This window comes from Anolis carolinensis, chromosome 3 (genome assembly GCF_035594765.1).
Source record: "Anolis carolinensis isolate JA03-04 chromosome 3, rAnoCar3.1.pri, whole genome shotgun sequence".
Classification (NCBI taxonomy): Eukaryota; Metazoa; Chordata; class Lepidosauria; order Squamata; family Dactyloidae; genus Anolis; species Anolis carolinensis.
This window is the reverse complement of record NC_085843.1, coordinates 281958777-282030026: the sequence shown is the minus strand read 5'-3', so window position 1 is coordinate 282030026 and position 71250 is coordinate 281958777. Positions and strand designations below refer to the sequence as shown.

The window sequence follows — 71250 nt, the reverse complement described above, 5'->3', positions numbered from 1 at the left end:
GGATATGACAGAAGCATCCCAGCAGGATGGTAACACATCTGGGCGTCCCCTGGGCAATGTCTCTGTAGATGGCTAATTCTCTCACACCAGAAGCAACTTGCAGTATGTTTTCAAGTTGATTGAAAAAATCCGAGAGCTATTTCCTTTCTGTGCTCAGAGAAAAAAGAAAAAGAAACACTGATTTAAAAGGCTTGTTTTTCAAGCCACCTTGTGCCCTCTTGGGTTCTTAACTCAACCTTTGGGCACCTTTCTCTCCATGTGCAGAGAAAGAAAGAAAGAAAGAAAGAAAGAAAGAAAGAAAGAAAGAAAGATTTAAAAGGCTTGTTTTTCAAGCCACCTTGTGCCCTCTTGATTGCTTAAGCAATTTTGTTACTCATAATGTGCACCTTGCTTATCCACTATTGCAACCTCATTGTTTTTAATTCGATGTTTTAATTCTGTGTTGTTTTTTCGCCTATTGTGTATATTTTATTATGGGTTTCTGTTTTTGTCCTTGATGTTTCATATTTTATCATTGCTTGTATTTTGATTTTGCTGTAAGCCGCCCCGAGTCCCCTTTGGGGGAGATGGAGGCGGGATATAAATAAACTTATTATTATTATTATTATGACACAGCAAACAAGATAGACATGCTGGATTTCATATCACAAAATCACAAGTCGAACACTTCCCAAGTGTCTAGGACTGTGTGATGTATTTTCGGATGATGCGCGCAGATCCCAGCAGGGTGGCCTTTTGCAGTTGGCAGATCGTAATTTTGTCAATGTCTATAGTTTCCAAATGCCGGCCGAGATCTTTTGGCACGGCACCCAATGTGCCCATCACCACCGGGACCACCTGCACTGGTTTCTGCCAGAGTCTTTGAAGTTCAATCTTGAGGTCCTGAGAGCGGCTGAGTTTTTCCTGTTGTTTTTCATCAATGCGACTGTCACCTGGGATGGCGACATCAATGATCCAAACCTTTTTATTTTCCACAACTGTGATGTCTGGTGTGTTGTGTTCCAGAACTTTGTCAGTCTGGATTCGGAAGTCCCATAGTATCTTTGCGTGCTAATTTTCCAATACTTTTGCAGGTTTGTGATCCCACCAGTTCTTTACTGCGGGGAGGTGGTACTTGAAGCATAAGTTCCAATGAATCATTTGGGCCACATAGTTGTGCCTCTGTTTGTAGTCTGTCTGTGCAATTATTATTATTATTATTAAGCTGCCCTTTTGGGCACCTGAGGTTCATATCCTCACACTGTATAGCAGGGGTCCCCAAACTAAGGCCCGGGGGCCGGATGCGGCCCTCCAAGGTCATTTACCTGGCCCCCACCCTCAGTTTTATAATATTATATATTGTATATACATATAATATTGATAATAATATTGTAATGTAATATAACACTAATAATAATAATACCATGCAATAGTATTAATTATATATTACTAATAATATTACTAATAATATTACAGTATAGTGGCATAGTTCAATATAGTAATATATAATGCTAATAGTGTGCTATGCTGACAATATAACATATTGTATGTACATATAATTTGTAAGCCACTCTGAGTTCCCTTTGGGGTGAGAAGGGTGTGTACAAATGTAGTAAATAAATAAATAAATTTTAGACTTAGGCTTGCCCAAAGTCTGAAATGACTTGAAGGCACACAACAACAACAACAACAACAACAATCCTAATTAACTTGATTACCTCATTGGCCATAAGCAGGCCCACACTTCCCATTGAAATCCTAATAAATGTATGTTGGTTAAAATTGTTTTTATTTTTAAATATTGTATTAGGCTTTTATTGTTATTTCATTGTTGTTGTTGTTGTTGTTGTTGCACTACAAATAAGACGTGTAGTATACATCGGAATTTGTTTGTATTTTTTTTCAAATGATAATTTGGCCCCTCAACAGTTTGAAGGATTGTGGACTGGCCCTCTGCATAAAAAGTTTGGGGACCCCTGCTGTAGAGGAAGGAAGGAAGGAAGGAAGGAAGGAAGGAAGGAAGGAAGGAAGGAAGGAAGGAAGGAAGGAAGGAAGGAAGGAAGGAAGGAAGGAAGGGTTAAGAAACCCATAGCCTTCTTTCCCATTCAGGCCACCCAATTTCCTCCCCAAGTCATGCCAGCTTGCTCCCTTCGCCTGCCTGCCTGCCTCATGCAGCCCAGCTGGGAACAATGCCCAGGGAGCATGGGAGGAAAGGAGAGAAGAAAGCCAAACAAACGCCTTGTTCTTGCTTTCCAGCCCTCTTCCTCCTCCTCCTCCTCCCACTCCAAGCAATGGCAGGGCCCTCCTCCTCCTCCTCCTCCTCCTCCTGGGAGGCCTGGCTGTATTTTTCCATGACATCTTCCTCGGGGCCTCTTTTGTCTGGAGCCATGTGCCTTCCTTCCCAAGGCCTTGCAAGGCGCCCTGCTTCTCCTCTGCACTCCCTTCCTGCCCCAAGGCTGCCAGATGTGCCATTCAGGCTCTGTCTACACTGCAGAATTAATGCAGCGTGACACCACTTTTGATGGCAAAGGAATCATGGGAGTTATAGCTTGGCAAGGTACTGACCCTCTTTGGGAGACCCATATTACAACACCCAGCATTGAAACACAGCAGTTCAAGTGGTATCAAATTGCATTAATTCTACAGTGTAGATACACCCATGATAAAGCCCATTTCTAGATAAGCCTTGCCAAGAAAAATCCTATGATGATGGAGACCTTTGGGTTGACATAGGTCTAGAAACAGCTTGGAAGGCAATGCTTACATTCTTAATAGTTTATAATTTTTGGATTTATATATACAGTAGAGTCTCACTTATCCAACGTTCTGGATTATCCAACGCATTTTTGTAGACAATGTTTTCAAAACATCTTGCTAAATTTGTAAATACAGTATTTACTACATAGCATTACTCCGTATTGAACTACCTTTTCTGTCAAATTTGTTATATAACATTATATTTTGGTGCTAAATTCGTAAATACAGTAATTACAACATTACCATTTACTGAACTGCTTTTTCTGTCAAATTGTTGTAAAACATGATGTTTTGGTGCTTAATTTGTAAAATCATAACCTAATTTTATGTTTAATAGGCTTTTCCTTAATCCCTCCTTATTATCCAACGTATTCACTTATCCAACGTTCTGCCGGCCCGTTTATGTTGGATAAGTGAGACTCTACTGTAATTTCATATTTTTGCATCCCTCCCCCCCCCCCCCCCCCCCCCGCCTTTAAAATGCATATGCTTTTCTAACAATGCACGATTCTGGATTTGTGTTGTCAAAGGCTTTCATGGCCGGAATCACTGGGTTGCTGTGAGTTTCCCAGACAGTATGGCCATGTTCCAGAGAAGCATTCTCTCCTGACACTTCGCCTGCATCTATGGCAGGCATCCTCAAGGTTGTGAGATCTGCCTAGTCTCCAACAGACCTCACAATCTGGAGATGCCTGCCATAGATGCAGGCGAAACGTCAGGAGAGAATGCTTCTGGAACATGGCCATGCAGCCCAGAAAACTTGAAGGCACAGAACAGCAAATCTATGAGAATCACCCCCTTGAAAATAATAATACACAGACAGGATAGTGTGCTGCCTCTAAGAAGCCCTGAAACAAATAAAATATTTTTCTCTTCATGTGTGGCCTTGAATCCATGGGAGTTGGTTTGTAAACAAACGGCACTTCTGGCAGGTTCGTGCTGGATTCCAGAAGGAAGCAGTTTTATCGCTGTATCAATCAGCCTGGGCCTCTTTGTTGTTATAGGGATTAACAAACAGAGAACTTTTTTAAAGGAGACCCGTCAAACTATCAGCAACTAACAAATGGTAGAAACCCAAACAGTTGGCCGATTTGTTTTCTGTTCATCCCTTCCTCTCCGAGATAGATAGAGATTTAAAAGTTTGGTTTCAGTGGTTAAAGGTTCAAATCCTCCACCCAGCCATGAGAATGACAAGGGAAACATTGAGCAAGTCACACTCTCTCAGCTTCAGAGGAAGGCAAAGACAAGCCTAGTCTGAAAACATTTTGCAATAGCCACAACTTGTAGGCCTCTAACATTTTGGCTTGTTGTAATAATTGTACGCTTAATACTATTTTCATATTTATATGTGGGTTAAAGCCTTGTGACTTGAAGATTGGCTTGCTGACCTGAAGGATGCCAGGTTCAAAGAGTGCGGATGAGCTCCCTCTGTCAGCTCCAGCTCCATCCGGGCACATGAGAGTCCCACAAGGATGGTAAAAATATCAAAACATCCGGCCATCCCCTGGGCAACGTCCTTGCAGACAGCCAATTCTCTCACACATGAGAGAAGCCTCCCACAAGGATGGTAAAAACATCAAAAACATCTGGGAAATGTCCCCTGGGCAACGTCCTTGCAGACAGCCAATTCTCAAGTCACTCCTGACATGGAAAAAAAAATATCTATATGTTACAGGTTTTAAGTTGTATTGTTTTTTTAAGGCTGTGAGTCTCAATTCAGAGAGAAAAGCAAGGTAGAAATCATCATATGTTGTCGGAAGGTTTTCATGGCCGGAATCATTGCGTTGCTGTGAGTTTTCTGGGCTGTATGGAATATACAGAGAATGCTTCTGGAACATGGCCAATGCAGTCCAGAAAACTCACAGCAACCCATCATCGTCATCATCATCATCATGTACTTGCCAATGATGCTGATACGTCTGCATCAGGAACCGAACATTAGGACGAATTATATACTATATATACTATATATATACTATATATTATATACTTAATATATAAACATGGCGCAGTCTTAACATAATACATAAAATGCTATAATATGCTCCCCATTGTGGACATGAGAGCATTGGATGCTGCTGACTTTTATTTTGAAGTCGAAACAATTTGCAAAGTTGTTTTTGCGTTTGTTATGTTTTTATTCTCCTGGGCTGCAAAACAAAACTTCTCAGAAGAGCTACTTTTTTTCTGAAACATTTCCATCCATTTCCCAGATACTTTTTAACCTGTTTGAATGTCTCAAAGAGCTTAGTAAGTTTGCACTGGGTTTTGTTTTGTTTTTTGCAGCTTGTATTCTAAAGGGTTAATTTTTTTAGTTATCAACGGAATGGGCTAGACCTGTCTGAATAACGAAATCCGTGCAAAATATTCAAAAGTTTGAATCATACAGAGCAAACCCCACCACCGAATCAAAAAGTTGATCCAGATGAGGATCTAGTTGGGAAGATCCCATAGGATTCAATCCACTGAGTATTTCGTGCAAAAGGGAAGATGGAAGCAGCTCTTAAAATGGCGACTCTGCCTTATAATCCCCAAAAGGCAGGTTTCAAAATGTCTCATTTTATGGGGTTTAGGACTAAATAAACGTCTATAATCATCACAGGTGCCATAATATTATATATTATTACATTATATTATAATAATGATGATATTCATTGTTATTCCAAGTGAGCTCTTTAGCTCAGAGGGACCTTGAGCCGTTTCAAATAAAAACAAAGCCTTCGACAACTTCTCCTTTTGCTTCTTAGGAAATCCTCAAAAAGATTGGATTTGAAATAGATATATTTCTTTCTACGTCCTAACAAGCATGTTGCCAAGGGATCCATGGCAGATATTTACAAAATTATTTGTCTCATTTATGGGAGGGAAATAATTACTTTACATTTTGTTTCCCAAACTTCATGAATAGCACCAAAATACATTGAAAGCCTTTTCCTACTTTCTCTTAAAATTTTTGAGTTTTGCTCCAAAAATTTACATTCATTCACCCAAAAAATCCCAGTCTCGGTCAAGAGAAATGAGCAGGATAATAATAATAATAATAATAATAATAATAATAATAATAATAATAATAATAATAATAATAATAATAATAATAATATTGTGACGTTATTATTATACAAAAGCTTCTGTTCCAAATGCCTTTCTCTCCCTTGGGTTTCCAAGGAGCTACAGAAAATTGTAATTTGGCATAAAACAAGCTTTCTAGGACAGGAAATAGTATCCAAACTGGATTTTCATCCCTAAATATACCATATATGTACTTTGATCAGCATCTTCTACACCCAAAATGCATGTTGCTCCCTCCAGCAACTTTATAATCTCCACACATAAACAATATTTGAGCTATATTTCGATACCTCCCTCCCATCATCCACACTCATTCCTTTGACTTAGGAATGGTGGGAGTTGTAGTCCAAAACACCCGGAGAGCCCAAGTTTGCCTATTCCTGAGTAATAACGATTAGTAAAGTCCTGGGAAATAAATGAGAGATGGACAAAACTATTTTAAACCCTTTGTATCCTTCCCTGGAAGTTTCTAGGAGCAACAAATTAAACAGATTCCAGAGTTTAAAATCCTTTCCCCTCCACTGCTATATGCTCCTCAGTTGTCCCGTCTGTATAATGGCAGGAAACTGGGCCAAACTGGTGCTGAAACGACCCTTTGTTCAACAGCAATGGAGGAAGAAGAGGAAAAGGTCTGGAATAAGAGGGACAAAGGGAGGATCTTTATACCTTATAATATAATATTTTTATTATAATACCATAATAATATAATAATATTATAATGTGCCTATGCCTATACTATATGTACTTTATCAGCTTATGCTACTTCCAGCAACATTATAATAATCCACACACAGATAAGAATGGGAAGTAGCTAATAATAGAATATTTTTATTATAATACTATAATATAATATTATAATGCATATACTGTATGTACTATATCCGCTCGTTCTACCCTCAAAATGCACATTGTTTGTTACCTCCAGCAACATTATAATAATCCCCACACAGATGAGAATGGGAAGTACCTAATAATATAATATTTTTATTCTAATACTATAATATAATATTATAATGGTACCTATACATATACTACATGTACTATATCAGTTTGTGCTACCTCCAGCAACATTATAATAATCCCCACACAGATGAGAATGGGAAGTATCTAATAATATAATATTTTTTATTATAATACTATAATGATATAATAATATAATGGTACTTATGCCTATACTATATATACTTTATCAGCTTGTTCCACCCCTCAAAATGCACATAGTTAGCTACCTCCAGCAACATTATAATAATCCCCACATAGATGAGAATGGGAAGTACTTAATAATATAATATTTTTATTATACTATAATATATTATAATGGTACCTATGCATAAACTATATGTACTTGATCAGCTTTTTCTACCTGAAAAATGCACATTGTTGGCTACCTCCAGCAACATTATAATTATAATAATTCATGCAGCCTTCATCACTTGGAACTCAAAGCTATGGAATAATGGGATTTGTAGTACCTAATAATATATAATATTTTAATATAATATTATCATGGTACCTATGCCTATACTATATGTACTTGATCAGCTTTTTCTACCTGAAAAATGCACATTGTTTGCTACCTCCAGCAACATTATAATTATAATAATTCATGCAGTCTTCATCACTTGGAACTCAAGGCTATGGAATAATGGGATTTGTAGTACCTAATAATATAATATTATAATGGTACCTATGCATATACTATTTGTACTTGATCAGCTTTTTCTACCCCCAAAATGCACATTGTTGGCTACCTCCAGCAACATTATAATAACCCCCACTTAGATGAGAATGGGAAGTACCTAATAAAATAATATTTTATTATAATACTATAATAATATAATAATAATGATACCTATTCATATACTATATGCACTTGATCAGCTTGTTCTACCCACAAAATACACATTGTTTGCTACCTCCAGCAACATTATAATTACAATAATTTATGCAGCCTTCATCACTTGGAACTCAATATGGAATAATGGGATTTGTAGTACCTAAAAATATAATATTTTAATGATACCTATGCATATACTATATGTACTTGATCAGCTTTTTCTACCCACAAAATGCACATTGTTGGCTACCTCCAGCAACATAATAATCCCCATATAGATGAGAATGGGAAGTACCTAATAAAATAATATTTTAATACTATAATATTATAATGGTACCTATGCCTATACTATATGTACTTGATCAGCTTTTTCTACCCACAAAATGCACATTGTTTGCTACCTCCAGCATTATAATATTCCCCACACAGATGAGAATGGGAAGTACCTAATAAAATAATATTTTAATACTATAATATTATAATGGTACCTATGCATATACTATATGTACTTGATCAGCTTTTTCTAACCACAAAATGCACATTGTTTGCTACCTCCAGCATTATAATATTCCCCACACAGATGAGAATGGGAAGTACCTAATAAAATAATATTTTATTATAATAATATAATAATACTATAATGGTACCTATGCCTATACTATATGTACTTGATCAGCTTGTTCTACCCATAAAATGCACATTGTTGGCTACCTCTAGCAACATTATAATAATCCCCAAATAAATGGGAAAGGGAAGAAGAAGCAACAAAGGGAGGCGGAAAAAAAAGACTCACCTGGAGACAAAGGCAAACAACCAATCCTTCCATGGCTTATATATATATCAATAGAGAGATGTTTTTCCCCCAAAGGAAGCCAAAAATGCAGGAGAAATAACATTGAACGTTCACATTGTATTTGGGGTGCAATCCGCACTCCTCAACCCCCAAAGTAGACAAACAGGGGTTCCCATTTTATACTGGGAGGGAATGGGAGGCTTCTTCTGCCTCTTCTGAATCCCTTGATAGATCCAGACCCCAGTTTGCCCATTAATAAACCCATTAGATCCCCACATTAGATTCCCATTCTGCCATTTATAGCAACCACCCACCCGCAAATTCATTTGAGACCCCCCCCCAGACCCTTGCATTTATCAGCCAGCCCCCCATTCATCCACCCAGGACCCCCATTGCAGTGTCCAGCCCCCCACCCACCCATTCTTCCCCATGTTTCCAGGCTGGGTTTCTTTCTTTCTTTCTTCTTTCTCCCTCTCTTCCTTCCTTCCATTTGCGGGTTTTATGCCCCGCACCCCCCCCTTTCTTTCCCCCTCCTGCCTGCCTGTCTCTCTCTCTGTCTCTCTCTGTGGCTTTGGATGGAAGCGAATAGGAAAGAGGAGGAGGAGATGCGCGTTCACGCGTTCACACGGGCGCGGCCCAAGACGCGTGTCCGGCGCTCTCGATCCTGGGCCGTGGTGGGGGGGTTCATCTACATTGTAGTACTCTGCAGCCTCTGCAGACTTCATGCAACCCACCACCACTTGGAACTCAAGGCTATGGAATAATGGGATTTGTCGTTTTGCAAGGTCTATAAATGGGATTTGTAATTTTGCAAGGTCTATAAATGGGATTTGTAATTTTGCAAGGTCTATCATGGGATTTGTAGTTCTGCAAGGTCTATAAACGGGACTTGTAGTTTTGCAAGGTCTATCATGGGATTTGTAGTTTTGCAAGGTCTATAAATGGGATTTGTAGTTATGCAAGGTCTATAAATGGGATTTGTAGTTTTGCAAGGTCTATAAATGGGATTTGTAGTTTTGCAAGGTGTATCAATGGGACTTGTAGTTTTGCAAGGTCTATCAATGGGATTTGTAGTTTTGCAAGGTCTATAAATGGGATTTGTAGTTTTGCAAGGTCTATAAATGGGATTTGTAGTTTTGCAAGGTCTGTAAACGGGACTTGTAGTTCTGCAAGGTCTATAAATGGGACTTGTAGATTTGCAAGGCCTATCAATGGGATTTGTAGTTTTGCAAGGTCTATACACGGGATTGGTAGTTTTGCAAGGTCTATAAATGGGATTTGTAGTTTTGCAAGGTCTATAAATGGGACTTGTGGTTTTGCAAGGTCTATAAATGGGATTTGTAGTTTTGCAAGGTCTATAAATGGGACTTGTGGTTTTGCAAGGTCTATAAATGGGATTTGTAGTTTTGCAAGGTCTATCAATGGGATTTATAGTTATGCAAGGTCTATCAATGGGATTTATAGTTCTGCAAGGTCTATCAATGGGATTTATAGTTCTGCAAGGTCTATCAATGGGATTTGTAGTTTTGCAAGGTCTATACATGGGATTTATAGTTATGCAAGGTCTATCAATGGGATTTATAGTTCTGCAAGGTCTATCAATGGGATTTGTAGTTTTGCAAGGTCTATACATGGGATTTGTAGTTTTGCAGGGTCTATCATGGGATTTGTTGTTTTGAAAGGTCTATACATGGGACTTGTAGTTTTGCAAGGTCTATAAATGGGATTTGTAGTTTTGCAAGGTCTAAAATGGGATTTGTAGTTTTGCAATAATAATAATAATAATAATAATAATAATAATAATAATAATAATAATAATAATTTGTGATACGAAATCCAGCATATCTATCTTGTTTGTTGTGTCATAATATAATAATGATGATAATAATAATAATAATACTTTATTTTTCTACCCCGCCACCATCTCCCGGCAGGGACTCGGGGCGGCTACACGGGTCAGAAGCCCGAAATACAAAACAATAAATCAGTTAAAACACATTAAAATACAAAGACAGTAAAAAACCAGCAGTTATACAAACAGTTACCTCAACCAAAACAATACAGTAAATCATAAAAAACTCAATTAAGGTCTTTCCCCGCCCAACACTTTTTGCTTTACCAAAACTGCAACTCCCAGGAGTACAAAGCATGGAGCCATCCCCATTTGAGATCTCAAAAATCCTCTCCTTGAGCTGCCTCTGCGCATGTGCAAAGTGCATTCTTTGTTATGGTCCTAATGACCTGGCTGCCAAGGGCGGGGTTGCCTCTGAGCATGTGCAAAGGGCAAACTAAGGGTCGGGGAAGGGGGCAGTAAATATATATCTCTCCACAGATATATATTTACCTTCCTTGCCTAGTTTCTCCATGTCTCACAATCTCTGAGGATGCCTGCCATAGATGTGGGCGAAACGTCAGGAGAGAATGCTTCTGGAGCATGGCCACACAGCCCGAAAGACATACAACAACCCTGTGATCCCGGCCATGAAAGCCTTCGACAACACATTGGGCAGTATTTTGTCTCCTTAATAAAAGCTTAATGTGGCATAGAGTTGCCTCTGCGCATGTGCAAAGGGCACTTTCCCCAGTTGGGGCAGGGTGGAGGGATGGCTTCCTAATGATCCTTGGGCAGGCTTTCACCTCCCTGCCCTCGCCTTTGCTGGCCATCTGCTCTTTCCTCCTGGCAACCACTAAGACCTCCCCCCTCCCCGTTCACTCCACTAAATCGAGTGAATAATCCGGAGTCATTTCGGACGTGCGCAAAAGCACTCCGCTTTGATCCTCTGCCAGGCTCAGCTGCAGGAACACGCGCCCGCCGCTAGATGCCGCCATAGAGCAGGTCCGCTGTATTATTATATTAGGTTGTTGTTGTTATTAAACAAACAAGATAGACATGCTGGATTTCGTATCACAAAATCACAAGTCAAACACTTCCCAAGTGTCTAGGACTGTGTGATGTATTTTCGGATGATGCGCGCAGATCCCAGCAGGGTGGCCTTTTGCAGTTGACAGATTGTAATTTTGTCAATGTCTATTGTTTCCAAATGCCAGCTGAGATCTTTTGGCACGGCACCCAGTGTGCCCATCACCACCGGGACCACCTGCACTGGTTTCTGCCAGAGTCTTTGAAGTTCAATCTTGAGGTCCTGATAGCGGCTGAGTTTTTCATGCTGTTTTTCGTCAATGCGACTGTCAACTGGGATGGCGACATCAATGATCCAAACCTTTTTCTTTTCCACAACTGTGATGTCTGGTGTGTTGTGTTCCAGAACTTTGTCAGTCTGGATTCGGAAGTCCCACAGTATCTTTGCGTGCTCATTCTCCATTACCTTTGCAGGTTTCTTTACTGCTGGGAGGTGGTACTTGAGGCATAAGTTCCAATGAATCATTTGGGCCACATAGTTGTGCCTCTGTTTGTAGTCTGTCTGCGCGATTTTCTTACAGCAGCTGAGGATATGATCCATGGTTTCGTCGGTTTCCTTGCAGAGTCTGCATTTTGGGTCATCAGCTGATTTTTCGATCTTGGCCTTAATTGCCTTTGTCCTGATGTCTTGCTCCTGGGCTGCAAGGATCAGGCCTTCTGTCTCCTTCTTCAGGGTCCCATTCGTGAGCCAGAGCCAGGTCTTCTGCTTTCTACCCTACCAGAGAATCCCAATTATCAAAGCAGATAGTCCAACTGGAGTATATGAGTCTACACTGCCATATAATACAGATCAGAGCAGATAATCTGGATTTTATATGGCAGTGTAGAACGGCCTTAGGCAAGGTATCCATATCCCACCCAATCATTTCTTGGGTTTCTTTTAGATTATAATAATACAGTAATACAATAGAGTCTCACTTATCCAAGCTAAAGGGGCTGACAGAAGCTTGGATAAGTGAATATCTTGGATAACAAGGAGGGATTAAGGAAAAGCCTATTAAACATCAAATTAGGTTATGATTTTACAAATTATGCACCAAAACATCATGTTAGACAACAAATTTGACAGAAAAAGTAGTTCAATACGCAGTAATGCTATGTTGTAATTACTGTATTTATGAATTTAGCACCAAAATATCATGATATATTGAAAACATTGACTACAAAAATGGCTTGGATAACCCAGAACCTTGGATAAGCGAGGCTTGCATAAGTACAAGGAACCTGAGCCTCTGATGTTGAACGCTAAGCAGGATCAGCTTGGGATTGTGATCGAGGTGACCACCCTCCCCTCCAGGACTTTGTAAAAGATAGTTCAAAAGTCAAGACTTTATGTTCTATATTCCATATATTTATAGTAGAAGGTGATTGAGACTTTTTTTACTGGAGTTTACTGTGGATTATCCCTGCACTCTGAGGCAAGAGATAACAACTTCATGAAGTGTAAAATCATGCTGCTAAAACTCCACTTTTATGAATTTCCATATTGGGTTCCCCAGATGTTATGAACTTCGTTCTTATCAGATATTTTCAATTGTTTATATCATTCATGATTCCCCTTTATGCAATGTAACTCACTTTTATGGATTCTCCCTTATTTCCATGAAATCTATCTATCTGCCTATATGTATTTGTACTCTTTAGGATCCCCGGAAAATATGTATTTTTCCCAGCAGGGTTTATATTCCAACTTTATTTTATTTTTCATTTTATTTCATATAATTGTCAAATCATGAAATCAAATGGGAAATATTTTGACCCCAACATGAACCCCAGCTCCTATGACCCAGGCTTCCCCTTCCCAAAAACAAAAGGTGATTCGCCCCAAGGCAAACATTGTCATATCTCATCCTAAGGAAAAACCAGGACACCTCAGGAAGGCGCCCTGCAGAGCCTGTAAATATGGCTCATTACCACCCATCCTTACTTCCACCTCTGACACCCCAAGGCATATCTAAAATCTGTATACGTGACAGGAACCCTTGATTGCTGTCATTAATCCCTTTAGAAATCGGTCTAGCAGGAATTAATATGATATTTCCTGCCCTGTCACTTCATTGTTTCAATAACTCCCGCCTTCTCCTCCCTGATTGGCTCGAGTGGGGACAAAAAGCAGCTCCCTATTGGGCCAACAGAGCAAGGCGGGAAACGAAAGCCTGCCTCGTTCAACCCTCTAGCCTATCCGCGATCAGATGGGCGGGGGAGCGGGGCGGGAAATTCAAGGGGCTGTCAGACTGAAACATTGTATAAATATGGCTTTATTTTGGATATATGGTACGCTTGTAGGCTGAATGATCGCTACTAGTGTCCTTTTCAGCTGAATCGCTCAATAAAGACTCCTTGGCGGATTTTCCTTCAACTTTGGCGGACCTTCTTCATTTCGGCTTCAGGTTGTATTGCGGCTCATATTCTATTGGCTCCGCCAAGGTCCGTTCTCTCAGGACCGGATCGGCTCTCTCCTTAAGGGGCCCGATCCCCTAAAAACGCGGTCGACAACAGGATGATGCTTGTATGGGAGACAAGCAACAACAAAGACCGGGTGCTATATTTCAGTGCTATGGAATCTTGGGAGTTGTAGTTTCACAAGGTCTTGAGCCTTTGCTTCCAAAGAATAGGGTTGTTGTATGTCTTTCAGGCTGTGTGGGATTTGTAGTACCTAATAATATAATATTTTAATATAATACTATAATATAATATTATCATGGTACCTATGCATATACTATATGTACTTGATCAGCTTGTTCTACCCCTCAAAATGCACATTGTTTGCTACCTCCAGCAACATTATAATTATAATAATTCATGCAGCCTTCAACACTTGGAACTCAAGGCTATGGAACAATGGGATTTGTAGTACCTAATAATATAATATTTAATATAATACTATAATATAATATTATCATGGTACCTATGCATATACTATATGTACTTGATCAGCTTGTTCTACCCCTCAAAATGCACATTGTTTGCTACCTCCAGCAACATTATAATTATAATAATTCATGCAGCCTTCATCACTTGGAACTCAAGGCTATGGAATAATGGGATTTGTAGTACCTAATAATATAATTATAATATTCCCCACATAGATGAGAATGGGAAGTACCTAATAAAATAGAGGATGCCTGCCATACCCTGTTTTCCCGAAAATAAGACAGTGTCTTATATTAATTTTTGCTCCCAAAGATGTGCTAGGTCTTATTTTCAGGGGATGTATTATTTTTTCCACAAAGATGAATTCACATGTATGGTTGAATTTTTTAAAAATGATAATTTATTATCTACCGTACAGTAGTTGTCATCACAAACCAGCATAACCAAACTGTGAATCCTTTCAAGAATTTCTATATTATATTTTATTGCTATACTGTTTTTAAATTACTGTTTTAAATTTCTGTTCGTATGTAAATTTATGTTGTTGTTGGGCTTGTCCCTGTGTAAGCTGCCCTGAGTCCCTTCTGGGAGATGGAGGTGGGATACAAGAATAAAGTTATTATATTATTATATTATTATTTCTTGTTACTACCTTTATTTCCCTGTATAACGATCTATGGTATCTACATTTACCGATCCTGCATGCTTCCAAACAAAAACTTTACTAGGTCTTACTTTCGGGGGAGGCCTTATATTTAGCAATTCAGCAAAACCTCTACTAGGTCTTATTTTCTGGGGATGTCTTATTTTCGGGGAAACAGGGTAGATGTGGGCGAAACGTCAGGAGGGAATACTTCTGGAACATGGCCACACAGCCCGAAAGACATACAACAACCCTGTGATCCCGGCCATGAAAGCCTTCGACAACACTTCCAAAGAATGCTGCCGAATTGCCAAACTCCCCTGATTGCATAGCCTTGAGCCATGGTGCCTAAAACGGTGCTAAACTGCACTAATTCTACAGTGTAGATGTGCCCCGAGGAATTTCAAAGTGTAGACTACAATGAGTGGGAAAGACTGGAAGAGTGGCCTTTGGAGATGGAAGGACCAGCCTTTGGGTTGTTCCTACCCTAAAGATCCTGGCAACTTTGGAATGGAAAACTAAGGAGAGGAATTGGGAGAGGCTGAGAGGCGCAGGCCTGGCATGGCTCCGACTTGCTCCTGGGAGTCCAGCCAGATGGATGAATAACCCTTGGCTCATAACTCTGGACTTTCCCAGCAGCCTAAAGATAGCCGCCTTCTTCCCGCCCTCCGGCAAAACCCATTTCCCTTGCAAATCATACGCTGCTGCAGGAATTTTCCAATGAAGTCTCCATGTTAGTCTCCTGTTGCAGGAGAAGGGTGTGCAAATAGGCTTCCTTTGTACCTGAGCATTCATTAGGACTCTGTGTAGGGAGTGCAGTTTGGCACCACCTTTAACCGCCATGGCTCAAGGCTATGGAATCCTGGGAGCTGTAGTTTAACAGAAATTTATAGTTTTCCTTGCCAAAGAGGGCTGTTGCCACACCAAACTACGAGGGTTGAGTGAAAAGTAATGCCTCCACCTTCGTTACTTGGGTTTGGATAGGAATATTTTAATAAATCAAACGCAGAAATAATCCTTAGAATGTAGTTCTTTAACTACCACTATTCACTTTTCCACATAATCACCAGACAATTGGATATACATTTCTGCCAACGATGAACAGGTTTTCTGAAGCCGTCACGGAAGAAGTCAACACTCTGTTTCCACAACCGCTGTCTCACAGGACCCGTCGTGCACAGATCTTCCAATATTTTTTTAAAATTTATTTATTTACAGCATTTATATTCCGCCCTTCTCACCCCGAAGGGGACTCAGGGCGGATCACATTACACATATAGGCAAACATTCAATGCCTTTTAACATAGAACAAAGACAAGACAAACACAGGCTCCAAGCAGGCCTCGAACTCATGACCTCCTGGTCAGAGCGATTCATTGCAGCTGGTTGCAGCTGGCTTGCTCTCCAGCCTGCACCACAGCCCAGGCCTGATAGCCAAGCAAAGCAATAATGTAACCCACACGTTCTTGTGAAATGCCGATTATGCTTGAAACTTCTCTCTGAGTGATATGACAATCATCCTGAATCAATCTGTCAACCTTTTGCTTGTGAAACTTGGTGGTTGCTGTCACAGGACGTCCAACTCTTTGTTTGTCACGCAAGTCAGATGTTCCCACCTCAACATCTTTAAACTTACTCACCCAACGATGCACAGGACTCACATCAGCTTGCATCCTCTGATGAATCTCCTTTGGGGTGACACCTTCTGCGGTCAAGAATTCAATGACTATACATTGCTTAAGTCGCATTGACCAACCGTCTGTACAGGGTTCCATACTTCGCACTTTAACAACACAACCGTTCAATGCTAAGGCTTCCCGCCAAATGGAACTAACTGTAGAGGAGAATCTACCAAACAAACCAGGACCTGCCGCAGATCAGGACTGCCATCTGTTGAGGAGTTACGAAGGTGGAGGCATTACTTTTCATTCAACCCTCGTATAACTCCTAGGATTTCATAGCGTTCAGCCTTAGCTGTCAAAGTGATGTCAAACTGCATTAATGCTTGCTGTGTAATTCTTTGCATGCACACTCCGATGCAACGTCCCACTGAGCTCAATGGGAAGGAGTCCTACTACCTCTATTTTTAGTATCATTGTTATTATTTTGGATTTGCTGGCAACTGCATTCCAGAGACACTGCCCTACATTCTCAACAGGACCCAGAAACATCTTTCTTGAGTTTGTTCTCTCCTTGTAATACGCGGTCAGGAATGCGCCCGGATTTCCTGCAGAAGACATGAGTCTGGCTCACAAATGGATTTATTTGGAATAAGATGCAAAATAAGCCCAGAAGAACGTACTTCCACGTTCTGTTATATAACTTTTCACCAATTGAGATTCTTCGATAATGTTAAACCTCCTATGGACCGTTTCGGCTTATAGTCAGCCTTCCACACCCACGAATTCTGCATCCATGGCCTTATGCATCAAAGCCTTGTGCAAAACGTTTTCTTTTGCACAGTTTGTTTACTTGCTTGTTTGTTTACACCAGTGGTTCTCAACCTGGGGACACCAGATGTTTCTGGCCTACAACTCCCAGAAATCCCACCCAGTTTACCAGCTGTTAGGATTTCTGGGAGTTGAAGGCCCAAAACATCTAGGTTGAGAACTGTAGGGGATTGATGATGATAAATGGAAACTCTTACATGTGCCTGCGATCCAGAGTCACCCGCAGAACAATAGCATGCCACTCAGGTTTGCAGAAAAATACAGGAACTTTACTGATTCTAAGAGATAAAAAATAGTATTTACAATGGTCCCTCTGATCACTTACAGAAGTCTAGAGCCATAAATAGTCCTTTCTCAGTCCACGAATCTGCTTCAGAGAAGAATATAGTCCTGGTTCTTCTCCCTCTTTTCTCAGCAGCAAACAGGTCTCAAAATAGCAAGGCCTCTCTGAGTACAATGCTCTCTTCACAGCAGTACTCAGAGCTGAAAAACTTAAGCAAACTGGTTCTGCAGCAGCAGAACAGAAACAGTATCAAATCAATCCCCAGGTCTTTTCAGGCTCAGCCAATTGGCTTCATGCATTTAATTTTCCAGTTAACACGCACAGCACAGTGCCTTTGCAAACCACGACAAGGACCACTGGTTTCCACCAATGCACTCAAACCAAAGATTATTATTTGGTATTCTGTCGTTGGGAAAGGTGTTCTCTCATTCTCAATTTTTCCACTACAATGGTCAATCCAAGGATTATGGGGGTTGTAGTCTTGCGTTGGTGTAGTAGTTTAAGCGTTGGAGTATGGCTGGATCTACACTGCCATATAATGCACTTTCAAATGGGATTATATGGTAATATAGATACAGCCAATAACAACAATTACAATAACAATAATATATGATGGTGATGGTGATGATGACTCTGGAGACTAGGATCCAAACACTCCTCCTTCCCCATAACTATTGAGTTAAAGAAAGAATTAGAGTTAGAATACAAGGGAAGCAACATTACATTTTATTATGTTACTAGCTGTGCCCGGCCACGCGTTGCAGTGGCTTTTTTTTTAGGTGGTTCCGTGTCTTAGAGGGGGGAATCCTTTGTTGGGAGGTGTTAGGTGGCCCTGATTGTTTCCTGGATGGAATTCCTTTGTTTTCAGAGTGTTGCTCTTTATTTTGTGTTTTCAGTGATGAGTACCGAATGGGTTTGGACCTTCAAAGAGTGGGTGTTTCCCTGTTTGGGGGGGGGGGGAATCCTTTGTTGAGCGTAAGCACGTAGAGACGTGGATGAGGGGTTGTGTTGTCAATTTTCTAGGTTGGGGGGCCTTTAGTTTTGTTGTTTTGCCTGGTGGAGCGACACCATTATCCTTTTTTATATATATATATATATATATAGATGCATGAAAAATGTGCCTTGGCAAATGTATTAATTTCAAGTCACCTCTGCATCACAAACTAAGTATATCCCAAAAGGTGGTTTTTGTCTGGGACTCATCGGGCTACAACTGCTCTCTAACTCGCTCTTTTCTATGGATATGCATGCCATCTGGATGTCTGCCTTGCCTGATTATATGTTGGATTATATGTTGGATTATACTTTTAAAACAGGGGGCCAGTTCACGATCATTCCGACCATTGGAGGGCTGGACTATAGTTGGCCACTGAGCAATAATAATTAATAACAACAACAACAACAACAACAACAACAATAAAGAGGGTTGGAAGAGACCCCTTGGGCCATTTAGTCCAACCCCCTTCTGCCTCTGTGCACCAAAAGCACAACCAAAGCATCCCTGACAGATGGCCATCCAGCCTCAATATTATTATTATTAATAATAATAATAATAATAATAATAATAATAATAATAAAGAGGGTTGGAAGAGACCCCTTGGGCCATTTAGTCCAACCCCCTTCTGCTTCTGTGCACCAAAACCACAACCAAAGCATCCCTGACAGACAGCCATCCAGCCTCAATGTTATTATTATTATTAATAATAATAACAACAACAACAACAATAAAGAGGGTTGGAAGAGACCCCTTGGGCCATTTAGTCCAACCCCCTTCTGCCTCTGCGCACCAAAAGCACAACCAAAACACCCCTGACAGATGGCCATCCAGCCTCAATGTTATTATTATTATTAATAATAATAATAATAATAATAATAATAAAAAGGGTTGGAAGAGACCCCTTGGGCCATTTAGTCCAACCCCCTTCTGCCTCTGTGACCAAAACCATAACCAAAGCATCCCTGACAGATGTCCATCCAGCCTTAATAATAATAATAATAATAATAATAATAATAATAATAATAATAATAATAATAAGGATTGTAAGAGAAGAAGAGACCCCTTGGGTCATTTAGCCCAACCCCCTTCTGCCCTTGTGTCGTGGGGGCCGGATAAATAGCTTCGATGGGCCGCATCCGGCCCCCGGGCCTTAGTTTGGGGACCCCTGGTCTAGGGATTTGGCGAAGCAAAGGGAGGATGGAGCTGCAAAATCCCTTTGGGATGCAGAAACTCAGCATGCAGCTGTATATATTAAAGTTTCCTTTGGGTGAAGCCACACTGTGGAATGAATGCAGTTTGATACCACTTTATTTCAATGCTATGGAGGAGACTCCTGTCTGTCTGTCTGTCTGCCTGCCTGCCTGTCTGTCTGTCTGTCTTTGGACACAAGGAGTTGCAAACCCAACCAAGAAAAAGAGAAGGATTGCTTCAACCTTTGCCTCTGGGTGTTCGGTCCAAATTTTCTCTCATTAGCATTTTCCTCTTTTTTAGAAAAGATATTTGAGGACGGCATTTATTTCCTCCGGCGGTGGGAAAGGAGTTGAGTAGATCTGGGAAGGAGAGGACATTTTTTAAAAGGCTCTTGGGAATTGCATTAAGTACTGTTCCTTCTTTCTTGCTCTGACTAGATTTATGGCTGAAGAAAGTACATTCGTATTCGAAGACACCTTGAAGCCTCCTATTTCGGGAGGAAGGCAAGTTGTAGAACAAATCAATAAAGCATGTTGCAAGGAGATAGCTGTGTTGGTCTGTCGAGGCAAAAAGAGAGAGAGAGAGAGAGAAATGCAGACCTGGGTGACCTGGCTTGACAAAAGACCACAAACATGAGAAAGAAAGAAATGTATTTATTTACAGTATTTATATTCCACCCTTCTCACCCCGAAGGGGACTCAGGGCGGATTACAATGAACACATATATGGCAAACATTCAATGCCAACAGACAAACAACATTCAGTTTTAGACAGACACAGAGGCATTTTTAACATCTTTCCAGCTTCACGGTTCCGGCCACAGGGGGAGCTGTTGCTTCACCGTCCATTGGTGGCTGTTCTTCCTCGTCTTTTCCTCGTGAGCAGTTTTATGGTGTTGTAGATTAGTTAAATTAGCCTCCCGCATAAAGCGTACCTAAATTTTCCCTACTTGACAGATGCAACTGTCTTTCGGGGCTGCTAGGTCAACAGCAAGCCGGGGCTATTTTTTTTTTTTTTTATGGTCGGAGGCTTAACCCGACTTGGGCTTCGAACTCATGACCTCTCGGTCAGTAGTGATTTATAGCAGCTGGTTACTGGCCAGCTGCGCCACAGCCCGGCCCCAATGAGAGACATCCATCCATATAAGCCAGGCATGGAAAAACTTGGGCCCTCCGGGTGTTTTGGACTGCAACTCCCTGCATTCCTAACAGCTTATGATACTTCATTTTGTTGATGGGAAACTTCCCGCTGGAGTAGAAATCCTCTATCAGACAGATGGCAAGATATGTAACCTCAGCAGTTTGAAAGCCAAAACCAAGGTCACGACGACATCTGTTATAGAACTCCAATATGCCGATGATAACATTGTCTGTGTGCATTCAGAAGACCTACAAAGCCACTTTAAACACCTTTGCAGAAGCATATGAGAAGCTCAGCCTCTCATTGAACATCGATGTTCACCAGCCAGTCCCTATGCAATGCCAGAAATAAAGCTTTAATTGTGTAACATTAGAAAATGTTGACTATTTCCGCTTCCTTGGCAGCCACTTCTCCACAAAAGTTGACATTGACGCCTGAGCTCTGCGAGTGCAGCATTTCTCCGAATGAGGATTGGGACATCCATAGGGACACCAAGGTGCTTGTTTATAAAGCCATTGTCCTTCCAGTCCTCTGATATGCCTGCAAAACGTAGACTGTCTATAGACATCACACTCAACTCCTGGAGCGTTTCCATCAGCATTGCCTCAGAAAAATCCTGCAAATCTCTTGGGAAGACAGGCGGGCAAATGCCAGCGTGCTTGAGGAAGCAAAGACCACCAGCATTTATTTATTTATTTACAGTATTTATATTCCACCCTTCTCACCCCGAAGGGAACTCAGGGCGGATTACAATGAACACATATATGGCAAACATTCAATGCCAACAGACAAACAACATATATAGACAGACACAGAGGCATTTAACATTTTTTTCCAGCTCCACGATTCCGACCACAGGGGGAGCTATTGCTTCACTGTCCACTAGTGGCTGTACTTCCTCATTCCTTTCCTCGTGTTTTGCTGGCAGTTTTATGATGTTGTAAATTAGTTAAATTAGCCTCCCGCATAAAGCGTACCTAAATTTCCCTACTTGACAGATGCAACTGTCTTTCAGGGCTACATAGGTCAACAGCAAGCTGGGCTATTTAATGGTCGGGGGCTTAACCAGCATTGAAACGATGCTCCTATGCCATCAACTCCGCTGGACTGAAGGCCACGTTGTCCGAATGCCCGATCACCGTCTCTCAAAGCAGCTACTCTCCTCCCAACTCAAGAACGGGAAACGTAATGTTGGTGGGCAGGAAAAGAGATTTAAAGATGGGCTTAAAACCAATCTCAAAAACTGGCATAGACACCAAGAATTGGGAAGCCCTGGCCCTTGAGCGCTCTAATTGGAGGTCAGCTGTGACCAGCAGTGCTGTGGAATTTGAAGAGGAATGAATGGAGGGCAAAAGGGAGAAAAGGGCCAAGAGGACGGCGCATCAAGCCAACCTTGACCGGGACCGCCTTCCACCTGGAAACAGATGTCCTAACTGTGGAAGAACATAACGGGTCAAAAATAGGACTCCACAGTCACCTACGTACTCACCACCAAGACACTACACTTGGCCATCATACTCGGACAACGAGGGATCGCCTAAGGAAGGACTGGCTGTTAAGAATGGTGGGAGCTGAAGTCCAAAACACCTGGAGGGCCCAAGTTTGCCCATGCCTGAATTGGAGGTCATATTGCGCCTTTGTTTGGCTCCCACAAAGGCAGAGGGTATTTTTAAACTTTGCATTGTTTGATAACATTTGGCACGATCATCCGGGCAAGAAGGAGGAGGCACCAAGGATGCCTAGGAGTTTAATGGTAGCGATGGAGACGGAAAACAAACACTTGGCCTTTCCCTTTAGATGTGCCAAAACACCTCCCCAGAGATGCAGCCCAGGCCTCTTCCTTCTTGGCTGCGTTGCGTTTCTTCACTGGGACTGGATCTACACTGCCCTATATCCCAGGAACTGATCCCAGGTTATCCGCATTGAACTGGATTATATGAGACTACATTGCCAGAAAATATGGGATCAGCTCCCAGGATATAGGGCAGTGTAGGGCCCGGGCTGTGGCGCAGGCGGGAGAGCAAGCCAGTGCAATTAACTGCAATGAATCACTCTGACCAGGAGGTCATGAGTTCGAGGACCGCTTTGTTTGTCTTTGTCCTATGTTAAAAAGGCATTGAATGTTTGCCTATATGTGTAATGTGATCCGCCCTGAGTCCCCTTCGGGGTGAGAAGGGCGGAATATAAATACTGTAAATAAATAAATAAATAAATAGATCCAGCACCTGATGGCACAGTGTGTTAAAGCGCTGAGCTGCTGAACTTGCGGATCGAAAGGTTGCAGGTTCGAATCCGGGGAGCAGAGTGAGCGCCCGCTGTTAGCCCCAGCTTCTGCCAACCTAGCAGTTCGAAAACATGCAAATGTGAGTAGATCAATAGGTACTGCTTCAGCAGGAAGGTAACAGTGCTCCATGCACTCATGCCTATGGCCACATGACCTTGGAGGTGTCTACGGACAACGCCGGCTCTTGGGCTTACAAATGGAGATGAGCTCCAACCCCCAGAGTCGGACACGACTGGATTTAATGTCAGGGGAAAACATTTACCTATATGGCAGTGTGAACTCATATAATCCAGTTTATATTATATAATCTGGGCTATCTGTTTTGATAATCAGGATTGTATGGCAAATAATAATAATAATAATAATAATAATAATAATAATAATAATAATAATAATTTATTTTTATATCCTGTCACCCCCAAAGGGACTCGGGGCGGCTAACATGGGGCCAAGCCCAAAAGAAGAGCAAGTTATAACAAGTTAAAACATGTAAAACAGTAGCAACAAGACAATCAAGTAAATTAAACAAATTCAGACACAATTATACAATAAAAACCACAATACTGGTGAAATGGCAGACAAAGGTTTGAGGTAATGAGACAAAGAGAGTTCCGGTGGCTGTAGAAAAAATGACATTTATTCTCAGTGGCAAGAGAGAATAAGCAAAGACCTTCTCCTGTGGTCAGGAAAGCGAAGGTACTGGAACAAAGGATCACAGGTTCTTATATACCCTTTTTCCCCCATCTACTGCATCACACAGGTATTATCAATCACCAATTAGTGTCAAAAAAGTCTTACTGGGCACTTAACTAAAAAGCTATCTTTGCATTTTTCTAAAATATAGACTACTTTCAAGAACTCTAACCCTCCATTAGGCGTTATCTCTGGAATTTCCTATCTCAGCTTTTAGGGGTCCTCATTAATTAAGGAGTTCCCCCTTATCTTAGCTGTCAGAGACCCATTAGCATTCCCCTCATGGCGCCAGGTCTTATCTTGACATCCCAAAAAGCCTTAATTTGTCTCTTGTCCATTATCTATTCTTGTTGACACTTAACATGTCTCTGGCACTTAGAGTGAACTTTGGTCTTGCTATGGGTAGACAGTTATTTTGCTGAGCAGAGTGTATTTTTAAGACTACGCACACAATCTGCTGGTGATTACATACTTTCCTATTTCTATTTCTTAACATGATTACATTCAGTATATAGTTTCCAATACAAGTATTATATTTTCCCAATACACCTTCATCACTGGCTGGAAAGAAGATGGCTCTGTACTCAGAGAGGCCTGACTATTTCTGAGGCCTTGTTTGCTGCTGATCTCCACGAAGCAGATTCATGGACTAAGAAAGGATTGCCTATAACTGCTGGTTTCTGTAAGCAATCAGAGGGACAATTGTAAATACCATTGTTCTGTTGATCTCTTGGACTTAGTAAAAGTTCCTGTGTTACTTGTTCTGCAAAGCTGAGAGGTGCATCATTCTGCACGATGATGCTGGTCTCACAGGCGTCTATCTATCATCTATAATCCCCAACAAGAAGTGCTTCCAATATCCCAGCCTGGGTCTGCTTGGCGCTTGACTTTCTCCCAGAAAGGCCTCCCAGACATGCCAGTCGGTGACGGCCGGGAAGGAGTCCAACGTCTCGGACTAATTAGTTCAAAACTCCGCTTAATCCGCACTCAGACAGGGAACGTTGTGGCATCGCCAGTCAGGCTGGCTTCTCCAAATACACACTCACACACATACACACTTCTCACCTGGCTGCCTTTCCTCCCTGGAGACATTTTAGGCTATTAATGTTGAGAAAGGGCTGTGCCAGTATTAATTTTTTTCCCATCCTCAATGAACAGGATTGTCTGGTTGCATCTACGCCAGGGGCCTGAGGGCTCTTCCACACAGTCATATACTCCAGAATATCAAGGCTGATAATCCACAATATCTGCTTTGAACTGGATTATCTGAGTCCACACTGCCATATAATCCAGTTCAAAGCATATACTGTATATACTCCTGGTTGGTTTATATTTGGGTCAACTTATACTCAAGAATATACGGCAATACAGACTCATATAATATAATACACTATACTAATAATATATATAATATATTGTATATATATATCATAATTGATAATAATATTATAATGTAATGCAATATAACAATAATAACTATTATAATTATATATTATATATTACATGTAATCTATATATATAAAAGGGTAATGAAATTTCGGCCTAGGACAAAACAACAAAACTACACATCCCAGAAACACTAAACTTGGCAGCACAACTCCTCATCCATGCCTCTACGTTCATACAACAAAAAGCTCCAGCTACTCCAGAAAACGGCCAGGCTTTGAGACTGCAAGGCTATTCACTGCTATTCCACCTGGCCAACAAAGGATTCCCATAAGCCACAGCAACGCGTGGCAGGGCAAAGCTAGTATTACTAATAATATCACAGTATAGTATTGATAATATTATAATGTAATGCAATATAATAATAATAATACACTACTATAATTGTATATTATATATTACACGTAATATTACTAATATTATTGCAGTATAGTATTGATAATTTTATAATGTGATGCAATATAATAATACACTATTATAATTGTACGTTATATATTACATGTAATATTACTAATAATACTGTACTGCAGTATAGTATTGATAATATTATAATGTAATAAAATATAATAATGATAATACACTATTATAATTGTATATTATATATTACATGTAATATTACTAATAATATCGCAGTATAGTATTGATATTATAATGTGATGCAATATAATAATAATACACTATTATAATTGTATATTATATAGTACATGTAATATTACTAATAATTTTCCAGTATAGTATTAATATTGTAATGTAATGCAATATAATAATAATAACTATTATAATTGTATATTATATATTACATGTAATATTACTAATTATATTGCAGTATAGCGGTATAATACAATATAGTAATATATAATACTTATATTGTGCTATGCTAATAATATAATATATTGTATGTACATATAACTTGTAAGCCGCCCTGAGTCCCCTTCAGGGTGAGAGAGGGCGGGATATAAATGTCGCAAATAAATAAATATAATCCAGGTCAAAACAGATAATGTGGATTAATATGGCAATGTAGAAGGGACCTATGAGATGGCCTATGTGCCCTGAGCAGATAATGTGGATTATCTACTTTGATAACTTGGATTATATGTCAGTGTAGATTTATTTTACAAACTCTGCTAGGATGGTTCTACGCTGCCGTATCGTTCAGTTTGAATCTGCATTATCTGCTTAGTGCAGACCTATACAATGCAGACGAAAGCGGGAGGAGAGAGAAACCGGGGCATTTTAAATACAGTTTTAAAAATGGGAAGGCAGCAGAAAAATTGGATGTTTACCAATTCAATAGGCTTCAAAGGAATGCAAAACTATAGCCGCTTGACTGAAGAAGGGATGATCCCAGATTCTTTGCAAAGAATTTTAGATTTCGGGAGCCAGGCCTTGCTAGATCTCAGTGTTCCCAGATAGAAAGCGCTTTGCTAGGATTTAGATTTACATGACAAGCAAATAGGCTGGGAACAGCTTCCAGGAATAGCAAGAGGCATGCTTAGGCTTGTGTCTGGCGCGGAGTGAAACAATTCCTGGATCCATGCAAATGATACAACAGTCTTGTTCAGGCATGGGCAAACTTGGGCCCTCCGGGTGTTTTGGACTCCAACTCCCACCATTCCTAACAGCCTACCGGCTGTTAGGAATGGTGGGAGTTGAAGTCCAAAACACCCGGAGGGCCCAAGTTTGCCCATGTCTGATCCACCCTATTGAATTCATGCTGTTTGGCACCACTTTGCATGCCTTGGCTCAGAGCTATGGAATCCTAGGAGTTGTAGTTTTACAAGGTGTTGAGCCTTACCAAACTACAAATCCCAGGATTCCACAGCATTTACCTGGAAGTATAAAGCGGCTGAGATAGTGACATTTTTGCCTGCTGGTGGTTCAAAGTACAGAAACGTTGTTTTCGGCACAACATTATTAAAAAATTATTGAGGACAAAATTACCTTCAGGCTATGTGTACTGTATACGGCATAAACCGCCCACCCCAACTCTGACATTGTCTTTAAATGTGCTTTGAATATGTTTTTAATCAGTTCTGTGGGTTCTATTTTAAATGCTTTTAATGTAAACTACTTTGGGTATAAATAAATATCATATAGGATTCCTCCCCCCAGGCAGGAAGCAGCCAGGCTTTGAAGCTGCAAGGCTATTCGATGCTAATCAAGGTGGCCAATTGCAACATTCACACTTACCACAGATATATAAACCCAACTTGAATAGTTTCCAACAGACCTCACAACCTCTGAGGATGCTTGCCATAGATGTGGGCGAAACGTCAGGAGCAAATGCTTCGGAAACATGACCATACAGCTCGGAAAACTCGCAGCAACCCAGTGATTCTGGCCATGAAAGCTTTTGAAGACAAAAATATAATAAAGATGAACATAATCATCATCATCATCATCATCATCATCATCATATGTTTTCCACTGACCTCTTGCTTTTCTCCCAAAGAGCTCTGGGCAGGATGCAGATGGTCAGTGCTGACCTTTCCACGGTCCAAAATGAAGTGACCACCTCAGGCATCCCATTTGGGGTCAAGAAAAGAGAACACATGGCTAGTTATGTAATATTTACATTTTTAGCCTTTCTTTCTCTGGAAGGGAAGGTCAGTGTCATTGCAATTCTATGGCTGAAGAAATGCTTAAGAGATGTCACGCCAAGGACTTTAGGTTCTGTTTTAAATATTATGCACCTTGATGAGTGTATTTGTGTTTTTGCATCTGTGCCAGTTTGAAACTGCATTATATGGCCAGTGTCATCTCGTATGATGCAGTTTGATGCAATGCAATGGCATTACGTATATGAGGCTGCATCTACACTGCCATATAATGCAGTTTGGGCCGGACTGTGGCGCAGGCTGGTTAGTAGCCAGCTGCAATAAATCACTATGACCAAGAGATCATGAGTTTGAAGCCAGACCGTGTTGGAGTGAGCACCCAACCATTAAAAAATAGCCCTGCTCGTTGTTGACCTAAGCAACCTGAAAGATAGTTGCATCTATCAAGTAGGAAATTTAGGTACCGCTTATACAGGGAGGCTAATTTCATCTAATTTAATATCGGTCCTCCAGATTGCACCACTACTTTATGACCCTGTTCTCTGTGGTTTTTATTCTTATTTCTTTTCTCACCCCGAGTTTTAACTTAGTGTTCATGTGGCCCGCCCTTGTTTTATTGTTCTTCTGATTTTGCGTAATGTAGTGTATATTATCATTTATTGTATTGTTCAATGTGTTATTTGTTGTTCTATTTATATTCTGTTATATTGTATTGTTCTGGGCATGGCCCCATGTAAACCGCCCCGAGTCCCCGTTGGGGAGATGGTGGCGGGGTATAAATAAAGTTTATTATTATATTATTATTCATTTACGACACCATAAAAATTGTCCTGCAGCGTTTGGAATGAGGAAGTATCCATCAAGGACTCGGTGTCACTGTGGATGATGAAGCAGCAGCTCCCCCTGTGGCTGGAATCAAGCATACCCGCAGTAAGCTGGAGAAGGTTAATTGCCTCTGTGTCTTTGTCTCTGTCTCTATGTTCATATTGCACTGAATCTTTGCCATGTATATGTACATTGTGATCCGGCCTGAGTCCCCTTCAAGGTGAGAAGGGCGGAATATAAATACTGTAAATAAAATAATAATAATAATAATAAATATATGGTCAGTTTATGGTCATTTGAACCACATTATATAGGTCAACACTGACCATACAATGCAGTTTCGAACTGCATTATACGGTCAGTGTTGACCACAATTTAACAATTCATAGGTGCAAAGAGAAAATAGCTAACTTAGTCTGTCTATTAATAACACGATGTAACAAATGAATTTTATTACAAGATTGTATAGGATTTGGAATGACTTTTAAGCAAACACCAAAAAACAGTGGTTCTCAGCCTTCCTAATGCCGCGGCCCCTTAATATAGTTCCTCATGTTGTGGTGACCCCCAACCATAAAGTTATTTTTGTTGCTACTTCATAACTGTCATTTTACTACTGTTATGAATCATAATGTAAATATCTGATATGTAGGATGTATTTTCATTTACTGGACCACATTTGGCACAGATACCTGAAATGCCCAAATTTGAATACTGGTGGGGTTATGAGGGGGGTTGATTTTGTCACTTGGGAGTTGTAGTTGCTGGGATTTATACTTAACCTACAACCAAAGAGCATTCTGAACTCCACCAATGATGGAATTGAACCAATCTTGGCTCACAGAACTCTCATGACAAAGAGAAAATACTGGAAGGGTTTGGTGGGCATTGACCTTGAGTTTTGGAGCTGTAGTTCACCCATATCCAGAGAGCACGGTGGACTCCAAACAATCATGGATCTGGACCAAACTTGGCACAAATACTCAATATGCCCAAATTTGAATAATGGTCGCGTTTGGGGAAAATAGACCTTGACATTTGGAAGTTGTAGTTGCTGGGATTTATAGTTCACTTACAAGAGTGTCCCTGAGTGTGTCCCTGCTGGTTCTGCTGGACCTCTCAGCGGCCTTTGATACTGTCGATCACGGTATCCTTCTGGGGTGCCTTGCCGGGATGGGGCTCGGGGGTCCTGTTCTGCAGTGGTTCCGGTCCTTCCTGGAGGGTCGTTCCCAGACGGTGTTTGTGCTGGTACAGCTGTACCAGAAACTTCAACTTTATTTTCTTGCTGCAAATGTTTGCAATCATAGGACAGGCCACCTGTCAATCACCATTAAGTTTGGTTCCGCCCCTTGTTCAGGGCTCTGGGAGGGAAGGAGCCATTTTTAAGTTAGTCTCACTTATGAAGCTCAGCTATAGGACGTAGACCTGCTCATCCCATAAAAAGCTTCATATTTCAAGAACACCAGGGATAAAGACCATCCGAGGATACAGAACAACAGCACAGAAACATCTGCAAGCCTTGGCTGGTAGGTCCACTCGACAACCAGATGCACTTGGAGTCAGCAGTGGGTCCCAGACCAGCTAAGCCCAGTTAATAGATAGCCTGGGAGGGGTTATAAGAGGGTTTTCACAGTTATTCAAAGCCAATCGCCTGTCCTGTGGGGACAAGACTCCTTGAAGATTTATTCTTTGTTTGTCAATAAAGACTTTGTTATGTCTTTAAAGACTTCAAGGCCAGCTTTTTCAGGGAAATTCCTCAACAACCTTTCTTTAGGCACCCTGGGCGTAAAGCGTACGTCCTATATAATAGACAATCAGTCACAGGCCCAGCGCGTGACAGAACAGTGTCATTGGGGGACACCTGCTCAGCCCCACAACCATTGTCTTGTGGGGTCCCGTAGGGGTCTGTACTGTCCCCCATGTTGTTCAACATCTACATGAAACCACTGGGAGAGATCATCCGGAGTTTCGGGGTGCGGTGTCATCTGTACACAGATGATGTCCAGCTCTGCCACTCCTTCCCACCTGTCACTAAGGAGGCGGTCCAGGTCCTAAACCGGTGTCTGGCCGTTGTGTCGGACTGGATGAGGGCCAACAAATTGAAATTGAATCCAGACAAGACGGAGGTCCTCCTGGTCAGTTGTAAGGCTGAACGGGGAATAGGGTTACAGCCTGTGTTGGACGGGGTCGCACTCCCCCTGAAGACACAGGTTCGCAGTCTGGGGGTTCTCCTGGACTCATCGCTGAGCCTGGAGCCCCAGGTCTTGGCGGTGGCCAGGGGAGCATTTGCAGAACTAAGACTTGTGCGCCAGCTGCGCCCGTTCCTTGGGAGGTCTGACTTGGCCACGGTGGTCCACGCTCTGGTTACATCCTGTTTGGATTACTGAAACGCGCTCTACGTGGGGCTGCCTTTGAAGACGGCCCGGAAGCTCCAATTCGTACAACGGGCGGCAGCCAGACTAATAACTGGGGCGGCTTACAGGGAGCACACCACCCCCCTGCTAAGCCAGCTCCACTGGCTGCCGATATGCTACAGGGCCCAATTCAAAGTGCTGGTTTTGACCTACAAAGCCCTAAATGGTTTTGGTCCAACTTACCTGTCTGAACGCATCTCCTCCTATGAGCCCACAAGAACCTTAAGATTATCTGGGGAGACCCTGCTCTCGGTCCCACCAGCCTCACAAGAAAGAGGGACAGGGCCTTCTCGGTGGTGGCTCCTCGGCTGTGGAACTCCCTTCCCCAGTGACATCCGGCAGGCTCCTTCTCTTCCAGGGTTCAGAAAAAAAAACCAAAGACATGGCTATGTGCTCAAGCGTTTAATGAATGAACTCAGTTAGCATTGACATGGATTGGATGAAGGCTCTTGCACAAGGTCTGATGGATGACTGGCAAATATATTCGGCGTTGCACTGTGTTAAATCTTTTATATATTGTATTTTACTGTGTTATTTAACTATTTTAACTGTTTTATTATTTTATTGTATTATGATATACTGGTAGTGATCCTGCCAGTTGTGTAAGCCGCCCTGAGTCCCCTCGGGGAGAAGGGCGGGGTAGAAATATCAGAAATAAATAATAAATAACATCAAGAAGGCCCTTGAACCCCACCAATGATAGAATTGGACCAAACTTCCCACACAGAACTCTCATGAACCAACAGAAAATACTGGACGGATTTGGGTTCCTAAGACCATCAGAAATGGTTTTCTGATGGTCTTTGGTGACCCCTCTGAAACCCCCTCTCGACCCTCCCAGGGGTCCCGACCCCCAGGTTGAGAAAGGATAGCAAAATCATGGGTTACTTTTTCAGTATACTGTATATACTCGAGTATAAGCCTAGTTTTTCAGCCCTTTTTTTAAGACTGAAAAAGCCCCCCTCGGCTTATACTTGGCTGAGGGTCCTGGTTGGCTTATATTTGGGTCAGCTTATACTCGAGAATATATGGTACATTTATTATTTTTCTCTATTATTATTGGTATTATTACATTTATTATTTTTCCTCTATTATTGTTGCTACTATTACATTGATTTTACTCTATTTTTATTATTATTATTAATACATTTATTATTTCACTCTGATCTTATTATTATTCTTATTGCATTTATTATTTTACTCTATTTAATATTACTTGTATTATTTTCCTGTATTTATTATTATTATTACAGGTATTATTTTACTCTTGGATGTTTCGGCAGGCCTTTGGAGATACAGTCATTAATTAATCGGCCCCAGAGGGTTTTTAATAATCTATCCTGTATTTATTACGATTTTACCATTTTTTAAATGCAATTTTTTATCCTATATTTTTGTTTTAATTGATATATTGTATTATTGTTTTATCTTTTTATAGTGTGATTTGTATTATGTTGCCTATATTTTATCCTATGTTGTTTGGGCCTCTGCCCCATGTAAGCTGCCCTGAGTCCCCGCGGGGAGATGGTGACAGGGTAGAAATAAAGTTGTATTATTATTACTATTATTATTATTATTATTATTATTATTATTATTATTATTATTATACATCACATTTACTATACATTGAAGAAGATGAGAATAATGATTTGATCAGAGTTGGACAGTCTTATCTTAAATTTGAGCTTTATGTAAATATTCAAAAACTTTTAACCTACCGATGCCTCAATTAATGTAATTTTATTGGGATCTGTTTTTATTTCTGAAATTTACCACCCTCGGCTTATACTGGAGTCAATGTTTTCCCAGTTTTTTTTGTGGTAAAATTAGGTGCCTTGGCTTATATTCGGGTCAGCTTATACTCAAGTATATACGGTATATTTCTGAACCATACATTTTGGAATCCATGAACAGATGGAGAATCCGTGGATACGGAGGGCCAACTCTAGTGTGAAAAGACCCTACTTCTCTAGCAGCTCCCTTCCTTCAGACTGAGGTGCATCATCTCAACTGTCGGTGGTGTGACTCACAATGCCGTGTGTGGGAGGACATGTTCAAATAATTCCCTGTGCATAAGATTGACAGCGGAGAGAGCGAGACCACTGAGTGCTGGTCTGTCCCACCCCGTGAGTCAGCCTTGAGTGGGAGTCAAGCTCTCTCGGTTGCCAGCCTTCGCTGTGGATCTCTCCCAGTGTTTGCGTGTGGCCTCACCCTGGCATTTCACAGAGGCTTGCTCCTTGTTGCACAAAGAGCTTCTGTTAGTACTTCGGGAACGTTCTCTCGTGAAACTCTACCTACAGCAGGAAACGTTTTGAAGCAGACGAGGGTGTGGCCGGCAGCGCTTGGTTTCGTGCCCAAAGGGGTCTTCCTTATTTCTTGCTCACTTAGATGCTAAGATTCTTGCCAAGGAAAGAATCATAGAGTTGGAAGAGATTCCCAAAAGCCATCCAGTCCACCTCCTTCTGCCAAACAGGGAGACACAATCCAAGCCCTCCCAACAGATGGCCAACCAGGCTCTGTTTCGAACCTCCAGAGAACTCCTGCTTAAAGGGACAAACTGGCATACAAGCCATTGTAGTGAGATGATAGTTCACTCTTTCATTGCCAATAATAATAATAATAATAATAATAATAATAATAATAATAATAATTAATATTACAAGAACGGGCTTTGATTGAAGTCAAAAATCAGAAACTCTTCAAAGCACAGCAGACAAAAAATCAGTACAAGAAAGCCACACTACAAACTAGAACTAACAGCTGGCATAACAAAACATTGCATGGAAAGTTCCTTGACAAAATTGAAGGACAAGCTGACAAGGAGAAGACCTGGCTCTGGCTCACAAATGGGACCCTGAAGAAGGAGACAGAAGGCCTGATCCTTGCAGCCCAGGAGCAAGCCATCAGAACAAAGGCACTTGGGAAGTGTTCGACTTGTGATTTTGTGATATGAAATCCAGCATGTCTATCTTGTTTGCTGTGCCATACAATAAAATAATGATAATAATAATAATAATAATAATAAAATTCCTATAAATATCCTGGCATATTACAGCTGGACAACATCAAGCATGAACATGTGAAAACTGTGGTCAGCAAAGAATACACACAAAGGGTCAGAAAAATTCTCAAAAGCAAGCTCAATGGAGGCAACACCATCAAGGCCATAAACACCTGGGCCATACCTGTCATAAGATATACTGCTGGCATTATAAATTGGATACAGGCGGAACTGGACAATTTGGACAGAAAAACAAGAAAACCAATGACCATTCATCATTCACTGCACCCTCGCAGTGATGTTGACCGGCTATATCTGCCTAGAAGATCTGGTGGCAGAGGACTCTTACAATTAAAACAAGCAGTCAAAGAAGAAAAACATGTCCTGGCAGAGTATGTAAAGCAAAGTGAAGAACCTGCTTTGATTGAAATCAAAAATCAGGAACTCCTCAAAGCACAGCAGACAAAAAACCAGTATAAGAAAACTGCACTACAAACTAGAGCTGACAGCTGGCACAACAAAACATTGCATGGAAGGTTCCTTGAAAAAATTGAAGGAAAAGCTGACAAGGAGAAGACCTGGCTCTGGCTCACAAATGGGACCCTGAAGAAGGAGACAGAAGGCCTGATCCTTGCAGCCCAGGAGCAAGACATCAGGACAAAGGCCATTAAGGCCAAGATCGAAAAATCAGCTGATGACCCAAAATGCAGACTGTGCAAAGAAACCGACGAAACCATGGATCACATCCTCAGCTGCTGTAAGAAAATCGCACAGACAGACTACAAACAGAGGCACAACTACGTGGCCCAAATGATTCATTGGAATTTATGCCTCAAGTACCACCTCCCAGCAGCAAAGAACTGGTGGGATCACAAACTTGCAAAAGTATTGGAAAATGAACACGCAAAGATACTGTGGGACTTCCAAATCCAGACAGACAAAGTTCTGGAACACAACACACCAGACATCATAGAGAAAAATAATAAATGTACCATATATTCTCGAGTATAAGATGACCCAAATATAAGCTAACCAGGACCCTCACCCGAGTATAAGCCGAGGGGGCCTTTTTCAGTCTTAAAAAGAGGGCTGAAAAACTAGGCTTATACTCAAGTATAGTAGAGTCTCGCTTATCCAAGCTAAACGGGCCGGCAGAACCTTGGATAAGCGAATATCTTGGATAATAAGGAGGGATTAAGGAAAAGCCTATTAAACATCAAATTAGGTTATGATTTTACAAATTAAGCACCAAAACATCATGTTATACAACAAATTTGACAGAAAAAATAGTTCAATACGCAGTAATGTTATGTTGTAATTACTGTATTTAGCACCAAAATATCACGAAAACATTGACTATAAAAATGGCTTGGATTATCCAGAGGCTTGGATAAGCGAGGCTTGGATAAGTGAGACTCTACTGTATATACAGTATAAGCTTTGAACTGGATTATATGGCAGTGTGGACTCAGATAACCCAGTTCAAAGCAGATATTGTGGGATTTTCTGCCTTGATAGTCTGGATTATATGGCTGTCTAGAAGGGCTCTCAGATAATCCAGTTCAAAGCAGATAATCCACATGATAATCTGGATTATATGGCAATGTAGAAGAACCCGATTCCAAGGAACTGTGAATTAAAATGAAAATACCGCAACATTTTTATCTAGGCCAGAAGTTTACAAAAATGTTCATGTTGGTGGCACACTTTTTACCATTTTGCAACACAACAATTTTATTGGCAGGTAATAACCAAATGTATGAGGACACAGGAGCCCCTGGTGGCGCAGTGGGTTAAACCGCTGAGCTGCTGAACTTGCTGACCACTGTTAGCCCGTTTCTGCCAGCCTAGCAGTTTGAAAACATGCAAATGTGAGTAGATCAATAGGTACCGCTCTGATGGGAAGGTAATGGCGCTCCATGCAGTCATGCCGGTCACATGACCTTGGAGGTGTCTATGTTGAAAATCGCAACCTCCCAAGCCTTCTATTATTTATTTGTTAATGTATATATTTGCTAAACCATATTCTATGTGTATGTTGATTTGCCAGTTTGACTGTACCTCTGATGTGGGAGGTTATAGAGATGTAATTGTACTGAGCATGGTCAGACACAGAACTCCATTTTGTAGTCAGTCTGCTTTACACCTCAATGGAGGTAGATGCACATTGCTGTTAGGACTTCAGTAGAGAAGTATGACGTATGGACTCCAGTGAGTACAACTACAGTAGAGTCTCACTTATCCAACATAAACGGGCCGGCAGAGCATTGGATAAGCAAATATGTTGGATAATAAGGAGAGATTAAGGAAAAGTCTATTACACATCAAATTAGGTTATGATTTTACAAATTAAGCACCAAAACATCATGTTTTGACAGAAAAAGTAGTTCAATACGCAGTAATGCTATGTAGTAATTACTGTATTTACGAGTTTAGCACCAAAATATCATGATGTATTGAAAAAAATGCCTTGGATAATCCAGAACGTTGGATAAGCGAGACTCTACTGTATATCTAAAGACTATGGACTATTGATTAAGAATACCCTGTGTACTCAACACACAGAGAACTATATCCTATCTATAACTGAATTTAAATAAGAAATGTGCCTGTATAGTGAATTAATACAAGATGTTTGTGAGTAAACAAGATATGCTCTTTTTCAAAGAAGACTTTGTTTTGTTGTTATCTCTGAATGCATATTTTAACCAAAGAGGTTTCAAGGGAGTGTATATCTTTTGGGCAATTACTACAGCAACAGCAATTTCAACTTCAAAGAAACAACCATCCTCTGCCACTGATGTTGTGAGATTGTGGCATGTTTGTGCAAAGCCACACTCTGAGTCAGTAGTGTAACTCTTTCCTCCCGCTGTGCCACTTCGCCACATCATCATCATCATCATCATCATCATCATCATCAACATTATTCTACAGGCACTTTGTAATGGCAAAATAAATAAGTGTCATAAATCTGGGCCACAGAAAGTAAATCTTGGGACTATGGCTCAATCAGGCTTTAAATAGTCCCTGATCACTTCATTGCAAAGAGGTGGCAAACCAGCAACAGACATTGCACTACCTTTGGTGACAGTCCTGTTACTATACTATACTATACTATACTATACTATACTATACTATATGCAATAAAATCCATACATATTTGTCACAAACGGTGAGGGTAATTTCCTGCACAAAATCAGTAGGTCTGCAAATGATACTACATGGTATCCTTTGAAGCCACGACTTACACAGCAGGTTACAGCTACAGAAGATCTTGCCCACTGGAAGGTTGGCAGTTCAAGCCGTCGGTCAGGGTGAGCTCTCGCCATCAGCCTCAGCTTCTGCTTATCTAGCAGATTGAAAACAACAATGTGAGCAGGTAAATAGGTACCGCTTTAGCGGTGAGGTAAAACGTGTCCTGAAAAATATCCGGGCAAATTCAATCAGGAAGGCCTCCATGGATGACAGGCTCCTCGGCGTGGAAACAACAGCACCTTCCCATGGCCAAGTCAAGCACAGCCTCCAGATGCCGGAGATGAAAAAAAGAGGGAAGCTTTGCCTCTGTTTATGTACTGTCTGCCTTTGTCAATTGTATAACAGCATCGAATATTTGCCATATATTTACCCGTAATCCACTCTGAGTCCACTTGGGCAGATACAGCAGAATATAAATAAAGATTATCATATTCATCATCATCATCATCATCATCATCATCATCATGCTTAGTTAGATTCACCTAATCTGTTTTCGGGAGCCTGATCAACACTATCTTGACCAGGGGTCCTCAAACTTTTAAAGTGGAGGGCCGGTTCATGGTCCCTCAGATTGTTGAGGGGCCGAATTATCATTTGGAAAAAAAATGGAAAAAATTCCTATGCACACTGCACATGTCTTATTTGTAGTGCAAAAAACACACAACAGCAACTATTTATTCGACAACACATTGAACTATTTATTTATTTATTTGCTACATTTATACTCCACCCTTTCTCACCCCGAAGGAGACTCAGAACGGCTTACAAGTTGTATGTACATACAATATGCTATATTATTAGCATAGCACAATATTAGCATTATATATTACTATATTGTACTATACCACTATACTATATTATTATTAGTAATATTACATTTAATATATAATATATAATTAATATTATTATATTATACAATATTATTACATTGCATTATTATTATTATTAGCTGCACTGAGTCCCCTGTACTGTAATAAATAAATAAATATTATATTGTATTACATTATAATATTATCAATATTATATGTATACACAATATATTATATTATTACCATAGCACAATATTAGTAAATGAATGAACAATACAATATTTAAAAATAATTTAAAGTGTGGGCCTGCTTCTGCCCAATGAGATAGTCAAGTTAAGTACGATTGTTGTTGTGTGCCTTCAAGTTATTTCAGACTTTGGGCAAGCCTAAGTCTAAAACTGAGGGCGGGGGCCATGTAAATGACTTTGGAGGGCCACATCCGGGCCCCGGGCCTTAGTTTGGGGACCCCTGATCTTGACAATAGCTGGCATCTCCCATGACTTGTATTTGTGGCTGAGCTCTGCGTTATGGTAAAAATGCTGTCACAGCAATATTGTGTGTCCAGGGCTAACAATGAGAAGCTATGGCTATATCCAGTGCCAGACCCTGAGAACATCCTCATCAATAACAAACAAGCTCTGGACACATTCAGTGCTGGACCCATAGATAAGGAAGCATTAGATATTACTCCTGCACACTTTGTCATTATTGGTATAACTCTTGAGTATCCATAAAACAGTGGTGCTTGAAACATGCTATGTTAAAGAATGCTGCGAGTAGGTTGGACTGAAAGCAGTGCTAAGACTTGGTAGACCCTTTCGCCAAAGATATTGTCGTCTGTTAGCCTTCTTACTCAGTTTCATCTCATCTCCGTGATTTACTTGGCAGACGCAACAAGTCTCGATTTTCAGTCTTATCCAACAGTGTAAACCTGCATTAATGTAGTTACATGGTGGTTGTGCCTACTTCCACTGAACACCAGCATTGCACATCCAGTTGTGTATTCATCTGTCAGTGCGTTTTCTGATGTCTCCTTGTGCCAAAGGGATTGCACAATGATTGGCTTCAGAGTTGCTGAAAAACTTACAATTTAAGATGTAGGACAACTGTCTCCTTCTCTGGATGTTTTTAAGCAGAGGCTAGATGACCATCTGTCGGGAGGGATTTGATTGTGTCTTCTTGCCTAGAAGAAGGGGAGTCAGACAGGATGGCCACTTGGGCTCTCCTCCAACTCAAGGATTCTATGACTATACTGTATACACTTTCCAAGTGTGCAGAAACACTTGTGAAATAGTTACACTTATGTAAGTCTAGTGCCACAACCTTGAACTGCAAGAATGGCCAGAAAAGTACAATTCATGCACGTAAATGTGTGGGAAACACCAACAGGATGCAGGCTGCGGTGCGTAGATGCAATGCATGTTGCTGCTGCTGTTGCCATGAATACTTTGCATCCCACCTTTTTATGGAGGCGTTTGTGTACTTCTTTGCCTAGGTACTTTTGGGACACGTAACTTGCAATGCACCTGCACAGCACAGGATGGCAGCAAATACTGTGCAATTAATGCAATTGGACACTGCTTTAACCGAATGCTAGTATCTTCATACATGTTTCCATATACAAAACAGCCTTTTGGTTCCGTTCAAAAATTCAGCAATAACTCCACTACCGTGAACATTGTTTTTAATCATTTATATTGCTCCACTGACCCATTTCCCTTCCAAAAACAACAGATTTAGAGCAAAGACCTTCATCCAAGACTCTTCTAACATTGAGATCTTCTTGCCATGGCTCAGTGCTATGGGATCATGTAAGTTGTACTTTTGAAAGGGCCTTCCAAACCTCTCTGCCAAAGAGGGCTGGGGCATCATCAGACTATAAATCCCAGGATTGCATAACAATTAAAAGCGCAGTTCAGTTGCAATCAAACTGCATTCGTTCTGCAGCTCTTGCTAGCCGATTGCACAAGGTGGAAGGGTCTTTCCGAATCTGCTGCGGAATCAATGCAATATGAGCCCATTATCTGTAGACTTCTTGCAGGAATATATGAAACCGCAGGCGAGAGCAAACTCTATTGAAATGAAGGACTTCTGGTGCAAGAATAACATTGGAGAACCTATTTTGTCCTCAGGGGAGTGTGCTTGTTCCATCAGTTTTAACATTTACACAAATGACCAGCCACTGCCAGAAGAGAGTTTCATATATGCTGACGATCATGCCATCACCACTCAAGCAGGGAGCTTTGAAATGGTTGATCGGAAGCTCTCAGAAGCTTTAGGTGCTCTTACTGCCTATTGTAAGGAAAACCAGCTGATTCCCAATCCATAAAAAACACAGGCGTGTGCTTTCCATCTTAAAGACAGACAAGCATCCTGAGCTCTGAGGATGACCTGGGGAGGAACCCCACTGGAGCATTGCAGCATTCTGGGAGATAAGAGTCCAATACATTTGGAAGGCCTGGGTTAAAGTTAGCACAGGATATTGCAGGATTGAAAGTCCCAGCATCATGAGCTAAAGGATAATGGGAGCTGCAGTTGGGATTTGCACATAGATGGCTACAGAGATCTTTCCCATCGGTTGGCTTCCTTTCTGCTGCTCTGGAGATTTGGACACAATGGAGCAATGGATTCAAACTCCAGGAAAAGAGATCCCACCTGAACATTAGGAAGAACTTCCCGACAGTAAGAGCTCTTAAACTGAGAAATACAGGAATGGCAGAACTAATTGTTATAATTTATTATAGATGCTTTATTCATGGGGTTATTTGTTCATTTTGTATTGTTTTATGGCACTGAATGTTTGCCATCCTTTGTTGGAAACTGCCCTGAGTCTTCTCAGAGAAATAGGGCAGGTTATGAATAAAGTTGTTGATCTTGTTGTTGTTGTTATTATTATTATCCCATCAGAATTGACAAAAAATTCACAAAAACAGTAATAGGTGCTGGAAATGCAAGAAAAGGCACATCTTCTCTAGAAATTGTGAAACAAGAGTCTGTATGGCCATCTGTTGGGAGGGCTTGGATTGTGTTTTCCTGAAGGGGGTCAGACTGGATGTCCCTGTGGGGGTCTCTTCCAATTCTGGGATTCTATGAGCCTTTGAGCATTTGAAACAGGCTCGTTGGCTGTCAGGAGGGATTTAGTTCTGCCTTCCTGGCTGCCCGAACGAGAGTGGACTAGATGGCCTTAGGGGGTCCCTTCCAACTATCATTCGATGAGATCGGAACAAGGCACTGAAGCTTGAGAGGGCAGAGAAGTTGCTGTTGCTGCAGCTCATAATCTCATTGGGGGAAAATGGGGGTCCAGTTTAAGTGGCTTTTTGGATGGATGCAGGGAGACTGCCTCGCATGAAAGGACGCAAACAATGAGCCCATTACTTCTGCCCAGCCGGACGCACACAATTGGCCCCGCAGTGGAGTCGCCATGCCTTAAACTGGTTCGGCCAGCTGAGCCGGACGAGCGGATGGCTTTCAAACCATTCACCTTTAGGGTGATATGCCAAAGGGATGAAGACCACAGCATTGCAAGAGCCAGACAAGAGAGTTATGAAGAATTGTAGATCTTGGAGTGGGAGGGAACTACAAAGGCCATCTAGTCCACTCACTGCTTTGCTCAGTGGTGGAGGTCCTGAAAAATTGGGCAACAGGTAAAAGCCACTTTGAGTCCCCTTCAGGAGAGATAAAGCAGAGTATAAATAAATCTAACAAAAATAATAGTTTTCTGAATGCCACCTAGTGGCTGTTTTAGACATTGACATGAACCTGTTGCACGGTGTTACAGCAGAGTCGTCGTCATCATCATCATCATTTAATTACTTATTAATCGCCCTTCGTCCACAATGCTCTAGGCGATTTACAAGATAAAATTGTAAAGGATAAAAATACATACATACAAATATTAATAAAATTAACAAAAATAAAAACTCTAGTAAAGAGCCAGGTCTTGAGTGCTAGGGTAAAAGTCTGCAAAAGATGCTTCGGCTGCGCTCTACTTTATATAATTACATAACCAAGGTCATATACAAATTTCTCAGGGCAAAAGCTGGGTAGATGCAGAGTGTCGCGCCTCAGGTTAGCTTCACCTTGCTGTATACACCAAACTGCACACAGGTTGAATTCTTTTTAATTTATTAGAAAATAGAAGATAAAAGGTTCTCTAAAAACAAAAGTAAAGTTCCAAAAAATGGTTACAAAATAAAGCCATAGGGAATAAATACAGAAATCACGAGGAATAAACAAGGTCCCATAGAGTATGACAAAGTCCCAAGAACATGAACACAAAAGCTGCAAGGTAATCCAGGAAAATGAGAGCTTGCTTGGTTAAACGAAAGTTGTTTTGACAAAAGTTTGTCTCCAAACACATTGCTTTAATACCCTTTGCAAAGCATGAAAGCATTTCTCTGGCCTCTAACCTCCCTCTTGTTTGCAATTCTCACACTCCTACGAACCCTGAATTCCAAACGGTCAGCTCGATCTAAGGAACCTGTTAAGTCAAGGTCAGCCTGCTCGTTAGTTTGCTGAGCCTCATTATCAGACTGAGAACTGTCCTCCTTTCCCAAGTCCATTTGCACCTGGCTAGTTTCAATATCATCAACATCATTCCTTGCTGTGGGAAAATGAACTTGCACTCCCTGTTCCTCGTCTTCTACAACAGGGACATTTTGAACCTGATTGTGAACCTGAATCCCATCATCCTCATCAGAGTCATTCTGAGGTTCCAGTTGAGTCACAACACAGAGGAGGCATGATCATCAAGTTTGCAGATGGGACTAAATTGGGAGGGAGAGCCAATACTCCAGGAGATAGGAGCAGAATTCAAAACGATCTTAACAGATTAGGGAAATGATTGGCCAAAAGTAACACAATGAACTTCAACAGGGAGGAAGGTGAGCATGAGCCAACAATGTGATGTGGCGGCTAAAAAAGCCAATGGGATTTTAGCCTGCCTCAATAGGAGCCTAGTGCCTAGATCCAGGGAAGTCATGCTCCCCATCTATTCTGCCTTGGTCAGACCACACCTGGAATACTGTGTCAATTTCTGGGCACCACAATTGAAGGGAGATGTTGAGAAGCTGGAATGTGTCCAGAGGAGGGAGACTAAAATGATCAAGGGTCTGGAGAACAAACTCCATGAGGAGCGGCTTAAAGAGCTGGGCATGTTTAGCCTGCAGAAGAGAAGCCAGAGAGAGAGGAGAAAAGATAGGCATGTATAAATGTGAGAGGAAGTCATAGGGAGGAGGGAGCAGGCTTGTTTTCTGCTTCCCCAGAGACTCGGACACAGAACAATGGATTCAAACTACAGTAGATTCCAGCTGAACATTAGGAAGAACTTCCTCACTGTGAGAGAGAGCTGTTCAGCAGTGGAACTGACTGCTTCGGAGTGTGGTGGAGGCTTTTAAGCAGAGGCTGGATGGCCATCTGTCGGGGGTGCTTTAAATGCGATTTTCCTTCTTTTTGGCAGAATGGGGTTGGACTGGATGGCCCACGAGGTCTGTTCCAACTCTAGGAGTCTATGAAGCTAAACAAAACTGTTTATACATTGATCCTGATCTCGTCATGGGCTGGTAAATGCAATGAAGCGTTGTTGTCCTCGGATGACCCTGTGGCCTCCAAACAGGAGTCCGAGAGGGGGGTCACCTGAGGTCATCCCAATGCGTTTAGATGCCAAGGGAAAGCCCTTGTCCTTTGGGCACGTCGTTGTTTAACCATTTACACCGATTCCTGCCTTTAGCTGCGTTTTATATATATAGTAGAGTCTCACTTATCCAACATAAATGGGCCGGCAGAACGTTGGATAAGCGAATATGTTGGATAATAAGGAGAGATTAAGGAGAAGCCTATTAAACATCAAATTAGGTTATGATTTTACAAATTAAGCACCAAAACATCATGTTATACAACAAATCTGGCAGAAAAAGTAGTTCAGTACGCAGTAATGCTATGTAGTAATTACTGTATTTACGAATTTCGCACCAAAATATCATGATATATTGAAAACATTGACTACAAAAATGTGTTGGATAATCCAGAACGTTGGATAAGTGAGACTCTACTGTATTTTTGACACTGGGTTCTTTTTAAATTGGGTTAAGGAAAGAACTTTAATTACCTTCATTGACAAACCTGAGTGATTTAAACTAACAACAAAAATAAATGGCCCCGAAGGCCAACCAAAGCTAAGCAGGGTCTGCCCTGGATGCTACAGTAGAGTCTCACTTATCCAAGCTAAACGGGCTGGCAGAACGTTGGATAAGCGAATATGTTGGATAATAAGGAGGGATTAAGGAAAAGCCTATTAAACATAAATTAGGTTATGATTTTACAAATTAAGCATCAAAACATCATGTTATACAACACATTTGACAGAAAAAGTAGTTCAATACGCAATAATGCCATGTAGTAATTACTGTATTTACGAATTTAGCACCAAAATATCATGATGTATTGAAAACATTGACTACAAAAATGCCTCGGATAATCCAGAACCTTGGATAAGTGAGACTCTACGGTATATTTTTTGACACTGGGTTCTTTTTAAATTGGGTTAAGAAAATAACTTTAATTACCTTCATTGACAAACCGGAAAGATTTAAACAAAACACACAAACAAATGGCCCCGAAGGCCAACCAAAGCTTAGCAGGGTCTGCCCCGGATGATACTTGGATGGGAGGCAGCCCGTCATGGGCTTTGCAGTTTGGCAGAGAAGGAGAAAGGGCCTTGGGAAACTACAAATCCCACAACTCAATAGCATTCAGCAACAGTGGTTGAAGAAGTTGGGGTCTAATCACATTAATCCCAGACCTGCAGACACACACAAGGCCAATAGAGCAGTTTGGATGCTAAAGAAACCCGTGCTTACGCAAATCACACTCTCTCAGCCTCAAACAAAGCCCACGGCAAACCTTCCCCAAAGAAAGTCAAAGTCAACAAAGAATGAAGGTTCTTTGGGTGCATCTGCACTGCAGAATTAATGCAGTTTGATCCCACTTCCACCTGCTCAATGCTATGGGATCCTGGGAGTTTGGGTTTCTGCAGTCTTTATTTATTATTTATTTATTACAGACCCCAATAGGGGACTCAGGGCAGCTTACAATAAAAGCACATATATAAAAATAATATTTTTAAAATAATATTGTGAATCAATATATAAAATATATTATATATAAAATAATATTATATATATATTATATAATATTATATAAAATGTATATATATATATATATATATATATATATATAAATAATATTGCGAATCAATTAAAATTAAATACATTAGACGTTCATTAAAATACACTTATAAATATACACATCTTTAGCCTCCTCTGCCTCGCCAAACTACAAATCCCATAATTTCATAGCATTGAGCCTGCCTCAAACAGACATGAGTTCTTTCTTTCTCCCACCCTAGACATTATCCCACAAATATATAAACCTCACTTGCCTAGTTTCCAACAGACCCCACAATCGCTGAGGATGCCTGTCATAGATGTGGGCGAAACGTCAGGAGAGAATGCTTCTGGAACATGGCCAGACAGCCCGGAAAACTCACAGCAACCCAGTGATTCTAGCCATGAAAGCCTTTGGCAAAACAAATCCAGAATCCTGCAGTTAGAAAAGCATATGCATTTTAAATATAAAATTATACACAAATCCAAAAATTACAAACTGTTAAGTATGCATTTTTAAAAGAGCGCAATTTACAAAAAATAAACATTTTTTAAAATAGTGCAATTTAAAAAAAATTAATTCAAAATTACAAACTGGAGGACACTTTTAGTATATATTGCTACCCTTTCTTCCAGAAGCTCCATTCCATGGTTCCGGATTCCGGGTTTTCCTTCCTTCCCTCCCGCCAGCTTTCTGAGTGACGACACTAGCGTTGGCCCCGCCCCCTCGCTCGTCTGGTTCCCGCCCCTTTTTCCACCCCCGCCTTTTGCCGCTCTCGCGAGATTTTCCTCCGCGGCGGCGTCCGCCATTTCGCGGCTCTCGGCAGCCGCTTCCCGCCAAAAAGCTCCACATCATGGAGGCCGCGACGTCAGCGAAGAGGCCGAGAACCAAGATGGCGAATGCCGCCGAATCACGCGCGCTTGAAGCTCCTCGCTGGCTGCTCATATCGCCATTATTCCTGAATTATTATACTGAATAGTATCCTAAATGGATGCTATATATTATAACGTCAAATAGGGTGTCAATAATGTTTATATATACTATTTAGTATTAAAAATACACGAATAATGGTATAAATTGCGAGTGAGGAGCAGCAGCCACGGACTGAAAAGTATTTAGATTCTGAATCATACCATATTGTAATACATGTACTAAATATTATAATATTGTATTATTTATTATTTTAGTGTTGAATGCAATATTTCTGAATGTTTTAAGCTTATGTTTTTGTATGTGTTTGGGGCATTGAATAGTTGCCATATGAAAGCCGCCTTGAGTCCCCTTCTGGGTAGAGAAAGGTGGGGTATAAATAGGGTAAATAAATAATGATAAAATTCAAATAGTGTAATGAAATACCCATCACAATGTTATGTACAGTAGAGTCTCACTTATCCAACATAAACGGGCCGGCAGAACGTTGGATAAGCGAATATGTTGGATAATAAGGAGGGATTAAGGAAAAGCCTATTAAACATCAAATTAGGTTATGATTTTACAAATTAAGCACCAAAACATCATGTTATACAACAAATTTGACAGAAAAAGTAGTTCAATACGCAGTAATGTTATGTTGTAATTACTGTATTTACGAATTTAGCACCAAAATATCACGATGTATTGAAAACATTGACTACAAAAATGTGTTGGATAATCCAGAACGTTGGATAAGCGAGTCTTGGATAACTGAGACTCTACTGTACTACACACACAATATAACATTTACTTTTGGAAAGTGTAAATCGCTCAACATAAACTAAAAAGTATAATAATATTAACAATAACAATGTAATATATATGTGTGAGTGTAAATAGTTTAATAATACACCCATTGCAATGTTATATAACACACACATTAATATTTACTTTTGGTCTCTCAGCATTAAAATTTGAAAGTATAATTATATATATTACATGGTTATTGTGTATATTCTACTATTTTTATTTAATGTTGAGAGCTGCTTTTGGCTTCAGTCAAGAGATAAAAGTAAATATTATATTAATGTATAAATATTACATAACATTGTAATGGGTATATTATTACACTATTTAGACTCACACATATATTATATTATTTATATTATTATTGTGTATATGTGTGAATATAAATGAATAGGGTAATAATATACCCATGTTGTGTAATATAATATTATACATATTTATATATATTTATACATTAATATAATATTTACCAAAAGCAGCTCTTGACATACAGTATTGAGAGAGATGTGATTTTAAGTGAGATTTTCTAATGACTGAAAATCCCATATATCCTGATTTGCTAGAGGCTTTATTTGCCAAAGCTGCTGATGCGCCTTTGTTTTCCCCTTCAGTATAATAATATAAACATGCTATGCTAATTTTATATACATTATATATATAATATACAATAATTTATAAATATATAATATATTGTATATAGTACTTATATTATTATAATGTAATACAATATTATACTAATAACACAATATATTAATTATATATATTAAACGTAATATTACTAATAATATTACCATATAATGATATAGTACAATATAGTAATTTAATGCTTATATTGTGCTATGCTAATAATATATTGTTTGTATATTTGATTTGTAAGCCGCTCTGAGTCCCCTTCGGGGTAAGAAGAGCGGAATATAAATGTAGTAAATAAATAAATCATTATATTTATTTATATCCCACTTTTCTCTCTTGGCCAAGATTCAAAGCAGCTCACATTAGAAAACAGTATAATACATATCACAATAAGAGTGTTAAATAATATCTCATTCATATATGTGTGTGTGTGTATATATATATATATATATACACTTATAGCCTGCTTTTCTCTTTTGACTGAGGCCCTAAGCAGTTCATGTAGTATATAAAAATTATTACAAAACCTAAAATATCATGCATTTATTTATAATTATTATATTTATTTATTATATTTACTTAGGAATGTTAAATATTTCAGCAGACCTTGCCTTTCTCTATGTTCACAGGAGAACAAAATGGAGGACTCTGGGCCTTGCCATTGACAGATGCTTTATATATAGAAAGGGGGCGTGTCCCTGAGAAGAGGTATTCCAACAAGCAAGCTGATTGGAGGAGAGAAAGGAAGACAGACAGGTGGGGACACCAATCAGAGAAGGGCTTTTCCCTGTTAGCTAACCTCGACTGCTGATTTAGGTCCTCAATGAGGACTACAAACTTGTACAGAATGTGGTTGCGTTCGAACAGATTGCAGTTTGAAATAGGGAAAAGGAAAAGGAGAATTTAAAGAGGGAAGCTGCTGCTGCTTGCATTGAAGTCCTCAAGAGCATCTTGTATTTATATTTAGCATATATAGCGGGTGATCTTGGGCAAGTCACACTCAGGCTGGATCTACACTGTCACATAATGCAGTTTGGAGTGGTATCACATGGTCAGTGCTCTAGACCCAAGTATTGAAGGGGACTCCACTCCAATGTCCAGGGTGGGAGAAAGTATCCTTGACGCTTTGAAGCAAGTCTGAATGTTGTAATTAGCAAGCTTGAATGGCATTGAGTAGCCATGAAGCGGCAAAGTCAATCAGTGAGGGTATTTGCATAGTGGCAGCCTGGCCTTTGTTGCCTGGAGGTGCCCTCTGTGGAATGATGTCCGGAAAAGCCAAAAAAAGCCTTGCCAAAGCGAGTGTGAATATTGTAATTAGCAAGCTTAAATTGCACTGAAGAGCCTTGCAGCTGCAAAGTCAGTCAGTGCGGGTATCTGCACAGAGGTGGCCTGACCTCGGTTGCCTGGAGGCACCCTCTGTGGAATGATGTCCACTGGGGTTGGAGAAAGAATTCTTGTTTGAAGCAAGTGTGAATGTTGCAATTACCAGACTTGAATAGCATTGAGTAGCCATGAAGCTGCAAAGTCAATCAGGGAGGGTATCTGCATAAAGGTAGCCTGGCCTCTGTTGCCTGGAAGCACCCTCTGTTTGTGGGGTGTTAACTGGCTCTTGATTGTTTGCTGTCTGGATACCCTCACTGATTGACTTTGCATTTTCATGGCTACTCGATGCTATTCAAGCTTGCTAACTGCAACATTCACACTTGCTTTCAACAGACAAGGGGTCTTTCTCCCACCCTGGACATTATTCCACACACACATATATACACACACATTCACCTTATTTATTTATTATTTATTTACAGTATTTATATTCTGCCCTTTTCACCCCAAAGGGGACTCAGGGCGGATCACATTGTACACATATAAGGCAAACATTCAATGCCATATAAACATAGAACAGAGACAGAGACAGACACAGAGGCAATTTAAACCTTCTCCAGCTTCCTGAGAGTATGGTTGATTCCAGCCACAGGGGGAGCAGCTGTTTCATCATCCACTGCGACGGCAACTTCCTCATTCCAACAGCGGCTGGATGATTTTTATGGTGTCGTAAATTAGCCTCCCCACATAAAAGTGGTACTTAAATTTCCTACTTGATAGATGCAACTATCTTTCGGGTTGTTTAGGTCAACAACGAGCAGGGGCTAATTTTAATTTTAATTGTTGGGTACTCACTCAGACAACCGCTGGCCTCGAACTCATGACCTCTTGGTCAGAGTGATTTATTGCAGCTGGCTGCTAACCAGCCTGTGCCACAGCCCGGCCAACAGACCTGAAGATGCCATTAGCCACAGATGCAGGTGAAACGTCAGGAGAGAATGCTACTGGAACGTGGCCATACAGCCCGAAAAACTCACAGCAACCCAATGATTCTGGTCATGAAAAGCCTTCGACAACACAGTGTGGACATTGTTAGCACCTCCCACCTGAGATCTCCCACAAGTGATATATTTTCGAAGGGGGATTTCCACTTGCTCCGTTTTCCTTCTTACCCTCTCACTTTCAGTTTCTTACATGCAGACACACACATGCATATACACAAGCTGCAGCCAGAAAAATTACGGCAGCATTCGCACCTTCATGCTGTTTTTATAGCCCATTCTGGCTATTTTCCAGGGGAAATAACATCCTGGCAGGAGCCATAAAATCCTGGCTGCTTGGCAACCCTACCACCTACCGGTTGCTACTGTTATTAATACCAACCGACCGAACTCCGAGCAGCACAATAAATGCATTTTGTGTTGCATTTGGAGTTTATTGCAACCACAAGGCAGGATGTGATGGTCCTTCCAGGCTGCCGTTGCTCACAATTAGCATTTCGGGAAGTGTGGGTTTCCATCCTTCTCATGGTTTTGCAAGGGATTTCAGAGGAGGATCCCAAGAGTGGATGCTAGACTTGTGCAAGTGTCAAAAGTGTACATTCAGTATCAAGAATATGTATATATTCACTGCATGGGTGGGAATGAGTCATGCCTATTCATCTTGATCATGGGATTTCCTGCATCAGAAATCAGACTGTCTCCATTTCTAACATTTCCAAGGCTGCATTGTTTCAGGTGCCCTTTAACGCTCAAACCGGTTCTTATAACACTATACAACACGGTTGTTGTTCCTGGGTTATAAAAGCCATTTCCTAACTGGTTCTATTATAAAAACATGGGGAAAGTTTATTCAAGTGCAGCAGAAACTTTGTTTTGTTGGGAGGGACATCCTGCAGCACATTTTGCTACAGTTTTTCAATCAATATCTCATAGTGTCTCAGCCCATTCAATATAGTTTGTGGCAGCCACAAAAACAAAGTTTCTGGACTAGAAGTACAGTAGAGTCTCAGTTATCCAAGCTAAATGGGCCGGCAGAACGTTGGATAAGCGAATATGTTGGATAATAAGGAGGGATTAAGGAAAAGCCTATTAAACATAAATTAGGTTATGATTTTACAAATTAAGCATCAAAACATCATGTTATACAACACATTTGACAGAAAAAGTAGTTCAATACGCAATAATGCCATGTAGTAATTACTGTATTTACGAATTTAGCACCAAAATATCATGATGTATTGAAAACATTGACTACAAAAATGCGTTGGATAATCCAGAACGTTGGATAAGCGAGTGTTGGATAAGTGAGACTCTACTGTATATTGTTTCTAACCCTTAATAAGGGCCCCTGGTGACACAGTGCGTTAAAGCACTGAGCTGCTGAACTTGCAGACCGAAAGGTCCCAGGTTCAAATCCCGGGAGCGGCGTGAGCGGCCGCTGTTAGCCCCAGCTCCTGCCAACCTAGCAGTTCGAAAACATGCCAATGTGAGTAGATCAATAGGTACCGCTCTGGCGGGAAGGTAACAGCGCTCCATGCAGTCATGCCAATGGCCACATGACCTTGGAGGTGTCTACGGACAACGCCGGCTCTTTGGCTTAGAAATGGAGATGAGCACCAACCCCCAGAGTCGGTCATGACTGGACTTAATGTCTGGGGAAAACCTTTACCTTTACCGTAACCCTTAATAAACATAGTTAACCGTGACTTTTGCTTTTCTGTATTTCTTTTCACCTCTCTGAGTCTTTCTCCACTCACTTCCGCATTCCCCAGCCGGGCAATTGCCACGGACCTCCATGGCCTTCAACGGCCTCACAACAGGGCCACCCGCTCATCTTTCCCCAAAATAACCACCCTCTAACTTCCTGAACCGCTTTGCTACCATCCCACCACCATAGGAGCCCTGAAATCCACGGACCCTTTATTTCTCCTTTATTGTGTACATTTCATGTCCTGCTTCCTTTGCAGTCACTTCACATTTGCCCCAGTTATCCCGTGTATATTCTAACTTCCCCATTGATATTCAGGGTCTCCTCAGCCATCGAGTTCCCCCAGTATCCACGGATTCCTCGCGTGTGTTTTGTTTAATGGATGCCATGCGTATGTGCAGCCGTCACTATGCGGATACAAAGTCTCTGCATCCATCAGGTTCCCCCGGTATCCACGGGCCCCTCGTGTGTTTTGTTTAATGGATCCCCTGTGTACATGCAACCCTCACCTTGCAGATATCGGGTCTCTGCAGCTGTTGGGTTCCCCCAGTATCCATGGGCCTCTCATGTGTTTTGTTTAATGGTTCCCCTGCATACGTGTACCCCTCACCCCACGGATACTAGGTCTCCACAGTCATCGAGTTCCCCCAGTATCCACGGGCCTCCCATATGTATTTTGTTTAATATTTCTGTATTTTATGTCTTAATTTAAAACTTTGGAGTCTAAAGGTACTGATCTTGGTGACCTTTCACCAGCACCTCTCAGCCTGGGAATTCCCTCTGGCAGTTTTCCCAGTCTTGATCTATTTACAAAGGACTCAATCACCCATCATCTATGACCCATACCACCGGCTGTGGAGACACAACAGGCTTCGGAGTTGGACCACCTGTTCTTTGTGCAGTCACCTGGACATTTGAAAAGGCACTCATCACCTGGCATGGCAGTTCCCAATGGGGAGAAGATCAAGCCCTGCTATCCACAATGATATTTTGCCTTTCCCAGGAATGGATTCTTAATCCCATCACTTTGGACAATATGCTGACTTGTGTTATAAAGGACACTGGTGCAGAGTTGCCAGACCCGTGAGGTCGGGGTTTATACAAACAATCATCACAACAACAGAACTCATTGGACTTGAGGGCCTCTCATTGTTTGTCCCTGAAGTTGGGACAATGTAATCCAATCATAAAACTATGTCTCCTTTGTCTGAAGTTTCCTTCCGGCCCCTTGTCAACCATTGGAAATAGGAAACGTTTTCTTATTGACCGGCGGGTGCCGCAGTCCAGCCTCACAGGGAATCCTCCCTGACGTCATCAGGGCTCAGCCAATGATAGTAGAGCTAGCTCAGCTGGGGTGGGAGCGGGAAATTTCAAAGGAGTAAACTATAAAAATGTTTGTTTTCACATCAATTGTATCTCAGCTGACTTTGGCATCACTTTCAGCTGATTGAATAAAATACGAGGGTTGAATGAAAAGTAATGCCTCCACCTTCGTAACTCCTCAACCGATGGCAGTCCTGGTCTGCGGCAAGTCCTGGCTTGTTCAGTAGACTCTCCTCTACAGTTCCATTTGGCGGGAAGTCTTAGCATTGAATGGTTATGTTGTTAAAGTGTGAAGTATGGAGTCCTGCGCTTAAGTCAATGTGACTTAAGCAACATGCAGTCACTGAATTATTGACAGACGAAGGTGTCACCCCAAAGGAGATTCATCAGAGAATGCAAACTGTTTATGGTGATGGTGTTGATGTGAGTCCTGTGCCTCATTGGGCGAGTAAGTTTAAAGATGTTGAGGTGGGAACATCTGACTTGCGTGACAAACAAAGAGTTGGACGTCCTGTGACAGCAACCACCAAGTTTCACAAGCAAAAGATTGACAGATTGATTCAGGATGATCGTCGTATCACTCAGAGAGAAATTTCAAGCATAAATGGCATTTCACAAGAACGTGTGGGTCACATTATTGCTTTGCTTGGCTATTGGAAGATCTGTGCACCATGGGTCCTGTGAGGTTGCAGAAACAGTGTTGACGTCTTCCGTGACGGCTTCAGAAAACTTGTTCGTCGGCAGAAATGTATCCAATTGTCTGGTGATGATGTGGAATAGTGGTAGTTAAAGAGCGCATTCTAAAGATTATTTCTGCATTTGATTTATTAAAATACATCTAAACCCAAGTAACGAAGGTGGAGGCATTACTTTTCATTCAACCCTCATACCTCAGTGGCTTCTTCAATTTGCAGAGATTTCTTAATTGGGGATAATTAGATTTAGCTTCTTTGTCTAGCCAGGTGTATGGATCCACAGATACCCTGCTGCTGGCACTAGCCACCCGCTTAACGGGACTCAGTATCCGTGCTCCAGGATTCTGCTATCCAAGTCTGGATCTCATTATCCACGGCTGCTTTAAATTACTCTATTTCAAGTGGATACTCATTCACAACCTGAGCTGGATTGATAACTTACATTTCTCTAATTGATTTATCTTGGCAGCTCTGACTTCTCCCATTATTTTGGGAAACTATTTTTTTTAAGTATTACTCCATGAATCCCAGCTGCAGTCCGAAAACAATGTAAGTTTTCCAAGCTCTGCTCTTCCTTGGGGACATTTAAAAATAGCATATCAGTGAGAAGCAGAAAACGACCCAACACCCAATGGTTTCTCCTTGCCTTTTATATATCTCTGTCTTCTGTTTTCCAGCCACTCCATTCTATTAGTAGCTTCCAATTATTTATCAGTCCTCCACCACCACTCATTATAAGACCTTTTGTCCTCCAACCATCCTTTTCCTTAGGTGGGACTGGCCACTGTTTAGCTCAATGGGACATACTTCTGGACGGATAGGTTTGGATTGTTTGTTAACATGTTTTTCCTGCAGTTGCATAATGGAGGGTCTGTGTACCAAGTTTGGGCCAGATTGTTGGGCTTTGTGGATGATAGATGGAAGTTCTTACGTGTGCCCATGAGCCCAGAGTCACCCTGCAGATTGATGCACCACTCGGCTTTTCAGAACAAATATCACAAGAACTTTTACTGAATCCAAAAGATCAACAGATCAATGGTATTTACAATAGTCCCTCTGTTTGCTTGCAGAAATCAGCAGTTAATAGGCAATCCTTCTTTAGTCCATTGATTTGCTTCAGTGAAGATCAACAGTAAACAAGGCCTCAGAAAAAAGTCAGGCTTCTCTGAGTACAGAGCCATCTTCTTTCCAGGCAGTACTCAGAAGACTCTCTCTCTCTCTCTCTCTCTCTCTCTCACACACACACACAAACCTGTTCAAACCGGTTCTCCAGCAGCAGGATAGTAACAGTTACAAACCAATGTCCCAGGTCCTTGCAAACTCAGCCAATCGGCTTCATGCATTTGGTTTTCCAGTTAACATATAGTATCTTTGCAAACCCTGACTGTGACACCCCTGGCTGCGAGAGCACTGGAAACCAATACACCGAGGCCAATAAACAATCTAATATCTTTATTAAAGAATTGAAGAAATAAAACAAAAACAAGCAGAAGATAAAGTTCATCAATAGACCTTTCAGGAAAGGTCAATTATCGTCCAATAATATATTGTCCAATGTCTAATATTAGAGTTTAAAGTTTGTAATCCAAAACCGAAACGCACTCAAACTTCCAAGCAGTTTGAGTGGGGAAAACGTCCAAGTCTTTTACTAGAGTTCAAAAGCAAGTCCAAGGCAAGGAATTGAAGACAAGGATGGATTCATGACACGACAAGGCAAGGAAACACGGCTAGGCAAGGCACGGCTAGGCTGGGAGGTGGTGGATCCAAACGCGGACCACACTTGGCTGGAAGTGAAGTTGTTCCTTCAACTGACACGTTGACTCCGCGCTGGCTAGCCAGCGCGCAGAACTTTTAAGGAACTTCAAATCTTTCCACAGAGCAGGTGTCCAAATGGGAAATGTTTTAGCTCTTTTCCCTTGGGAAAAGAGCTAAAACAACATCTTCAACCAGATGCGATCCTCCCTGAGAATTCTCAGGGGAAAACAGGTTAATCAGCAGATTCTCTAGCTGCTAATCGCGCGCTCCTTCTGCCAGCTTTCTCAAACCTACTAGTTTCCCAAAACATCTGTCTATCAAAGGGAGGGGAACTGGTGGGAGAAGGCTCTGTTTCAAGGGCCTTTTTAATGAGCTGTGGACTAGAATTGTCAATAGGGAGCATCTGGAAAGAGGCAGAGTCTTGCTGAATCGGCACAAACCCCAAGTCCTCGTCACTTTGGTCCATAATGGAGGCAGGATCACGGCCCAAGGATTCAGGGGACATCACACTGACACAGATCCATCAAGCCATGGAGGAGCTTTTTTTGGGATAAATGTACAAACCTATACACACACATAAACTCATACATATATATATGCTAGCAGAATTACTCATCTTTGCTTGTGCTCTCTCCTTGCTTACCTCTGAACAAACATGTTTGGATTGGTTGTTAACATATTTTTCCTGCAGATTTCTTAAGTCTCTTGGAACTTCAGGGTTACCTTGCATCTGTTCACCTCTCTCTTGTAGATGCGGTGCCTGAATATTATATAAGGACAAGAAGGAGCTCTAGTAGACGTTTGCAGAATTACTCATCTTTGCATGGCTTTAGAAGCTGCTTAATTCACCCTACACTTGTGCTCGGTCTTTGTCATTCATAAGGTGTTCTTCTCAGCCATCCATCCTCTCCCCTCAGCCAACCCAATGTTCTGTTCTCACCCACCAATAAATTACAAGTCCCATCTGGCACGTTTTCCGTATCATGTTCTTTCTTGGAGGTCCTTTAGAGAAATGAATGTATAGTAGGCCTTTGGTGTTGACTGGAGCTTTGTTCCAAGACTCCCCCCCCCCCCCCATCCTATGAATACAAAATTCCATAGATGCTGCAGTCTCACTATATAGCATGGTGTTGTTGTGATTCAGCTGGAGCCTCAGAGTGACTTTGATGGGGATTATGGGATTCGGGTTCAAGATGATGGGATTCAGGTTCAAAATGACTGATGGGAATTATGGGAGTCAGGTTCAGAGTGTCCCTGCTGTGGAAGATGAGGAACAGGGAGGCTTTCCCACGGCAGGGAATGGTGTTGATGATACTGAAGCTAGCCAGGTGCAAATTGACTCAGGAAGGGAGGACAGCTCCCAGTCTGATAGCATGCAGACAGACGCTAACACAAACGAGCTGTCTGGCCTTGACGAAACGGAATCTTTGGATCGAGCTGGTTGATTGGAATTCAGAATTCGCAGAAGTGTTAGAATAGCAAACAAGAGAGAGGTCAGAGGCCAAAGAAATGCTTTCATGCCATTCAAGGGGTGTTAAAAGAGTGTGCTGAGAGAGAAATCTTTGTCAAAGCAACTTCTAGTTTGAGTTAAGAAGCAGGCTCGTGTTTTCCTGGATTATCCTGCAGCCTTTGTGTGTTCATGTTTATGGGACATTGTCATGCATGAATGGAGCCTTGTTTTATACCTAGTGTTTTCTTGGATTATTCTTTATAGCCTCATTTTGCAACAATCTTTTGGAGCTTTACTTTTGCCTTTTAAGAACTATTTATTTCCTATTTCCTAATAAACTACAAAAGACTTCAACCTGTGTGCAGCCTGGTGTATTTAGCAAGGTGGAGCTAACCTGAGGTGCAACAGGTGTCCCTTCTATAAAATGGAAAAACCAAGAATTTTTTAGAATGCTTTCATGCCATAAATGTTGGAATTTTAGATACATAATCCATGGATACAGAGAACCAACTCTTCTAGATTTGACTACAGCTTTCTTAAACTGGTTGGTAGGTCTGCCACCTAGAGACTGAAGGTGTTATCACAAGCTGAAATATTTTTTTTTAAAAGAATACCAAAATTGACACACTTCAAGACTGCATAACATTCCAATGAAGCTGATATTGTGCTCTAGCTCCCAAGAGTCATACTCAGCGTAGTCAATGGTGAGTAATGCTGCGAATTGTAGTTCAACAGTGTCTGAAGAGAGACACAGTTCCCATCCTTAGTATATATAGAAAAGTTATAGTCGACTAACTTTGTCAGTGCAGTAAAACCAATATAGGGTGCATCTACACTATGGAATTAATGCAGTTTAATATAATTTAAGTGCCGTAGCTCAATACTATGGATTGCTGGAAGCTTTAGTTTTACAGGGTTTTGAAACTTCTCTGCCAAAGAGTTCTGGTGCGTCACCAAACTACAAACCCCATGTGGAGAAGTCATAGTTATTATGTTTAATTTTAACTGTTAGAGTATGTATTTGTGTTTAGTTGACACAGAAGCTGAAACAGAAGCCATCTTGTTTCAATCCACAGTAGTGCTGTTACCAAGGAGACGGAGCTGGCTAGCTCACCAGAGGGAGAAGTGGGCGGAGCCACGAAAAGAAAAAATGGGAGTTTTAAAAAGAAGCCAGTGAGTGTGTGGCTGGAGGCTTTTCAGTCAAGAAGGGCTGAGGAGACAGGCCTGGCCAAAATCTTTAGTCAAGGCAGACTAAAGGGAGCCTAGTCAAGATCTCTAGTTGGGAAGGACTAGTGATCAGAAATTTGATTGGTAGTAGATCAAATTAAAGGTTTTTATTGTAGTTGGGACATTGTTCACTAAGGAGCTCAGCTGAAGTTAGAGTTCGCTACAATTTATATCATCAGTAGGAGAGTGAGAGTGGAAGTACACCAGAGACTACTGTTGTGGTGGTTATAAGAGTTATTAAACCACTTGTTTATCTAAAGTTCCATAAGTAAATCAGTCAACCTGCAGCCATACGTTTTGTATGCAATAAACTTGTTCTTTGTTAACAACTGATTCATCTCATCTCCTCTGCGTCTGTGGAGCCAAATTCAAAAGCCTCACCTTGGTGGCAGTTACCTTAATAAATCACCTAATTGGGGAAGAGTAATAGTCACAGTTACCTCAGAAAGGGAACAACAACACAGAAATCCCTAACTACAGAGACAGAGGCTGGGATCTTGAAATAAAGATCACCCCCTGTAATCCTTCTCATCATATAAAGGTGATATATATATAATCTAGAGGGATTAAAAGATTCAAAAATCCCCTCAGCAGTGGAAACAGCATTTATAATTTGCTTTAACACCATTACAATTGGCTTGAGTCTTCCCAATTGGCTTTAGCACCATCGCACCCAGATTCCATAGCATTAAGCCACGAAAGTTAAAGTGGTGTCTAACTACATTAATTCTACAGTGTGGATGCACCCATAACCTTAAAGACAAGCTAATTGATTTATTTATTTTGGTTTTCTGGGGCATTAATTTGATGACGCTTCCCAGAGTTGGACTCATTGTTGTGAGCTGAAGAATCTCCAACCAAGGAGATGGTTTGCGAGAGGTAACTTTTCTCAGGGGAATCCAGATATTATCTGCATTTTCTAAATCAAGTGTCACGAATCAGCCGAGGAAGAGAATTACTCAAGTCACCATTCATTAACATCCTGCCAATTCCCAGAGGTTTCATTGCTGCAGATAGTACTGCCGGATACTTTGGAAGACGTGTGTATTTTATAGTGATTAGTTCATCCATAGGAGAAAGAATCGGGCTGCAAAATAACACTCCATGATTTTTCTTTATTTACTGAACCATACAAAGAATGATGTCATTGCCATTAGGAAAATGCTCACTTTGAGTGGAAGTTTCTTCTGCTTTACCCCCATAGTTATAAAATACACAGCAGTGTGTGACAAACGAAGAGGACAGGGATAGGCTTCTATTTTTAAACCGCAATATGCTGAGATTTCTCCTCTTCATCATCAGATGTGCCCAGATCCAGTTTTGTAACCCTGACCTGGACTTCTGCTCTTTGTCGCCATTTGGAAGACAATCTGCTTTGAGATGCCAAGCGTCACTGCTCTTATGCCACTAGCATGGGCCAACTGTGGCCTCCATGTGTTTTGGACTTCAACTCCCACAATTCCTAACAGCCTGGTATTCCTTCTTATACAGCTAAATATATAGGTATGTGCGATCCATGAAAAAAAATGGTTTAATACTCACTTCTAAAGTAGGGGGCGCTTGCACTTTGTTTCTAAAGTCATTTCTGAATTTTGAAGCCAAAAATCCAAAAATTTCCAAAAATTCGGAATCTTTGTACATACCTCGTTAATGACGGATGTCATTTCGCATGAAGGAAAACATTATTGTCAATGGGGAAACTTGAGAGGCTTCTCTCTCATTTTTTGAGCTATCCTAATGAAATTTGCTACAGTGGTAGAACATATTTACCACTGTTAGCTCACCAAATCTAAGAACGTTTGACTTATCCTCAGAGTTTTGGCGAATTTTCAAAGTGTTTATAAAAAAAACATTTTTTAAATAATAACAAAAATTTGTTCCTGGTTTGAAAGTCTTATTTCCTGTTTCATTGGGTTGCCTTTACTTTGAAAGTTGTTGTTCTACTTCAGAAACTTTGTTTTTGTGGCTGAAACTTTGTTAAATTGGTGTACAGTGTCCCAGGAAACCATAATGTGCTATTTTTTATAGGACGATGTCCCTTGCGTAAAGACAAAGTTTTGGCAGTGTAATACAGTTTTGCCAAGTTTTTATGACAGAACCAATTAGGAAATGACATTTATCATAGCACACCATCAAATCACTCCTGACAGATGGCCATCAGCCTCTGAATGAGGAAATCTGTTCCTGGTTTGAAAGTGTTATTTCCTATTTCATTGGGTTTTATGGGGCTGAGAGTGTGTGACTTGCCCAAGATCACCCAGTGGGTTTCCATGGCTGAGTGGGGAATCAAGCCACAATCGTAGTCCAACTCTCAAACCAACACACTACTACACCCACTTCTAACCAGGAGGGAAAACGCTCAGGAGTGAGTTTAAGAGCCCCATAGAAACCAACCAGTAAGGGAAAGGGGTTTTCTCTCTCGGATAGTAGTGGGTTTAAGAGCCTTATAGAAACCAACCAGGAAGGGAAGGGGGATTTTTCTCCTGGATAGCCAGGAAAGAAAACGCTCCAGGCTTGGTTTCTATGGGGCTCTTAAACCCCAATTCTAGCCAGGAGATTGTTTGAATTAAAACACTTTCTCATATATCCGAAGGTTGTCTGAAGGTATTCCGAGGCATGGGCGCCAACACTTCGATTGGAAGGTTACATTCGAAGCGCCAAACCACCTCGGAACCCCATTCAGATTTATTACGATTAATGAATTTATTACGATTAACGACCATTCCGATTAATTCGTCCATGCCTACTGAAGAATTCTGCAGAGTCAACTATAAAGACTGGCAGCTGCTGCTAACAGATTTGTAGCATCCAAAAACCTTTCACTGTTGCCAATTTTCTCGTGATCCCAATGTGGGTTTGGACCCACAGTTTTAAGGAGCCCTGTTCTGGAGACTAGCCACCTTATTACATTATTTCCCAGTCGTAGATCACTTCAGCCTCTACTCCAGGCATGGGTAAACTTTTTTGCCTTGGACCACATTGTGGGCCAGGCTGGGAGGGCCGGGCAAGGAGGGAGGGCAGCCGGGCACACGCTGGGTGGGATGGACTTAGGGAGAGGGCCAGGAGAAGGTGGGGCATGGCCCAGGTCATCCCCAGTTGTCCTCTTGGCATAAGGATGGGGCTGAAAAGTATCTGCCTGAAGACAAGATGGCTGTGTACTCAGTGAGGCCTTGCTATTTCTGAGGCCTGTATGCTGCTGGAAAAGAGGATGAAGAACCAGGACTGTATTCTTCACTGAAGCAGATTTATGGACTGAAAAAGGACTGGTTATGACTGCTGATTATGTAAGCAATCAGAGGGACTATTGTAAATACCATTGTTCTGTTGATGCCTTGGAATCAGTAACGTTCCTGTATTATTTGTTCTGCAAAACTGAGTGGTGCGTCATTGTCTTGCAGGGAGACTCTGAGTTCACGGGCACACGTAAGAGCTTCCATTTATCATCTACAATCCGCAACACATCATACTTGGCCGTAGATACTGGATGTGTTTCCCCCCGACATTGGTGGTATTCTGAGCTGTATCCTGGAATCTTGTTGTGCCTTGTTGAACCTTGAATGTAGTGATAATCTTGTTGTGGACTCTGTTCCAGCACTCTCAATGTTAATGAGACTTTGCAACTTGCTATCTCTATGTTTTGAAGTCGGACCTTGAAGTGACCACATGTTTAAGTTATTGCCTTAAGCAAAACAGTTTTGACACAAGCCAGGTGTTGTTTTGGTAAATCCTCTGCCTGCATACCGGCATGTCCTTGGATTCTGACAATATGTTGGGAGTGCTTTGATTGTATTTTCATGCATGGCAGGGGTTGGATTGGATGACCCTTGGGGTCCCTTTCAACATGATTCCATGATTCAACAATACGTTGCGGAGAAAATTGATTTCAGACCCTGGTTATCATGAAAATCACAGCTAATGCATGGAGAGAACAAGAGTCAAGGCTTGCAGATGGTTCCAACATCCCATCTAATGAAAAAGCCAACGTTCTGTGACCCTACAAGGCTGAGTTTGATTGCATCATTGAAGATGTGCCTGAAATGCATTTCTCCCTGCATCTTTCTTATCCCACAAGTTGCGCAGCCCTATTTGAACGGCAGAAAATATTCAACAGATTCTTGTAGTTGTCATCTATCTATATATATAAAATGATAAAGTTGTTTGCGCAGTGACTATAACAACAAAACTAAACATCCCAGAAATACAAAATTTGGCAACACAATGCAAAAGGCTTGCCTCCCGGTTACAACAACACAACCACACCACAAAACCACAATCCGGACCCACAAAACTCATAACAAAGCATCATGCGATAACAACACAACTAAACGCCCCAGAAATACAAAACTTGGCAACACAATGCAAAAGCCTTGCCTCCCAGTTGTAACAACACAACCACACCACAAAACCACACAGGACCCACAAAACTCACAACAACGCATTGTGACTATAACAACACAACTAAACGCCCCAGAAATACGAAACTTGGCAACACAATGCAAAAGCCTTCCCTCCAGGTTGTAACAACACAACCACACCACAAAACCACAATCCGGACCCATAAAACTCACAACAACGCATCGTGACTATAACAACACAACTAAACGCCCCAGAAATACGAAACTTGGCACACAACTAAACACCCCAGAAATATAAAACTTGACAACACCAAATTTGACAACACAACTCATCCACCTCCCCAATCCCTACATTCACACTTGGCCTCCAAAAAAACAATTACAATAATAACAATAACAACAACAACAATAAGAATCAACACCATCACAGGCAAGAAACAGCCAGGCACTGAGGCTGAGAGGCCAGTCAGTGCTACACTGGGCCTCCAAAAAACAATACAGTAGCATCTAACTTATCCAACCTTCATGACCACAACAACAACAATAATAATAAACACCTACACAGGCAAAACAAAAAAAGGACTATTGTACCACAATAAAAATATAAACCGCACTCAGCAGAATCAGACATTACAACTAACAACAAACCAAAGACAACAGGGATCTCAAGCAATTATCAATCAACACAAAAATTGAAGAAGGTAACAGACTTGAAATAGTACTACTAATGTGAGTATAAAGAAGGTCACAGCATAAATACAACCTAATGTAGACTGACCAACACCACCAACAGCAACGCGTGGCCGGGCACAGCTAGTCTATATATATAAAAGGGTAATGAAATTTCGGCCTAGGACAAAACAACAAAACTACACATCCCAGAAACACTAAACTTGACAACACAACCCCTCATCCATGCCTCTACGTTCATACAACAAAAAGAAAAGAAAAATAAAGTCCTGATTAGAGGGAGAAGAATAATTGTTTTTATCCAAGTGCTGCCAATTAGAAGGCTAAGTTCTGCCCACTTGGTCTTCTAGCAACCCACTCAGCCCAGGGGACAGGCAGAGTTAGGCCTCACTTAGGCCTCTTCCACACTGCCTATAAAATACAGATTATCTGATTTTAACTGGATGATATGGCAGTGTAGACTCAAGGCCCTTCCACATAGCTATACCCTGTTTCCCTGAAAATAAGACGTCCCCAGAAAATAAGACCTAGTAGAGGTTTTGCTGAATTGCTAAATATAAGGCCTCCCCCAAAAGTAAGACCTAGTAAAGTTTTTGTTTGGAAGCATGCAGGATCGGTAAATGTACATACCATAGATTGTTGTACATGGAAATAAAAGAAATAATAATAATATGATAATAACTTTATTCTTGTATCCCACCTCCATCTCCCAGAAGGGACTCAGAACAGCTTACACAGGGACAAGCCCAACAACAACATAAATTTACATACAAACTGAAATTTAAAACAGTAATTTAAAAACAGTATAGCAATAAAATATAATATAGAAATTCTTGAAAGGGTTCACAGTTTGGTTACTCTGGTTTGTGATGACAACTACTGTACAGTAGATAATAAATTTTCATTTTTTAAAAATTCAACCATAAATTTGAATTTATGTGGAAAAATAATACATCCCCTGAAAATAAGACCTGGCACATCTTTGGGAGCAAAACTGAATATAAGACACTGTCTTATTTTCGGGGAAACAGGGTATAACCCATTTATAATGGACTTAATGTCAGGGGAAAACCTTTACCCTTTACCTTAACTACCACCAATTCCTCAATACTTTATTTCCCATACCACCAGACTTCGCCACAGCAATGCGTGGCCGGGCACAGCTAGTATATATATAAATCTGTTCTGTCCATTTCTACCTTAATAAAAACAGCGAAACTACAAAACCCAGAACCACGAAACTTGGCAACAAAACACATGGTCCTCCCCGCTGTGTTTAGACAACAAAACCAAAACACAATTCAAAGTCCATGTCCCTCAAAATCCCAAAATCCAAAAATAGCTATGTGCGCATGCGCGGAGCTGGCCCCTGCCCCCACCCTTGGAATACATACGGGTATTTCAGCAGCACGCGAGCAGCCCAACCACTGTGGCAGACAGTTTACCTCATGCTGGGGAGGACGACGCGGCTGAGGGAAAAAAGGGCGAAAGCTTTCCCCATCTCAAGCATCCAAAAACTAATCGGTGAGGGAACGCACCCGGGAAGGGGGGGGGGGAAATACTCTGAAAACAGGTGAATTGCACACAAGAAACAAACAGGGCCAGCTAACACATCCCAACAAAGGATTCACCCAGGCAGGAATCAGCCAGACGTAAAAGCTGCAAGGCCATTACATGCTAATCATTCTGGCTAATTGCAGCATTTATACTTGCCTCCAACAGACAAAAAACAAACAAAACAAAACAAACAGAAATACTGTATATTAACAAGCTTTAGGAAACATCTCTTAATGGCACAGCATGTTAAAGCGCTGAGTTGTTGAACTTGCGGACCGAAAGGTTGCAGGTTCGAATTGGGGGAGTAGAGTGAGCCCCCACTGTTAGCCGAAGCTTCTACCAACACAGAAGTTCGAAAACATGCAAATGTGAGTAGATCAATAGGTACTGCTCCGGCGGGAGGGTAACGGCGCTTCATGCAGTCATGTCAATGGCCACATGACCTTGGAGGTGTCTATGGACAATGCCGGTTCTTCGGCTTAGAAATGGAGATGAGCACCAACACCCAAAGTCAGACACGACTGGACTTAAATGTCAGGGGGAAAACTTTACCCTTTACCTTAACTACCACCAATTCCTCAATACTTTATTTCCCATACCACCAGACTTCGCCACAGCAACGCGTGGCCAGGCACAGCTAGTGTCTATTATAATGTCAAACACAGCAAGGGCTCTCCTTGTCACTTATATGAACAGGTTCCAGAAAGGAAGCAGAAGTTTTTTCCCTCTAGATTTTGTTCACTTCTTGGGTTTTCGCCAGACCTTTGGTCATCCCATATGTTCCATATATAGCCAAGGAACATCACTGCAGTTCACATTGTACTTTGCAATAAGGCTGATTTATTACGACTCAGGGTTGTTTGCCCAAAAGGAATGTAGTCCATTCCCAAGATGCGACCGTGTTAAATTGTCTTAAGTAACACCATCAGTATACATCAGTATAGATCAGCAAACATGTGATTGTCCAGACTGGTTGCTTTACTATTCCGAGCCAGCATTGGTAATAGTAATAATTTCTTTATTTATTTACTTTATTTATACCCAACCTTTCTCTACTCTGAAGGGGACTCAAGGCGGCTTACGTAGAGGCAATTATTCAATGCCTTAAAAACACATAGGTAAAGCTGAAGGTAAAGGTTTTCCCCTGACATTAAGTCTAGTTGTGTCCAACTTTGGGGTTGGTGCTCATCTCAATTTCTAAGCCGAAGAACCAGAGTTGTCCATAGACACCTCCAAGGTCATGTGGCCGGCATGACTGTCTGAAGTGCCATTACCTTCCCACAGGAGTGGTACCTATTGATCTACTCACATTTGCATGTTTTCGAACTGCTAGGTTAGTAGAAGCTGGGGCTTATAGCAGGAGCTCACTCCACTCCCCGGATTCGAACCGCCAACCTTTTGGTCAGCAAGCTCAACAACTCAGTGGTTTAACCCACTGCGCCACCCGGGGGCATCCCTTAAAAAAACACATACAATTCCACAAAAATAAAATTAGATTATATTAAAATTAAACATATTAAACGTTTAAAAACATTACATTCCATATTAAAATTATGCCATCCATAGTTGTAGTCCAAGCCGTTCCATAGTCATTCCATATATTCCAAATCTGTTAATTGCACAGATAATAATAATAATGGATCATGTGAATTAAAATCCAACATCTGGAAGAATGTATTTTTCCCCACATCATATGGTCAAGTCACGCTTTCTCAGCCTCCAGGAGTCAAAGGCAAACTCTCTCTGAACAAACTTTGCTAAAAAAAATAATATAATAATATTAAAACTTTATTTCTAGACCGCCCTCTCTCCCTAGAGCAGGGGTCCTCAAACTTTTTAAGCCGAGGGCCGGTCCACAATCCTTCAGACTGTTGAGGGGCCGGATTGTCATTTGAAAAAAAATACAAACAAATTCCGATGCACACTGCATATGTCTTATCTGTAGTGCAAAAACAACAACAACAACAAAAACAAGAACAAGAACAATGAAAGAACAATACAATATTTAAAAATAAAAACAATTTTAACCAACATACATTTATCAGGATTTCAATGGGAAGTGTGGTCCTGCTTCTGGCCAATGAGATAGTCAAGTTAATTAGGGTTGTTGTTGTTGTTGTTGTTGTTGCTGTGTGCCTCCAAGTCATTTCAGACTTTGGGCGAGCCTAAGTCTAACATTTATTTATTATTTATTTATTGCATTTATTTACTACATTTGTATCACACCCTTCTCACCCCGAAGGGGACTCAGAGTGGCTTACAAATTAGATGTACATACAATATATTATATTATTAGCATAGCACAATATTAGCATTATATATTACTATGTTGAACTATACCACTATACTGTAATATTATTAGTAATATACAATATATAATTAATATTATTATATGGTATTATTATTAGTGTTATATTGTATTACATTATAATATTATTATCAATATTATATGTATATACAATATATTATATTATAAAACTGAGGGCGGGGGCCAGGTAAATGACCTTGGAGGGCCGCATCCGGCCCCCGGGCCTTAGTTTGGGGACCCCTGCCCTAGAGGGACTAACATACATATAAATGGCAAACATTCAATGCCACAACTACTTCACTTAATATCAAAAGTATAAAATGACAATGACATACTCATTATAATAAATATCCCAAATTAGAAACAACAATAAATTTAAACATGACACTCAGTAAAAACATTATTGCACAGAGCAAGCGTATACCTGGACCAATTTAAATTACCAAGTTGCTGAAAATGTTCAGTATTTAGCTCGGAAACTGACCGGCCGCCAGTGGAGCTACTGCAACATGGGAGTGGTTCTCTCCCTGTTTGGGGCTCCAGTTAGTAACCTGGCTGCCGATCGCTGAACTAGCTGTAGTTTCCGAACTATTTTCAAAGGCAGCCCCACGTAGAGAGCGTTGTAATAGGCCGAGCGGGATGTGACTAAGGTGTGGACTACCATGGCCAAGTCTGGTGTCCAAGGTATGGGCACAGCTGGCGCACAAGTTTTAGCTGTGTGAAGGTGCTCCTGGCCACTGCCGACACCTGGGGTTCCAGGGTCAACGATGAGTCCAGGCGCATCCCCAGACTGAGAACCTGTGTCTTCAGAGGGAGTGTGTAATGAAGTATGAATTTTTGGTTTACAGATGTTATGCTTAATTGTGTGTTTGAGTTTTAAAAGGGTGAGTATTGCAGTTATTGCTTCTCTGCATTCAGAGGCTGGTTGCCATGGAGAAGTAGGCGGAGCCAACTGCCGGTTTGATGAAGAAGTGCAGAGTTTTAAAAAAAGAAGTCAGTCTGTGCTCTGATGAGGCACAGGGAAGATTGATCCTAAGTTGAGGGGTTCAAGGGAGACTCAATTGTTCATTTGAGTCAGAATAAAATAAGTTTGGTGACTTATTTTATGTATTTTGTGTCCTAGTAAGGAACAGAGAATCTGTGATTGTGTATCACAGGGGTGACTGCGGTTTAAAAGTGGCAGAGAATGAGGTTCTGACTACTTTAAGTTAAAGAAAGACACTTTAGGGCAGGGGTCCCCAAACTAAGGCCGGGGGCCGGATGCGGCCCATCAAAGCCATTTATCCGGCCCCCACAGCACAAGGGCAGTACGGGGTTGGGCTAAATGACCCAAGGAGTCTCTTCTTCTCTTACAACCCTATTATTATTATTATTATTATTCGAAACATAACAAGATGAGTCCACAGCAGACACTCTGCTGGCTGTTGAATTGGATCACACATCGGACACTTCCCAAGTGTCTAGGACTGTGTAATGCAGGGGTCCCCAAACTAAGGCCCGGGGGCCGGATGCGGCCCTCCAAGGTAATTTACCTGGCCCCCGCCCTCATTTATAATATATTTTTATATCAGTTTTAATAATATAATATATTGTATATACATATAATATTGATAATATTATCATTTTATACAATACAATACTAACAATAATATCATAATAATATTAATTATATGTTATATATTACATATAATATTACAGTATAGTAGTATAGTTCAATATAGTATAATGCTAATATTGTGCTATGCTAATAATATAATATATTGTATGTACATACAGCTGCTCTGAGTTCCCTTCGGGGTGAGAAGGGTGGGATATAAATGTAGTAAATAAATGTAGTAAATAATTTTGGACTTAAATAAATAATTCTGGACTTAAGCTCACCCAAAGTCTGAAATGACTTGAAGATACACAGCAACAACAACAACAACAACAACAACAACAACAATCCTAATTAACCTGACTATCTCATTGGCCAGAAGCAGGCCCACACTTCCTATTGAAATCCTGATAGGTTTATGTTGGTTAAAATTATTTTCATTTTTAAATATTGTATTGTTCTTTCATTGTTATTGTTGTTGTTTTGCACTACAAATAAGATATGTGCAGTGTGAATAGGAATTTGTTCGGTTTTTTCCCCAAATGATAATTCGGCCCCTCGACAGTCTGAAGGATTGTGGACTGGCCCTCTGCTTTAAAAGTTTGAGGACCCCTGATCTAGATGGTCTCATAGGACCATAGGTAAGGAAAGTGGCCTCCAAAAGCCATCTAGATGGTCTCATAAGCCCGTAGCTAAGCAAAGAGACCTTCAAAGAGCATCTAGACGCTCTCATAAGACCATAGGTAAGCAAAGAGACCTCCAAAGACCAGGTAGACTTAGGTCAACCCTAAGTCTAAGGTTTAGGACAGGGACCAGGTCAATGACCTTAAAGGGCCACATCCAGCCCACGGGCCTTAGTTTGGGGACCCCTGATCTAACGTTTTGCATTATCTCATAGATGATACAGGGTCATTTATTAGCAAGTTGGTAAATTTTTGTGATAATGGGAAAGTAGCGAGAGTGGATGGGATAATGAGAGATGGCATTGTTTCTTCCCTGGTCAGTTGGCAACCCCATTGTGTTTAGGACTTCCATGGATGTGGCATGGAAACGTCTTTGGAGGCAGATGGCATTCCAAAATAAACCTGATAAGCATCGCATATGAGATAGATAGCGGCCAAAGAATCTCTCTCTGTTGTTTTCTTTCTTCCGCTTCTTTGCTGCCAGCCGGGCCTTTGAAATGAAGACTCCAGGAGGGAGAAGGCTGCAGACAAGGTGCCTTTGAAATTGGCTGGCGTTCAAGGGGAGTGGGCCTGTGAGGAAAGCATCCAGATGGAGAGATGGATACCTATAAATGGATGCAGCACCAGCATCCAGCCTGCGGGCAGAAACCGACACCGTCCCTCCCTGGCCTTTTGGTGTCAGCACAGCTGCCCACCACCCCATTTCCAGCCTAAATCCAATTTGGAGATTATCGTTAATTAGATCCCAGGCCGGCAGCTGCATGGCCGGAGTCCAGCACCCTCCGGGTCATCGCAGGAACGCTGGGCGTAGAGCACGAATGCACAGGGCATGGAGGCAAAGGGAGACAATGCACCATCTTGGATAATAATAATAATAATAATAATAATAATAATAATAATAATAACAACATCTAAAAAATCTCACAAAATTTTGCATCTGATGTACATGGATGACCTGAAGCTGTATGGGAAAACGGAAACTGAAATCCAGTCTCTGACTAACACTGTCCGAATTTTTAGCACTGATATCAGCATGGAGTTTGGTTTGGACAAATGTTCGACAGTGACATTGAAGAAGGGAAAAATCATTGAAAGTGAGGGCATAAATATACCCAATGGCCAAACAATAAAGTGTCACTAACCAGAGGCCTATAAATACCTGGGCATATTACAGCTGGACAACATCAAGCATGAACATGTGAAAACTGTGGTCAGCAAAGAATACACACAACGGGTCAGAAAAATTCTCAAAAGCAAGCTCAATGGAGGCAACACCATCAAGGCCATAAACACCTGGGCCATACCTGTCATAAGATATACTGCTGGCATCATAAACTGGACATAGGTGGAACTGGACAATTTGGACGGAAAAACAAGAAAACTCATGACCATTCATCATTCACTGCACCCCCGCAGTGATGTTGACCGGCTATATCTGCCTGGAAGATCAGGGGGCAGAGGACTCTTACAAGTAAAACAAGCAGTCAAAGAAGAAGAACATGCCCTGGCAGAAGATGTAAAGCAAAGTGAAGAACCTGCTTTGAGTGAAGTCAAAAATCAGAAATTCCTCAAAGCACAGCAGACAAAAAACCAGTACAAGAAAACCGCACTACAAACTAGAGCTGACAGCTGGCACAACAAAACATTGTATGGAAAGTCTCTTGAAAAAAATTGAAGGAAAAGCTGACAAGGAGAAGACCTGGCTATGGCTCACAAATGGGACCCTGAAGAAGGAACAAGCCATCAGAACAAATGCAATTAAGGCCAAGATCGAAAAATCAGTTGATGACCCAAAATGCAGACTGTGTAAGGAAGCTGACGAAACCCTGGAACATATGATG

The 71250-nt window shown here is 41.1% G+C and overlaps 2 long non-coding RNA genes across 4 annotated transcripts; both read right to left on the bottom strand.

The window, feature by feature from the left end:
• Positions 1-13029: 13029 nt before the first annotated feature.
• LOC134297920 (uncharacterized) lies at positions 13030-41217 on the bottom strand. 3 transcript variants are annotated; one of them, XR_010004894.1, is made up of 3 exons: positions 29819-41217; positions 27550-27709; positions 13030-24590 (listed from the first exon to the last, which is right to left on the bottom strand). It is a non-coding gene; the product is annotated as an uncharacterized LOC134297920 (long non-coding RNA). The 3 variants fall into 3 exon arrangements; XR_010004892.1 differs by having other exon boundaries at positions 27550-41217; XR_010004893.1 differs by having other exon boundaries at positions 27590-41217.
• A 1112-nt stretch (positions 41218-42329) lies between these two features.
• Positions 42330-46302, bottom strand: LOC134297921 (uncharacterized). Its single transcript, XR_010004895.1, has 2 exons — positions 46009-46302; positions 42330-45820 (listed from the first exon to the last, which is right to left on the bottom strand). It is a non-coding gene; the product is annotated as an uncharacterized LOC134297921 (long non-coding RNA).
• Between the last annotated feature and the right edge of the window lie 24948 nt (positions 46303-71250).